At 36.2% G+C, this 72089-nt stretch overlaps 4 protein-coding genes and 1 pseudogene across 11 annotated transcripts; 3 read left to right on the top strand and 2 right to left on the bottom strand.

Moving 5' to 3' along the window:
* Positions 1-3806: 3806 nt before the first annotated feature.
* On the top strand, positions 3807-8372 carry LOC110609368. The gene is made up of 2 exons (XM_043958022.1): positions 3807-4724; positions 8124-8372. Exons 1-2 carry the CDS (start codon positions 3807-3809, stop codon positions 8370-8372), a joined length of 1167 nt encoding a protein of 388 aa, XP_043813957.1.
* Positions 8373-29448: 21076 nt separating this feature from the next.
* LOC110609360 (calcium-dependent protein kinase 26) lies at positions 29449-32344 on the top strand. Of its 3 annotated transcripts, none has more exons than XM_043955918.1 (5): positions 29449-29604; positions 30083-30940; positions 31015-31311; positions 31446-31847; positions 31946-32344. In XM_043955918.1, exons 2-5 carry the CDS (start codon positions 30352-30354, stop codon positions 32206-32208), a joined length of 1551 nt encoding a protein of 516 aa, XP_043811853.1. In that variant the 5' UTR covers positions 29449-29604; positions 30083-30351; the 3' UTR covers positions 32209-32344. The 3 variants fall into 3 exon arrangements, with proteins under 3 accessions (XP_043811853.1, XP_043811845.1, XP_021604583.2); XM_043955910.1 differs by having other exon boundaries at positions 31940-32344; XM_021748891.2 differs by having other exon boundaries at positions 29452-29604; positions 30335-30940; positions 31940-32344.
* A 247-nt stretch (positions 32345-32591) lies between these two features.
* LOC110617386 (nucleoporin NUP100/NSP100) lies at positions 32592-42611 on the bottom strand. Of its 6 annotated transcripts, none has more exons than XM_021760131.2 (9): positions 42454-42611; positions 41612-41763; positions 41250-41337; positions 40616-41168; positions 39929-39982; positions 39293-39390; positions 34499-34624; positions 34003-34092; positions 32592-32977 (listed from the first exon to the last, which is right to left on the bottom strand). In XM_021760131.2, the coding sequence occupies exons 2-9, from the start codon at positions 41743-41745 to the stop codon at positions 32858-32860; spliced, it is 1263 nt and encodes a 420-aa protein (XP_021615823.1). In that variant the 5' UTR covers positions 41746-41763; positions 42454-42611; the 3' UTR covers positions 32592-32857. The 6 variants fall into 6 exon arrangements, with proteins under 6 accessions (XP_021615823.1, XP_021615828.1, XP_043811864.1 ...); XM_021760136.2 differs by having other exon boundaries at positions 41641-41763; XM_043955929.1 differs by lacking the exon at positions 42454-42611 and adding an exon at positions 41876-42319 and having other exon boundaries at positions 41641-41763.
* Positions 42612-45061: 2450 nt separating this feature from the next.
* Positions 45062-48282, bottom strand: LOC110619270 (UDP-galactose/UDP-glucose transporter 2). Its single transcript, XM_021762595.2, has 7 exons — positions 47875-48282; positions 47358-47386; positions 47060-47261; positions 46719-46961; positions 46525-46626; positions 45783-45890; positions 45062-45492 (listed from the first exon to the last, which is right to left on the bottom strand). Exons 1-7 carry the CDS (start codon positions 47998-48000, stop codon positions 45256-45258), a joined length of 1047 nt encoding a protein of 348 aa, XP_021618287.1. The 5' UTR covers positions 48001-48282; the 3' UTR covers positions 45062-45255.
* Positions 48283-52034: 3752 nt separating this feature from the next.
* LOC110609354 lies at positions 52035-56812 on the top strand (annotated as a pseudogene).
* The last annotated feature ends 15277 nt before the right edge of the window (positions 56813-72089 follow it).

The raw sequence follows: 72089 nt of genomic DNA, 5'->3' as shown, positions 1-72089 counted from the left end.
TGTTCTCTTGCCCACATTAGATATCACTGACTTAAAATTCCGAGTTAGAAAATGTGTAGTGTGTAGTTTGTGTCATTGGTCAGGAACAGTCAGATGCAGACAACAATTTTAAAAAGTCATAATTAACTAATGCACATTAACGAAATCGTGCATGCTACCTGGGTGACTATGCATCCAATTGATCATATCCATTATTGGGAGGCAATACTCCATGGCTATATTCCAGAGTCTTGTTTTGCCAGAGCTCTCTGACATAGAAATCCTCAATTATAGCTCACCACAAGGACGATTATGCAATTTTGATATACTTGGCATATCATTCATAAATATCCACCTTCTCTATCTCTATTAAACCAGCCATCAAATCAGAAGTCCAGTAAAATAAAACCAAACAACTCATCTAGTACTATATTGAAAACAATGTGTCTTATCTATCCCTTTGATTGTAAGGGACAGGTCAGTCCCTGGAACTTAATTAACAAAGTCAAAAAGATAATAAGCTCAACAAATTTAGAGCTTTATTTGTATGATGCCTAACTTGCACCAAAAGAAATTGCAGGATAAGTGAGAAAATTTTAATATCAAATAATTAAGTCTTCAGAGAAATTCACTATCCAAGCTCATGGCAGGAAAAAAAGAAAAGTGATTGATGCAGGACAGTGGCACCAAAGTCTAATTCATACCACCATATAAAAATTTTAGATTGTTTTATAGAATCTAATGAAGAAGAGCCGTGTAGCATGTTGCACTTTCCACTTTTCCCATCATTAATATATCAATTTTATAGGACATTAATTTATGGATGTGATGCAGCAATTCAATATCTTATTCAAATTATGGAAACTTTTAGGGGAACCTATCACCTAGAAGCTAGATTTAGAACACAATGATAGAACATTAGAACTGCAAACAATCACTAAGTGACTATTCAATTTGAGATGATATGAAGCCATACTATCCTGCAAAAGTTAGAAGATTACTACTCCACATAACTTCACATAAGATTTCGATGCACTCCTTTACAGGATCTCAAGTCTTTTGATCCACAAGTGGAACATCAAGAAGATGGATTCAGCAGCCCCAACTTGGGACCATTGACCTGACTTGTTCATCAATATCTAAAACTCAAAGCTTTTTCCTGTTGCAGTCTCACAACAGGAACATTAAAATATTATAGTGCTACAACATTAATCAGTCTCTTAAACTTAAATAGGGATCAGATGGCCATTGCATTGGCATTTTCCTTTAGAATAATATAATTAAATTCCAAAACCATTAGTATCAGAAAAAAAAAATATTTCACAACTGGAATTGGACACAGAGGGGTTTGAAAACCATGGAGCCCCTCAAGTAAAACTGTAAAAGAAGTTATCAAACTGAAAAAAGCAGATCTACAACATAGGGGCTAGTAAATTTTACAGGGTAAGCAATTAGCTGTAAATGGTTAACACATATTGTTGAAGGCCAGATTTGTCAAGCTATCATGACAATAGCATTGATACACCACCTTATTAATACTACCACAGTAGGTCATATAGAATTTTTTTAGACTAAGAAAAAATGAATATCAATTAATATTCAACTGCTTGTTGTTAAGTATCCGTATCAATTGTACTCCTATGTTCAGCAGCTGCAACCTTACCAGCAGGGCAAAAATTACCCTCTTTAGGGTTGTAGATTATGAAGGCCAAGCATGCAAAACATGATCAAGGTATCACATGTATCACTATTTCCTTAGTTATCCTGATCAACTTAAACCCATACAAAGATTTCCAGCAACAAATATGCAACTTTTACCATGCACTAGACAGCTAACTGGGACAGCATGAGAGCGGCACATGCACTTCAGCACAATTTTTCAAATCATTGCATAAAAATTTTATCGGTAAGAGGTTAACTTCCAGTGCAGCTGTCAAGATCTCGTTCTCACAGTGCACTTTTTGATTTCTAAATCATTTTCCCCCCAAATTATTATCCATGGAATCAATTTGTAATAATGTTTGAAAACTTTCTTTGAAACACACTGAAAATTCTTCAGGGAGAAAGAAAAGAACTACCTTTTCTGCCTCAGTTGAAAGCACAAATATAATCGCTGTAACTAGAGCAAATGGCACTTGTTGTTCCTCAAATAAATTAGTCTTTTTTCTCCTATGTGACTTTTAAGCATATTTGGAGCTAACCAAGCAACCGACATATGACATAAGAGCATCAGATTATTATACTAAGAAGAATAGACAACCGAAAAATAATTCAAGAAGATGATAAAAGTAGAATCTACTGAAGATGGCATCAGATGCGCAAAAGGCAGTAAGGAGCAACAATTTACACAATCTTTAAATTTTACAGGGAAGTGTACAAGCATAGAATGAAAACATGTTCACTCCAAATAGTTAACTAATCATGAAATTATAAAAAAATAATAATGAGGAAAAGAACCAACCCGTCAGCTGTGATCAATCATTTTGTAATAAGCGCATAAACTCCAAATTTTTATCAACTCAAAATTTCTTCTAACAAAGAAAACCACAAAGACCACTTAGTACAAAACAGCAAAATAAGTCTATCCATGGCCAGTTGAAACTAATAGCTGCCACTGCCAAGCACTTCTCAGTCAATCAGAAGAAATAGAGATCTAAACCCCATCCTTTATAAGCTCAAAGCCTCTGTATTGAACAGAAACCCCAATAAAAGCATAAAAAAGAAAAACACTTGCAGCATTGATCAAAATTAATAAGAAAAAGAACATAAATTTTCTATACACATTGCCTCAAGCTCCACATTTTCAACCAAAAACTACCTTATAACAAACATACAACACATGCGCATAACAAAACCCTTCAATTTCAACATCCACCCCAACCCTGCCCTCAATCCATATTCACATGCAAACTCACTATATCACAAACATCATCTACCCCACAATCCAAGGAAGAAAACCACACAAAACCCGCCCTTTAAAAGGAAAAGAACCATTGATGAACAGACCGTCACCCATGTCGAATGCATATACATGCACAATCTAGTAAAGTTAGGTGCTAAAAGTTAAACCAGAGACGAGAATCGTAAAATAACACTCGCTTACAAAGATACTGTGTTATTTCCTCAGCAAAAGGAGCTGTCTCTGTTTGCGTGAAACAGAGAAAAGTGAAAGCACTGGCACAACAATGAGATTAACCAGTGACAGGGAGTTGCACAACAATAATAAATAGTACTGACGCTGATTACCGTCTAACGAAACTACAAACATGGAGTCGAGTTGAAGGATTTATAGGGGACTTGGACCAGCAACGAGTCAACCAGGCCGAAATAGAGTCCGGACTCGTAATTTCTTGATCCTCTCCTTGTGTTTCCCCGTTAGCGAGGAAATGTTTCATAAAATAAAGGCAAATATAATAGACAGTGAAGTAATAAAATTTTATGGATTCATTAATTTAATGAATTAAAAAATACATTTTATTTAAAAGTTTTTCCTTTTTTAAGCTTAAAATTTTATTATTTTCTAAAAATAATCTCATGTTTAAAAAAAAATAAAAATGACACAAAATTGAAAAAAAAAATGACAATATTAAATTGATTTACATGAAAGTTAATCTCTTTTATGAAAAACAAAATATGGATTAAAGATTATCGACTTATGTTAGGATGAACTTTAAGTAAAAATAAATTAGGCTTTAAAAAAGAAAGAGCGACAGGAGCATTAACCTCATAGTAAGGGAAACATAATTTGTTAACTATTTCAATTTTGATAAATAAATAAATAAATATATTAAATAAAAGGATTATTTGTGCTTTGCAAATTCACGATAATGCAACATCTCTCTATTAATGAATTGAGTTTAATTGCACAGATGTTCAACGAAAGAGATAGAAGTTGTATTTTGAACATCCCTCTTAGTCTTTCATCGTGTTCTGATACATGGTGCTGGAAATTCGAGTCCAAATGTCACTATTCGGTTAAGAGTGCATATAGGTTCCTGGTTGATGGCTTTCAACATAGGGAAGGGAGCGAGATATGGAAAAGGTTCTGGAAAGCTAAAGTTCCCCCAAAAGTGCTCAATTTCTGCTGGCGGGCTCTAGTTAATGTTGTCCCTTGCCTCTCGTCACTTCAGTCCAAGAGAGTCCCAGTTGATCCTTCATGCCCGTTGTGTCATGTAGCCCCTGAGAATGTCTTGCATATTCTGATTCAGTGCCCTTTTGCCCGCAGCTGCTGGTTAAGCTCGCCGTTGGGTTGGCCTGCGCCTTCTGCATCTTCTTTAAATGAGTGGTTTTCTTTAGCCTTCTCTTCTGCTTCTGTGGAAAATGCCTCCCTTATGCTAATGATCTTATGGGCTTTGTGGCAAAATAGGAACAATGTTGTATGGAAGGGTCAGGGTCAGACTGCGAGTGGTGTGTTCTTCATGGCTCTGAATTTTTTGCAGCAATGGAAAGCAGCTCGGGTCGTGTCCTCCGTAAGCACCATTGTCGACCCGGCTCGCCCGATCTGGTCTCCTCCGCCACACGGTTGGATCAAGGCGAACATTGACGCCTCTTTAACCTTGCAACGAGGTTCGGTAGGTTTCGGTTGTGTAATCCGGAAGGATGATGGGAGTTTTGTGGCTGCTAGAGCAGGCTCTTTTTATAGCCAGATGGATGCAAAGTGTGCTGAAGCTATAGCATTCCGGGAAGCATTGAGCTGGATTAAAGAGTGTGGATGGGATCGAGTTCTTTTCGAATTGGATGCTCAGGTACTTGTGATGTCAGTTAATTGTGTTTTGTTAGATGATTTATCGTCTTTTGGCCTTTTGGTTCAAAATTGTAAACTGCTTCTATCTAATTATGAGGAAGCAAAGTGTGTTTTTGTTCATAGATCTGCAAATGATGTCGCTCATGTTCTAACAACATCGGCTCATTCTGAGTCAGGTCAAGGAGTTTGGATTGATATCCCTCCTCCTCATATTGTTTCTTTGTTCTCTTTGAATTAATGAAGTTTTCTTGTTATTTCAAAAAAAAAAAAAAATAGTTTGCAATAATAAAGTTTTAAAGTGAAGATTTATATAATATGAAAAATCTTAAATTCTATTCTATCAATTTTTAATCTCATCTTAAAAAAAAAAAATTTACATTGAATAGGTAGAATAGTAAAGATTTGAAATCTGCATAGATTTTTTTGCAATTCTCTCTCTCTATATATATATATATAAAAAAAACAATAAATTCTGAGAAGGCAGTGGGCTTTTTAGCTGGGAATTGGGAAGCCCAATAATGATTTGGTTAGCAAAGTTGAAAAGCAAATAATTACTTTATTAAACAATAGAAACATGTGGGGTCTAAGCTTCAGCACGTGACACGCATGCACTGGAAACCGAGGACATGTTACGGTGCCGTACTCCAATAATCAGTCCTGACTTATTTCTCCTTTGAAATTTGATTCATGATGTTGTACAATACGTAAACTTATTTAATAATAGCTGACAAAAACACTTATTTAATAAAATTTTATTAATTATAATTTAAATATAAAATTTGTCATTATTTTATTTAATAAATTATTTATTCAGATATATATAAGAATTTAGGAAATATATATATATAAGAATTACTCATTTCATTACATATTGATTCTTGTTGAATTAATAGCATTACATTTTATATTTTTTTCAATTAAAATTTAAATTTTTAAAATTATTTCAATTATATTTATTATTATTTATATTGTTAAAAAATTAATAAGATTGTTATATTACTTACCACTTAATGTTATATCCATATGCTATGCGAATAAAATGTAAAATTAATAAATTAATCATAAAAAATATGTACGTTAATTTTGTTATAATTTTATTTTATACTTTTATTTTTAATCAATGAAATTTTATATTTTTAATATTTTATTAAATGTACGTACCGTGACATGTGTAACTGAAGACTTATAAAATTATAAAATTACTATTTTTCATAATTAAATATATTTTAAAATTGCTATTTATATTATTATTCAATTTTTTTAATTTTTATTAATAATTTTATAATAATAATTTATCTTAATTTTGTTTGACTAAAATCATCATCAATCAACCGATTTTTTTTTAAATCTATTTGATATATTTACTATTTAATATTATTTTTTTTTTTTGAAATAGGGGTTGGGGGAGTCGAACCTTAAATCTCACAAGGTTACAAGGATGCACTTTCCGCAAGGTTACAAGGATGCACTTTCCACCAGGTTAAGCCTTGAAGTGCTATTTAGCATTACTTTTAAAATTATCATTAAAAAACTTAAAAATTTTTTAAACTATTATCAATTTTATTCTAAAATTCGTTGACATGATGAGTATAGTGGTAATTCTGTTAGTTTTTAACGAAATAAGTAATATTGGATACAATTTGAGTAAGTTTAAAATATTAAATTTTAATTAGAAAAAAAATATGGAGTATAATTGGAACAAAATAAAATAAAATGTATAATCTTTTTTTATTAACTCATTCTTATTTCATAAATTTTTCTCTTCTGTAAGCGAGCAGAAAAAATTATTTGAATAATGAAAAAAAAATTATTGTCTGGTTTATTTAGAAAAATATTTTATATTTAAAATAATTTTATTTTAATTTTATTTTCTCTCTAGTTTATTTTTCTTAATTTATACTAAAATTGTGATCAAATTACAAATATATAATTATTGAAGTACCTTCGAAGATATTCAATTTTTTTCCATGCGATTTTTCTTAAAATAAAGTACATAATAAATTCCAGACAGATATAAGAAGTTGATTCTCATATTGTATACCTTCATTCTCCTCTGATATTGCTGAGGAATTTGAGTTTGAGGACTTTATTTTCTGAATCGTAAAGATTTGTTAAAGCAAAGCAAAGGGATTTTTTCTCCTTAAGCTGTGTTTGAGACATTGCTTTCTATGATTATTTGGTCTTTTTCTTTATATATATATAAATTGTGGTAGTATTTTATATGAGATAATTATGAGAAAGGAATATTTATTATTGGAAAGTGTAAGCATAGGAATGGAATTGTGAATAATAACTAGACTATGCCTCACATGTGAACTCTAACTTTGAAGTGTTTCCTTCCTCTCGTCAAGAAGTGAAACTTGTCTTAGTTTTTTCTAGTCTTTTTGTAGTTTTCGTTCCGTGTTCTCTTTCTTTATTGTAAGATCTATCTTTTTTATTCTTCTTTTTTATCGATAATCTCAATTTTCTTCAAAAACTTTGTCAAATGAAAGACCTAAAGCCAGATATTAATGAACTTTGTGATAAAACCCCTTTATTTTCATGGAAGAAAGTCACTTTAGATCTATCCACAAATTCAGCTGCTGTAGAAGGCATTTTCAATTTTATCTTGGTGGGTCGTATTATATCTCTTAAATCGTTTTTGATGACTCATGTAAGGAATATTATCTTGGTGGGTCGTATTATATCTCTTAAATCATTTTTGATGACTCATGTAAGGAATACTTTAAAACAGGTTTGGAACTTAGCTCACGATTTCTAGGTAAAACCCATCTCCTTTGAGAATAATACTTTTATGTTTTCATTTGTTGAAAAAAGAGATAAAAAAAGGATTTTGAATGGAGTCCCATGGGCAGTTAGCAATCAATTGCTCATCTTAAAGAACTAGTCTTCAGACATGAAAATAGAAGACGTGGATTTTTCTTTTTATCCTTTCTGGATTCAAATCCGTGGACTACCTTTGATTCGAATGACAAAACAAAATGCCATGTAGATAGGTACCATTTTTCATAAATTTCTGGATATGAATTTTGCATTTGATGAAGATGCCTCTGTTGGTATTTGTATGAGAATTCGAATGGAAATCAATGTGCGAAAGCCTCTCTTGGAAAGCTTTTCAAATAAACATAGTGATGGGAAGGTGGACAGAGTCAGGCTCAGATATGAGCGTCTTCCAGATGTGTGTTTCATGTGTAGCCTCTTAGGTCATCAAATTCAGACTTGTCCAAATGTGTCAGGGGTTGCAGGTCCAGAGAATAGAGGCAAAAGATAGGAATATGGGCCATGGATGAAAGCCGAGATATGGTTGATGAAACCACAACAGAATATGCAAGGTTCCTCCTCCTCTCAGGGTTTTGCTACACCAAATACCTCATTAGAGTTACTATTACCTCCTTTTCAGGGAAGGTCTCCACAACCTCCTTCACAAATCCTGTCATTGTCAATCTTGTCCTTACCAAACCCAAAAACCTTGAAATCAGTACCTTTGTTACCAAACCTTCCACTGCTAAAAGCACATCTTTTTTCTTCCCAAAGTTCTACACCTTCTTCGCCTGTCAATTCATGGCACAAAGTTGTTCCTGTTCAATCTTCTATCCCCTTATGGCACAAAGCTATTCCTGTTCAACCTTCTATCTCCTCAACAATTTAGTTTAGTACATATACCTTAATGGTGGAAAAGACTGAAATAAGAAAGCTGGTGCTCACCAACCCTTCCTGCCCACTCACAATCCTAGACCCTTCTTGGGATCCTCACCGTAGTTTGAAACAATGTTTGAATTTGTCTGTTTCTCTCCAATCCCAAAAACGTAAACCTGACCCTCTTTCTCCAACCGAAAGCAAAAAGCTAGCCTTGAACCTAAACTCTTGTTCATTAAATTTTAAGCCCAATCTCTTCACAACCTTAGGAAAATCTTGGGGTAAGATTCATGGTAAGACCATCCCTATACCATCCAGCAGCCCAGTTCTTATGCTTGAAAACCCCAAGCCTTATCTTGTTAAAACTGAGGAATCTCAAACCCATATCAACTCTCATCAAAAGCTCATACAAAGATCTAAATAGAAGCTGAAATCTTTGGCACGTAGAAAGCAACATGGGGCTGAAATTTGTAATCAATTACAACTTGAAAAAGATGGTAGTAAGGTTGATGATGATATCTTTGAAGAGTCTAGCTCTTTTGCTCTTTCGCTCTTTCTGAGGCTATGGTGCTCAGCCAAAAGCCATCCAAGGGACCATGACTATCCTAAGTTGGAATTGTCAGGGGGGTGAGCAACCCCTGATAATCAATAATCTTCGGGAGTTAATCTCCTTTAATAAACCCAGGATTTTGATCCTTTAAGAAACAAATAAGAAAATGGGGTATTTGAAAAAGTGGAGACGTCATTTTGGGTATCATTACTCTTTCTATGTTGACCCTTTTGGTCTGTCGAGCGGGCTTGTCCTTTGGTGCCTTGATGTATATAACATATCTATTTTGCAATTTTGTAGAAACTAGATTGATGTGACTATTAATCAAGATATTTTGTGGCATGCCACTTTTGTTTACGGTAGTCCCTATGAGAGCTCTAAGCTTTCTTTCTTGTCTAATTTAAGCATATTAAATTTGCACAATTCCTGTCCTTGGATGATAATTGGTGATTCCAATATTTTTAATTCGCTTGTGGATAAATGGGGTTGGAGAAACATTAACCAATCCTTAGCTCGAGCTTATAATTCTTTCCTATTTGATCAACATCTTAGGGAGTTAACTTTTAAAGGTCCTCGATTCACTTGGTTAAACCATTAAATGAGATCTGATAGAATTATGGAACGTATTTATAAAGTGGTGGTTAATTTTGAATGGAGATCTATGTTTCTAAACTACTCCTTAATTCATGGCAAAATGGTTGCTTCGGATCATCACCCTCTCATCTTGTTTTTGCATAGTCAGGCTGGCTCTTCAAATTGTCCTTTCATATTTGATCTAAAATGGACTACATATCTAGACTATGATACAATAGTAGAAGAAGTATGGAGAAATGAGAATTGTAATGGAGATATTGTTGCAAAAATGGAAAATTGTAAGACAGCTTTGGTACATTGGAGTAAACTCTTTTTTGGAAATGCAAAGAAATGCATATGAGAACTGACATCGGAGCTTGACGCCCTCCTTTCATCTCCGACAAACTCTTCTACCCTTGAAGAGATTAGATGTGTTAAAAATCAACTGAAACACCAATGGTATTTGGAGGAATTCTTCTAGTTCCAAAAATCTAGGGTGTCTTGGTTGTCGCATGGAGATAAAAATACACGTTTTTTTCATACTTCAACAATGCAACATCACCAAAGGAATCAAATTGTGAAGATAAAAAATGCAAGGGGGGTTTAGTTGCAAGATGATGTTGCCATTAAGCAAGAGGCTTTCTCTTTCTTCCAGCAATTATATTATGACCACCATGCTTCCATCTTTGATAATATTATGGACCTCATCCCATCGTTAGTATCTGAATAAATGAATAGAGATCTCTATAGACCAGTATCAGAAGAGGAAGTTAAAGCAGTAGTTTTTTATAATGACCCGGAAACCAGACTGCTACCGGCACTAGGATTCAGGTCGACTTAAGGTTGCCGGTACCCGTAACAAGCCTACTATGCATTCTGTGTACCTGATAAAATCCCATACATGAACATACATTTTTATAAAAATTTAAACTTTTCATATACCAAGTTCGACCTGTACATTCATCATAAACTGTAAACATAAAACCCACACTAGAGCCCTCATCAAATGCTCTAGTATGGTCAACATCATATACATCAAGCTTGGATCAACATAACTCATTATAAAACTTTTACATAAAAACATGTTCACTGGGATTTACCAAAAACATAAACTAGGGCAAAACACAAATCTAATCCATTATATAGTACATGTCCACTACTAATCTATTACATGATCATATACCAGCCTCTAGCCGACCTCCCGAGCTATTCTTGACCTTGCAAACCTGGGGTTAGGGGAAAGGGATAAGCTAGAAAAGCCTAGTGAGCAGAACTATAAAAACAGTTTAATAAACATATGATCGTATGAAATGCATCACAACACAAACAATACACATCAAGGATGGACTTGTCACCAGTAACCCTCTACATATCCAATGTGTCCGGCCCTCGACGGAGCTCCTCAATACTTTCGCTTAAACATAACATAACATATCCAACTGTGCCAGGGGCGTAGAATGGGCAGCCCTGGTCTTTCCCTTACATAGTGTCAGGGCGCGTAGAATGAGCAGCCCTGGTCTTTCCCTTACATAGTGCTAGGGCGCGTAGAATGAGCAGCCCTGGTCTTCCGTATCCGTATCATATCATAACCTACTCGAGGGCTAGTGGGTCATCCAACATCCATCCACATCAATAATATATTATGCAATGCATCATATTCGTGGATTCTAATGCAAAACAACCTAGTACATAACATGGCATTCGTGATGTATGAACATGCTTAAAAGTTTAGTTGCCTTAAAATTACAGTTCAGTTTTACTCACCTCTGGCTGACACTTCACTGACAATGGAGCAGCTGACTCACTGCTGCTTCTACGGTCTCTCGGGTCCAAACCTACATAGGTGGACTCTAATGAGGGACCAAATATAACTCTATCAAGACTCTAAACAACTCTCCAAAAACCTCCTAAAACATCATAAAACATGCATACGAAACAAGCAAAGGAAGGCTGGGCAGGGGACTTTCGGCGGCAGGTTCGGCGACCGAAGGTCCCTACAGATCCGAAAGTCAGGCACTTTCAGGGGCAGGTTCGACGGCCGAAAGTCTCCACAGATTCGAAAGTCACCAACTTTCGGGGGCAGGTTCGGCGGCCAAAGACTGCCTCCACAGGCAGGTTCGGCGGCCGAACCTTGCTTCGGCTGCCGAACCTGGGTTCTCCAGAATGGCAGAACTCGATTCCGCCCTAAGCATTTCAGCCCCAAAACTCTCAAATCCTCACACCCAACTTCCTACAATCATGCATACTCACTCCAACATGCATAAGGGGTATAAAAACTAGCCTAAACCCCAACAAACAACAACAAAATATAAAAGGGAGCATACATTCATCAAAACCCAAACTCAAAGCCTATAACCTTAGATCTAGCCATATCATGCATTTTTAACCCTTATCCCTTATTAAAACTTACTTAAAACATAGGAGAAAGTAAGGATCTACACTTACCTCTTGAAGATCAAGGGTAAATGCGACCCAAACTTGGAGATGGGGAGAAACGGTCTCCAAACTCTAAAATCTTGGATTAAGCTTCAAATCTTCAGAAACAAGATAAAAACTCATAAAAATCTTGAGAGATTTGAAGGAAAAACACAAGATCATCAAGGGGTGGCGGAGACTCACCTTGCCCGGAAATGGAGAGAGAAAACTCTCTCATTTTCGGGCTGAGGGCCTCTTATAGGTGGTTGGTCAGACCACCTTCGGGGGCCGAAAGGAGAGCTTCCGCGGCAGCACCAACCTGATATTTTCCCTCAAACTCCTTTTCTTTTATTTTTAAAACTTTAACTCAAAACCAATCCATAAAATCTTGAAAAACATTTTGTAAAAACATATTTTACTCGTCTAAGAGGTTCCGGTATTCGAGATTTCCAACGGAGATTTCGTCGGAAAGTTGGGATTTCGACGCCGGAGTCTAGCCGGGTATTACATTTTTAGTCTTCGGGCTCATAAAGCTCCTGATCCAAATGGTTTTCAAGGGGTGTTTTATCAAAAATACTGGGACGTATTAAAGACATATGTGGTTAACTTGGTGCATGAGTTTTTTTTCACTCAGATGTGTTTCTTTCTGTATTGAATCAGACTAACATCGCCCTTATACCCAAGAATGGATCCCCACAAACTTTCTCTGATTTCAAGCCAATTAGTCTATGAAACTTTTCCTACAAAATCATATAAAAAAAGATGGCAAATAGACTGAAACCCTGGCTGAGTGATTTTATTTCACCTTTATAATAAGCTTTTATTAAATGTAGATGCATACAAGAGAATATCTTAATTGCACATGAGGCTTTTAATGCTCTCAAGAACCGGAAGAAAGGAAAGGTTGGGGCTATGGCTATTAAATTGGATATCCACAAGGCTTATGATAGTGTAAATTGGTTCTTTCTATAATAAGTTATGCGCTGTAACGACCCGAAAACTGGACCGCTACCGGCGCTAGGATCCAGATCGGCTTAAGGCCGCCGGGACCCGTAGCAAGCCTAACATGCATCCTGTACAGTTGGTATAATCCCAAACATGGTCAAACATTTCCATAAAATATTTAAAACTTTACCTTTTCCCAGTTTGACCTGTGTATGCATTATGACTGAACTCATAGAACCCCTAGGGTCAGCATACCCTATGTCAAACTCGGTCCAACACATACATCAACATAAAAAAATAAAACTCATGCACAAAGGGATTATCCAACTCGGGCCAAGCACAATACTATAACTCTGAACATATTACATAATATCATTTACAATACAACTCTTTTACATCATTACATAAACTTACATTACATCATGTCCACTACTATTCTATTACACATCATCATACATAGCCATATCCTGTTGACTTCCTGAACTACCTCTGACCCTGCAAACCTGGGGTTAGGGGAGAGGGGTGAGCTATAAAAGCCCAGTGAGCGGAAACCATACAAGAAAAAAAAAACAGTTCATTTAAAGTATGCTATCATGGAATACATCACATCACAAACATATCACATCAAGGATGAATTTGTCACCAATAGCCCTCTACGTATCGTAATATGTCCAACTATACTAGGGGCGATGAGGCCACACCTAGTATTCGCTTACTTAACTCATATCATAACATGTCCAACCACACAAGGGGCGATTAGGCCTCACCTAGTGTTCGCTCACATAACATAATGCCAGGGGCGACCTGGTCTTTCTATCTCATATCATACCATGGCATATCATATCATATCATGTCGTACTGAGGGCTAGAGGATCATTCAAGGTTCATCCACATCAACAACGTATTATGCAATGCATCATATTCGTGAATACTAGTGCAATACACCCTACTACATAACATGATAATCATGATGCATGAACATGCTTAACATTTGATTTATTTTAAAACATAAGGTTCAGTTCCACTCACCTGTGACTAGCTCTGGGCCAACTCTGAAATGGCTGACACTGCTAAACACCTCGGTTCCTCGGGTCCGATCCTACACAAGTGGACTCCAGTGAGGTGCCAAACATACTCTAAACAACTCATAAACAACTACCCAAAAACCCCCTAAAACATCATAGAAACATGCATAGAAAACACCCAAGAAAAGGCTGGACAGGGCACTTTCGGCGGCCGAAGGTCCCTTCCAGAGACGAAAGTCATGCAGGTTTGGGGGCACCTTCGGCGGCCGAACCCTCTCTCCAGAGACGAAAGTCAGGCACTTTCGGCGGCCGAACATCACCTTCGGCGGCCGAAAGTCTGCTCCAGCTCCGAAACACAACTTTCGGGGGCAAGGTTTGGCGGCCAATCCATGCATCCATAGGCAGGTTCGGCGGCCGAAACCACCTTCGGCGGCCGAACCTGAGTTCGTCCAGAACTCAGCCTCATGCACCAACAGCCTCCCAAACCATTTCAAACACCCCAAAACAAGCACCCAACTTTTCAACACATGCAAAAACTCTTAACCATGCACAAAGGAGCTTAACAACTTGATTAAACTCCAAAAATAACATCAAAAGCATACATAGATAGCTTATAACCCACATAGGCCAAAACCATCAAAACCACCCATACTCTCACTTGCTCTTTCCCAATCATGCATAAACTCTCCCACATGCATAAACTAGCTCAAACTTTCAACATAATATCACATAAACACACATTGGGCACAAAACCCACATAAATCCTAACATGCATATCTACCCATACTCAACCATCAAAACATCATTAAACTTACTTAAAACTTTAATAAAACACTAGGAAAGCAAGGATCTACACTTACCTCTTTGAAGACCGAGAGGTGGTGCGATCTCTAACTCGGAGGTGTGGAGGATCCAAGCTCCAAAAGCCTCCAAACTCCCAAAACTCTATTTAAGCTTCAAAACTTTAAAACAAGGGTAGATCTCATGAAAAACTTGAGGAATGGGTAAAGAAAACATGAAAACGATCAAAGGAGGACCAAAACTCACCTGAGCTCGAGAATGGGGAGAAAACTCGCCCATTTCCGATCTAAGGGCCCTTTATAGGTGGCCTGCTGAACCATCTTCGGCAGCCTAACGTGCCCCCTAAACTCATGCATGTTCGGCGGCCGAACCTTGGCTCGTTCAAACAAGGCTTTCGGAGGCCAAAGGCACTCCCAAAACCTTCCCATGTTCGGCGGTCGAACTTCACTTTCGGCGGCCGAACCTGGCAAATGCCTCCTTAGTCTTTTCTTTTCAAAACTCAATTCTTTTTCAATTAAAACCATGAAATCAGTAAAAATATTTTGGAAAACACATTTCAACCCTCTAGAAGACTCTGGCATCATCAAAATTCCAGATTCCAACGGAGATTCCGCCGGAAGGTAGGGATTCCGATGCCGAAATCTAGCCGGGTATTACATTCTTCCCCCCTTTAAGAACATTCGTCCCCGAATGTTCAAACAAACAGGCACATGCGTAAACATAACAACACATAAACTCTAGTCTATAAAGAAACACGGTATCACTGGAGTAGGAACTCTTGGTCTCCCTGGTGCACTTTTTCATCTTAAGGTGATTCTAAGGGACTTGCACCATCGGGATTTCCTTGTTTCCACACTTTTCAACTTGTGTGTCTGCGGTCCGTACTTAGTTGCTCAGCATAGGTGAGATCTTCTACGATCTCCACCTCTGGTTCCTTCACGAACCTCACTCGGACCCGACACAAACCCATATACCGTGGAAACATGGAAAAACGGATGGATCTCTTCCATTGAAGTAGGTAAATCTAACTCGTGGGATACATTCCCAATCCTTTGCAGGATTTCAAAGGGTCCAATGTATTTGGGAGCTAATTTACCTTTCTGCCCATAACGAATCACTCTTTCTTTAGGAGACACCTCCAGCAAAATCTCGACTTTCTCGAGAACCTCACCATGCTTCCGCTGCGCACCCTGACAAAACTCTTCTCTCTTCTGAAACTCTACATGCCTCTTGCAGACAACTTCATAACTCTCCTGCTGACTCACAGCAGTTCTGATTCTTCTCGTTTTCTGACTACTGGCTTCCTTCTTACTGTATTAGGGGATGGGATAAGCTGCCAAGTGGTTTTCGGTTGAGGGCATCTATCAAAATATTTGCCTCACCCGGACAATAATGAACCTTGAAGTCGTAGCCACTACACAGTTTTTACCCATCTCCTATACCTCTTGTTCATCTCCCTTGACTCAAGATGCATTGCAAGCTCTATCGATCTGTAAGGATCTGTCATCATACCTAATACAGGTATCGCCTCCACATCTTGAGTGCAAAGATTTCCATCGCCATCTCTAGATCATGTGTAAGATGATTCAACTCATGCTTCTTCAGCTACCTAGAAGCATAAGCAATCATCCTGCCACCTTGCATTAACACCTAGTTCCACCCGGAACGCATCACAGGACACTGTGACATCTTCATTACTGGCGGACAGAGCCACCACTGGTGCTGACATCAACATTTCCTTCGGCTCTTCAAAGCCCTCTTCACACTGAGTAGACCACACCACCCTCTGATTCTTCTTGATCCATCTGGCCATAGGAGCGGCAACTCTAAAGAAGTTCTAGCTGAACCTCCAGTAGGTAACCTGCCCAACCCCAAAAAGCTCTTGATCTTTGTCACTACAATGGGCCTGGGCTAGTCAGCTACAACTTCAGCTTCCTTGGGTCTACCTCACTTTTCTTCTTCCGACATACCAAGACCCAAGAAAGATATGCTCCTTGACCAGAACTCACATTTGGAGAACTGGGCATCCAAGCCATGTTCTCTCAGGATCTGCAATCCTGTTTCCAGATAATGGGCATACTCTTCTGTATTTCTGGAACTCACCGAGGTGCCGTCAATGAAGACAATAACGGAGCGTTCCAGAAACCGACTAAAAACTCTGCTTATGAGGTCCATGAATGCTGTAGGGGCGTTCATTAACCCGAACGACATTCCTAGGAACTCATAGTGTCCATATCTGGTTCCAAACACTGTTCTCTATACATCTTCCTTGATCTTAACTGATGGTACCTAGACTTCAGATCTATTTTGGAAAGGCAACCAGCTCCTGCTAGCTGGTTTAAAATAGATCGTCGATCCAAGTAACAACTACTTGTTCTGGGTAGTGACTTTGTTCAACGACTTGTAGTCGATACAAAGTCCTAGGGATCCATCCTTCATCCTTTCATAACCAACATTCGAGCATCGCAGGGCGAGGTACTCAATCAGATGAAACCCTTGTCTACCAATCCTTACAACTGCTCGAACCACTCCTTTAACTCTGTTGATACCATCCTGTGGGGAGGGATAGAGATTGGTCCAATCCCATGCATTACTTCTATTTTGAACTCTATCTCCCTGACAGGTGGTAGTCCTGGGAACTCATCTGGGAAAACATCTAAGAACTTCTCTGACTACGGGCACTGAGGCGGGCTCCCTGACCTGACTGCTAAACACTCTCACAAAAACTGGAAACCCCCGACAACCTCTTCTGAGCAACCTACGAGCCTATAGGGCCGATAACAAACCTCTAAGTATCCCTACTCTGTCCCCTCTAAGGACTACCTCTGATGCATCCTGACCTCTGAACTTGACTACCTTGTCTCTGCAGACTTAGGTAGTACCACTAGTAGAAGAACCAATCCAACCCTAGAATGACGTCAAACAGTCAAATCTAGAACCGCTAGGTCAGCTGGAAGGCATCTACTCACAACATACTCTGAACTATGCCGACAGACTGACTCCGCCACTGATGGATCACACTTGGGTCCACCGACCTAAAGGGGATACTCTAACCCATAAGTTATCAAGCCCAACCTCACAAAGGCTCACAAAGCAAACAAAGAAAGAGAAACATCAGGGTTCATAAAACATACACATCAGAACATACCAGAGTGAGATTACCTGATCCCATCGGGTTCGATGTGTTAGCCTCCTGCTGGGTCATAGTGAAGATCCGTGCTGGAGTTGATGGACCTTCACTTGGGAAACCTGCTGAAGAAGGAGTTATCCCTCTTCCTCTGCCTCTGCCCTGCGCCATGGATGGAGCTACTGGGTGAGCTACACTGCCTGAAACTGTTTGCTGGGACTGTGCCCATAAGGTCCCAGTGGGACACTCACGTGCCATGTGCCCCTCCTGTCCGCACCTGAAGCATGCCGTTGTCCCAATCAAACAGACTCCCTTGTGCGGCCTACCGCACCGCGTACATCTGGAGTTACCCGAACCAGAGCTCGAACCATCACCTAAACCCAGACCAGACTTTATCTGATCCCAGAACTTGCTCTTCTTCGATCTTCTGAGGCCTCTGCCTCCTTTCTTACTTTTTGTGACAGCCTCGCTCAGAGGGGAGAGATTAACATCACTTGTCCCCGGGATTTTGGAATCCGAAGGCTGTGCCACGTACTGTTTAACTGTCCCTTGAATGATGGCACTAGCCTCCATTTTCCGTGCCATATCCACTATAGCATGGAAACTCTCCCTTTCTGCTGATTGAATCAACGAGGAATACCTGGAGTGAAGCTTCATCACATATCTCCTAGACTTCTTTAGGTCTGTGTCAAGACCTTGTCCTGCAAATGGCAACAACTCCAGGAACCTGTCCGTAAACTCATCTACGCTCATCTCTTCCGTCTGCCTTAGTTGTTCAAACTCAATCATCTTCAGTTCTCTGGAATTATCTGGAAATGCCCATCCTGCAAACTCATTGGCAAACTACTCTCAGGATAAGCTTTCCAACCTTGGGTCCACATAGTTTTTGAACCATTCCCTTGCCTTCTTGCATTTCAATGTGAACCCCGCCATCTGGATGGCTCTACGATCACTTGCTCCCAACTCATCAGTTATCATCTTCACCGTCCTGAGGTACTCAAAAGGGTCATCACTTGATTCAAACTTGGGGGCATCCAACTTAAGGTAATCTGTCATCTTTACTTTACCCCCAACTGATGAACCAGGTTTGGGTATCTGGACATCAGGGACTATTGGTTCTGCTGGTGGAGGAGGAGGTGCAGCATTCTCTGGGTTAGGGTTTGCTGGACCTGGGTAAAAGGATGAGGGTGGAAACATGGGATACTGTGGGTACGGTGGGTAAAAGGGAGGATAGGGCATAAAGGTGGGATATGGGTTATAGCTAAAGAAATCCGATGTACCTCCCATCGGATACCCTGGCCCTTGCGGGTAGGGTGGATACTGTGGTGGAACAAAGCCCGAGGCCTGAGTGCCTCCTTGGGACTCTCCCATATCCTCTTTTGACATACTCATGCCCAAACTGCTATCTCTTCTCTGATTATCCTCCTCTGTTTCCATGACATCTGCTGACATATCACCCTGAACTGATCTCCTCTGACCTGCATCAAAAGACCTTCTAGGGTCCCTTGATGTACCTTCCCTGATTGTCCTACAAGATCTTACCCTCTGCAGAGTAGGGGAATGGGCATCCATGCCCTCATTCTCTGGCGGAGCTCCAGTCAATCTAGCAGATCGACGAGTTCCTCTCATCTTAACTTCTGAAAACATAACATATCACATAAACATTAGCATCAAATGGTTCATGTGCAAACACATGAACCCGCATCACACACATAGCATATCATTAATGCACATGCATATCGTCATGGCATTTCACATCATTATTCAAGACAGGACTATTTATCCTATCCTAGTGGACATGATCTTCCTATTGTGCTTGCCCTTCTCTATCCTCTATGAGCCCGACACACTATAGGTCCGACCATGTGAACCTAGGGCTCTGATACCATTCTGTAACGACCCGAAAATCGGACCGCTACCGGCGCTAGGATCCAGATCGGCTTAAGACCGCCGGGACCCGTAGCAAGCCTAACATGCATCCTGTACAGTTGGTATAATCCCAAACATGGTCAAACATTTCCATAAAACATTTAAAACTTTACCTTTTCCCAATTTGACCTATGTATGCACTATGACTGAACTCATAGAACCCCTAGGGTCAGCATACCCTATGTCAAACTCGGTCCAACACATGCATCAACATAAAAAAATAAAACTCATGCACAAAGGGATTATCCAACTCGGGCCAAACACAATACTATAACTCTGAACATATTACATAATATCATTTACAATACAACTCTTTTACATCATTACATAAACTTACATTACATCATGTCCACTACTATTCTATTACACATCATCATACATAGCCATATCCTGTTGACTTCCTGAACTACCTCTGACCCTGCAAACCTGGGGTTAGGGGAGAGGGGTGAGCTATAAAAGCCCAGTGAGCGGAAACCATACAAGAAAAAAAAACAGTTCATTTAAAGTATGCTATCATGGAATGCATCACATCACAAACATATCACATCAATGATGAATTTGTCACCAATAGCCCTCTACGTATCGTAATATGTCCAACTATACTAGGGGCGATGAGGCCACACCTAGTATTCGCTTACTTAGCTCATATCATAACATGTCCAACTACACCAGGGGCGATTAGGCCTCACCTAGTGTTCGCTCACATAACATAATGCCAGGGGCGACCTGGTCTTTCTATCTCAGATCATACCATGGCATATCATATCATATCATGTCGTACTGAGGGCTAGAGGATCATTCAAGGTTCATCCACATCAACAACGTATTATGCAATGCATCATATTCATGAATACTAGTGCAATACACCCTACTACATAACATGGTAATCATGATGCATGAACATGCTTAACATTTGATTTATTTTAAAACATAAGGTTCAGTTCCACTCACCTGTGACTAGCTCTGGGCCGACTCTGAAACGGCTGACACTGCTAAACACCTCGGTTCCTCGGGTCCGATCCTACACAGGTGGACTCCAGTGAGGTGCCAAACATACTCTAAACAACTCATAAACAACTACCCAAAAACCCCCTAAAACATCATAAAAACATGCATAGAAAACACCCAAGAAAAGGCTGGATAGGGCACTTTCGGCGGCCGAAGGTCCTTTTCAGGGACGAAAGTCATGCAGGTTCGGGGGCACCTTCGGCGGCCGAACCCTCTCTCCAGAGACGAAAGTCAGGCACTTTCGGCGGCCGAACATCACCTTCGGCGGCCGAAAGTCTGCTCCAGCTCCGAAACACTACTTTCGGAGGCAAGGTTTGGCAGCCAATCCATGCATCCATAGGCAGGTTCGGCGGCCGAAACCACCTTCGGCGGCCGAACTTGAGTTCGTCCAGAACTCAGACTCATGCACCAACAGCCTCCCAAACCATTTCAAACACCCCAAAACAAGCACCCAACTTCTCAACACATGCAAAAACTCTTAAACATGCACAAAGGAGCTTAACAACTTGATTAAACTCCAAAAATAACATCAAAAGCATACATAGATAGCTTATGACCCACATAGGCCAAAACCATCAAAACCACCATACTCTCACTTGCTCTTTCCCAATCATGCATACACTCTCCCACATGCATAAACTAGCTCAAACCTTCAACATAATATCACATAAACACACATTGGGCACAAAACCCACATAAACCCTAACATGCATATCTACCCATACTCAACCATCAAAACATCATTAAACTTACTTAAAACTTTAATAAAACACTAGGAAAGCAAGGATCTACACTTACCTCTTTGAAGACCGAGAGGTGGTGCGATCTCTAACTCGGAGGTGTGGAGGATCCAAGCTCCAAAAGCCTCCAAACTCCCAAAACTCTATTTAAGCTTCAAAACTTTAAAACAAGGGTAGATCTCATGAAAAACTTGAGAAATGGGTAAAGAAAACATGAAAACGACCAAAGGAGGACCAAAACTCACCTGAGCTCGAGAATGGGGAGAAAACTCGCCCATTTCCGATCTGAGGGCCCTTTATAGGTGGCCTGCTGAACCATCTTTGGCAGCCTAACGTGCCCCCTAAACTCATGCATGTTCGGCGGCCGAACTTGAGGTTCGGCGGCCGAACCTTGGCTCGTTCAAACAAGGCTTTCGGAGGCCAAAGGCACTCCCAAAACCTTCCCATGTTCGGCGGCCGAACTTCACTTTCGGCGGCCGAACCTGGCAAATGCCTCCTTGGTCTTTTCTTTTCAAAACTCAATTCTTTTTCAATTAAAACCATGAAATCAGTAAAAACATTTTGGAAAACACATTTCAACCCTCTAGAAGACTTTGGCATCATCAAAATTCCAGATTCCAACGGAGATTCCGCCGGAAGGTAGGGATTCAGATGCCGGAATCTAGCCGGGTATTACATACGCAGGATGGGTTTCTGTGATCAATGGGTGAGTTGGATTCATTTCTATGTATTCTTTGTGAGTTTTTCTGTGGTTATGAATGGGGTGAAGTCCTCTTTCAAACCTGCCAGGGGTTTGCATCAAGGGATCCTATCTCGCCCTATCTTTTCCTCTTAGTTTCAGATGTTTTGGCATGTATGTTGAAAAGGGCTTAAGCTAATAACTCCATCCAAGGCTATAAGATCAATAGACATTGTCCAACTTTGACACATTTGCTCTTTGCAGATGACACTATCCTTTTTGGCAAAGCATCTATACAAGAAGCTAAATTCTTAAAATTAATCATTGAAAAGTATAACCATGCATTGAGACAATGTGTAAATAGGCAGAAATCTGATATAATTTTTAGCAGGAATACATTGGCTCGTGTTCAGCATGAGGTGGCTGAAATTCTAAATATCCAAAATTCTGGCATACTATCGAAATATCTTGGTTTACCCATTGAATGGGGACGTTCCAAGTCCCAAGATGTTAATTTTCTTAAAGAAAAAATTAAGAAGAAAATATATTGATGGCAAAATCATTTTTTGTCTATGGCTGGGAGAGAAGTCCTTATTAAGGTAGTAGTACAAGCAATACCATCTTTCGTAATGTCTTCTTTTAAACTCCCAAAAGGCTTCATTTATGAGATTTACAAAATGATAGCTAAATTCTGGTGGAAGCAAGCTGTAGACAAACGAGGGATCCATTGGAGAAGATGGAAGGACCTATGGAGAAACAAAATGGAGGGAGGATTGGGTGTCAAAGACCTAAATTTGTTTAATGCTGCATTACTAGCAAAACAAGCATGGAAAGCAATCTAAAACCCAAATTCTATATAGGCACGACTTATGAAAGGGTTATACTTTCCGTATACAAGTTTTATAAATGCTTCTGTTGGCTATTGCCCCTCTTGAGGCTAGAAGAGCCAATTGGTTGGACGTGATTTCCTGAAGCCTGGCCTTCTGTAACGATCCGAAAACTGATACTCCACTGTAACGGTCTGAACCGCTACCGGTGCTAGGATCCAGATCGGCTTAAGGCCGCCGGGACCCGTAGCAAGCCTAACATACATCCTATCACCTGGTAAAATCCCATACATGATCAAAACTTTAACATAAATACTGTAACATATGATGTATAGACCGAGCTTGACCTGTATGCGACATAACTGGAAACATAAAGAACCCCTACTAGAGCCCTCATCAAAACTCTAGCTGGGTCAACATAACATACATCAAGCTGGGATTACATCCAAAGAACTAGAACCTAACCTGTGCATGCATCCAAACCACAAACATAAGACCTCCACTAGGGTCCTCATCAAATACTCTAGCGTGGTAAACCACACATGCCACAAGTTTGGTTCAAACTCAACTCAACATTAAAACATAACATACATCATATATTAAAAAGGGACTAACCAAGCCTTAGGGCCAAGCACAACACTAATCTATAAACATAACTCTACTTTACGTTACATTACATTACATTACCTTACAATTCATTATCTCAGTTTACAATACATGTCCACACTAAAACACTACTCTATTACATAAGCATAACCTTAACTCTTGAGACTTCCCGATCGACCTCATACCTGCAACACTGGGGTTAGGGGAGAAGGGTGAGCTAAAAAGCCCAGTGAGTAGAAACAGAAAAACAGTTCATTAATTACATGCTTTTATGAAATGCGTCACAGCACAAACATTTCACATAACGGATGGACATGACCACCAAAACTCCCTCTGTCTGTAACATATCATGGTGCCCGGCTCTTCGAGTTCCTCAGGACTTCATTATGCCCGGCCTTCGATGGGGCTCCTCAGGACTTCATTAACATAACATATCTAGGGCTATTGGGGTCGCCTTGGTCCATCCACATTAACAGTAAATAATGCAATGCGTCATATTCGTGTAACTAGTGCGATCAACCTATTACATATAATCATGATGCATGAACATGCTTTAGGCATTTGATTTCGTAAAATAAAAGATTAAGTTTAGTTCTACTCACCTCTGGCAGACGCTGGACTGACTCTACAACTGCTAACATTGATGGCCTCCTCGGTCCCTCGGGTCTGATCCTACACAGGTGGACTCGAATGAGGTGCCAAACACACTCTAAACAACTCAAAAATAACTCCCCAAAAACCCCTAAAACATCCGCAAAACATGCATAGAAAACAACCATGAAAGGGCTGGATAGGGCACTTTCGGCGGCACCTTCGACGGCCGAATGTCCCTTCCAGAGCCGAAAGCCATGCAGGTTCAGGGGCACTTTCGGCGGCCGAACCCTCTCTCCAGATCCGAAAGTTAGGCACTTTCGGCGGCCGAACATCACTTTCGGCGGCTGAAAGTCTGCTCCAGATCCGAAACACAACTTTCGGGGGCAAGGTTAGGCGGCCAATCCATGCATCCATAGGCAGGTTCGGCGGCCGAAACTACCTTCGGCGGCCGAACCTGAGTTCATCTAGAACTCAGCCTCTTATGCATACAAGCCTCCCAAGCCTTCCAAATACCCAAAACAAGCACCCAACCCTTAAAAAACATGCATAAACCTTTAACCATGCACAAAGGAGCTTAAACAAGATTAAACTCCAACAAAGAACATCATAAAGCATACATGAATAGCTTATGACCCACATAAGCCAAAACCATCAAAACTACTCAAAACCTCACTTGCTCTCTCCCAATCATGCATACACTCTCCCACATGCATAAAGGAGCATAAACTAACATAAACTCCTCAACACAAACATCACATAACATACATTTGGCATAAAACTCACATAAACCTAAACATGCACATCTACCCATACTCAACCATCAAAACATCTTTAAACTTACTTAAAACTTCATTAAAACACAAGGAAAGCGAGGATCTACACTTACCTCTTGAAGATCGAGGGGTGGTGCGATCCCTAACTCGGAGGTGTGGAGGATCCAAGCTCCAAAAGCCTCCAAGCTCCCAAAACTCCTATGTAAGCTTCAAAACTTCAAAACAAGGGTAGAACTCATGAAAACTTGAGGGATGGGTAGAGAAAGCATGAAAACGACCAAAGGAGTACAAAAACTCACCTGAGCTCGAGAATGGGGAGAAAACTCGCCCATTTTCGATCTGAGGGCTCTTTATAGGTGGCCTGGTCAAAGACCTTCGGCAGCCTAACGTGCCCCCTAAACTCATGCATGTTCGGCGGCCGAACCTTGGTTCGTTCAAACAAAGCTTTCGGAGGCCAAAAGCGCTCCCGAAATCTTCCCATGTTCGGCTGCCGAACTTCACTTTCGGCGGCCGAACCTGGCAAATGTCTCCTTGGTCTTTTCTTTTCAAAATTCATTTCTTTTCCATTTAAAACCATTAGAAACACATTTTACCCCTCTAGAAGACTCTGGCATCTTCAGAATTCTAAATTCCAACGGAGATTCTGCCGGAAGGTAGGGATTCCGATGCCGGAATCTAGCCGGGTATTACACCTTCGATGGCAAGTGATAAGCCCATATTTTCTTAATGTATGGACAGAACCCTGGATCCCGTCTCTACCTGAATTCAAGGTCTCTTCAATTCCACCAGAAGATTGTCCCATTATGTGTGTAGCTGATTTAGTAGATGTTCAACATATGCAATTGGATCAAACAATCCTTCGAGAGTGTTTTACACAAGCCAAATGCCTGAAAATTCTGAAAATTCCTCTCTCCTTTGATCAACGGTATCCTAAGCTCATTTGGCATTTCTCAAGATCTGGAAGTCCCTCAGTAAAACCAGTTTATTATAATCTAAAAAAGGTTGAAGATGCTAACCAAAGTAGATCCCATCCCTCCTCATCTTGTAGTTTGTTACCGGGTTATTGGAAAAGCATTTGGTCTCTTTCTATTCCTCATAAAATTCACGTTTTTCTTTGGAGATCAAAACTTTTATTCATGATGTTCGCAAAATTTTCAACGACAATCCGGGTTTTAATATTGTTTATGTTTATTGGTCATCTAATATTTATGGAGACTAGATTCCTAGAAATGCTAGAAATCGGTCTCTCCTATTAGGTGGACTTCTAATTTCCTCGTGAGTTGGACCTTCTCCTTCTTATCGATTATATGACTGCTCATCTTCATCTTCATGAATAATACCTATTTTTTCTAGAAAAAAAATTATGAATAATAAACAAAAAAAATGGTGCATATGACAATAATAATTAAATAGTAGAAGATGATGTTTTTATGTAGCTGATAGAACATATTTTAGTCCATTTTATCTTGATATTATTGATAATTATTTACATGATTTCTGCTTAATTTAGTGCTCTTGACATTATTTTGTAGAAAATGGTGAAAAAGGACATTTTGGAGAAAATACCCTTAAAACTGCCTTAAATGGAGCAAAGGAGAGCAAGCCTGCCAAGTTGGAATCAAGTGAAGTTAAATAAGGAAAGTGGTAAAGAAGGAAAGTGGCAAAGAATGAAAGAACATTCAGCCAAAGCAATTTGAAATTCAAATTTCAAATCTCCAAGTAGCCTTTTCCTTATTTAAGAAGCCAAGTCTCAAGTTGTCATAAATGAAGAGCCAAATAAGGAAAGCATTTTGAAATTCAAATCTTCAAGATTCATATTCAAATTTTGAATTTCAAAATCCAGCTTATTAAGGAAGCTAAATCCAAAGATCACATGCTTGCCACCTCATGCCTTGCACATTCAAAATTCAAATTGCAAAGGAGGCTCCACCTTCCTTATTAGTGCATGGGCGGCAAGGAGAGTGTGAAGGCAAGTCTTGGACACCTTGGGCAACATCTTGAGGACACTTGGGCAGCAAGCAAAGACCAAAGGCCCCACTCCTTGCACCTGAACACATGCCCCACGTTTTTCCCTTCTCACATGTGCATGGATGGCACATCTTGGACCAAGGGCATTTTGGGCAGCCTCTTGACACCTTGGGCAGCCTCTTCACTAATTAGGAAGCAAGTATCATCTAGGGCAACACTTTTCAAGTATAAAAAGACATATAAGGAGCCTCTCCATGCTTTTTCAAGCCCCCCTTGGAGGCACCTATGGGATTGCAAGTGAACACATCTCTTCTTCATCTCTTTCTTTATTTTTGGTTTTTGTTTCAGCCATGAGAGGCTGAAACCTTTTATTCTAGTTGAAGATTAGGTGATGTTTTAGTTGTTTTATGGATTGGGAGACTTGATCAAACATTGTTTATCTTTTGTTATTCAATATTCATACAATCTCATGCTTAATTCCATTGTTGCTTTGTTGTTTTGATCAATATGGCCAATTGATTCTTGATTGCAAGGTAATAATATGTTAGTTTGGATAATTTTTAGTCCGTAATTGCTGAAATTATTCAAACATAAGAACACTTGGTGTAAAAACCAAGGAAATTGTATGATCTAGCAACATCTTATGCGTTTGAGTAGTTAGGATTGGATCTCTCTATCTCTTCATGCAATTAACAATTGTTTTGATGCCTAAGACTCAAGGACGTTCCTTGGCAATTTGTTAATTGGTAATTAATTAGAGGATGTTTCCTAATTGGTTTAATCATAAGGAGAGACATGGTGGTGAGAAGCGTCTTCCATCCCTATAACTAATCTATTGAATCAATCAAAAGAAACTAAGTGTCAATGATCAATCCCAATAACTGAAGTGGATCCAATTCTTCAACTAGAGCTTTCTTATTATTTATTTCTCTTTTATTTTATTATTCGCTTATTTTAATTGCTTTCAGTAGTTTATTAATCAAATCAATCTCAAACCCCCCATTTTACTTTTACTGTAATTTATTTTTATTCCGCTTTCAGTTTATCTCATTTTCAATTTTATCTCGTTTCAGTTTGTTTTGCTTTCAGTTTATTTTGCTTTCAGTTTTATCTCATTTCAGTTTGTTTTGCTTTCAGTTTATTTCGCTTTCAGTTTATTTTGCTTTCCGTTTATCTCGTTTCAGTTTATTTCTCTTTCAGTTTATTTTTGTTTTAGTTAATTCTCTTGGTTTTGATAAGGAAAATATGTAAGTTCTCAATTTCCTGTGGATTCGATCCTTTCACCACTATCTACAGTTGTAAAATTGTTGATAACTAGAAAGGTTATTTTTGACCGGTTTCGACAACCGCGAGTCAGTAGCAAACGTTGATAGAAAATATCTTCATTTTTTTTTTAATTACCCCATATATTACAGCAAAATCATTCTCTTTTTTTTTTAAATAAAAAATTACCCTCACATTTTAAAAACTATTGTATTTAATTAATTGTGAGTATCTCTTGTATAAACAGTTTAATTCTGTTATGTAACCATTTAACCATTTAAAAACTAATACTTAGTATTGTAAATTAGTAATTGAGAAAGTAAACCATTAACAGCCACTAAAATAATTAATTTTTACTGAAATGGTTAATATTATTAAACAGAATTTTATAGTCAAATTGAAGTAGGCTAATTAATTTTTATTAACTTTTAAAATTATATAAAGTTAATAAATTATTTTTTATAATTATAGATATCACCCAATCCACTAAATTAAACTAAAATTTTATTTACACGACTTATTAAAAAGTAAAAAGAAAAAATATCAAACTATTTTTTTTTAAAGAAAAAAGCATAGAGCATGGTGGAATTTATAAACTTATGTTTGATAAAATCTATGAAATCATATATTATAAACATTAAAAACAAACAAGAAATGGAAATTGAAATGAACATCACAAGGTCAACTCTATGGATATAAATTTTATAAAATGTATAATCCAAGAAAAGCACTCCAAGTACAGCTAAGATCTCCATCACATCCTATTTGCACAACAAACTCTCTCTCCATTTGCTCACCCACAAAAGTTAGACCTAAATAAACCAACCACAGCCACTCATAATGACCCACGTGGAACCATCATGCTTATCTGGACCCACAATCACTAGAAAGGGAGTGTATAGTGACATGATCATGACCATCCATCTAACCAATGGTTTCTCTTGCTGGTCCCACAGTTACCCACTAACCCACATGACAGGTACCCTCCCTTCCACTAAAATATTATTTCATTTGTTAATTTATAATGTTTTTATAAAATAAAATATGCAGGAATTTTCCTGAATAAAAAAGAAAATAATGATGTGTCCACTTGCAGCTCCAGATGTACATCACTGATTGTAATTAACTTATTGCAGATTCCTCGTGTTTATCGCCAAATGTGCTCCTTGGACACGTGTCAAAATTTGGTGCGAAGGTGTACCTTTCTTTTTTGCATATTATTGAGTAATCTTCAAGATTCTGAGAAATATTAGAAGATGGAAACAGGTTCCTCCGGTTACCGGTCACCGGAAAGAGAGAGAGGGGGGGCTTCTTTTTTGAACTAAAATGCAAATGTGAAAACGGAGAGAGCCGATGACTGGTTTTGGACTCCAAAGACTTCTCTTTAACGGACCTCTCTTCTTCAATGGCTTCAATGAACAGGTCAGAGCCTCCACCTTCTCTTCTCTTTCTCTCCCTCGTTCTCTCTCGTTATAAGACTTGTATTCTTTTGGTGCATTGTCTGTTTTGTTTCCTCGTCAAAGGTGGAAACTTTTTTGGTTGTTTTTGTTATATTGTTTGAAGGGTTGGCATTGAATTTTGGTCTTTTGTCAAAGGATCTGCCCTTTTCTTTTATGGGTTTCTTTTTTTTTTTTATTCTCTGCGTGCTTTTCTTTCAAATGTTTTGGGTAAACTTCATGGTGATCAAGTTTTAAGAGCTCAAAAAGTTTCAGCTTTTGGATTTTTCTTGAGGAAATTTAATTGCATAGCTCGAGTTTGAGCTCCCTTTGGGATTGTGCCATGTTGATACAAATTTGAAATATGGGTTATGCTTTTTGTACTGTGACATGTAGCTTACAAGATACGTGTGTACATAATTTTGAACAACTTACTGAAATTTAAATTCTATGTCATGAACAAGGTGATTGATGCACACATTGATGCTTTCAAGAAAATTTTCTTTGGAACTTCTGGGTTTTCTTTATATCTACCGCTTCTCATGACGGGAGATTAACTATGTGATGAAGGAAACTCCTGTTGGGTGTTAATCAGGAGTTTGCTGGATTGATCTCATAATTTTGCTAACCCAGATGCTATAGTGGAATCAATAACAGCTGATGCAATAAAGTTGGAGAAAAGGTGTTGTTCTGATTAATGTTTTTCTCATAATTAGGATTGTGCCTTGGTGGTATGGACATTCCCAATATCCATGACATCAACCATCCTTCTTTCCCATCTTGCAAATGTTACAAAGTATCAAACTTGACCCAGACGATTTTGGACGCTACTGAAATTTCGAATTTAAAAGATCGGTATATGCTTGGAGAGCAATTGGGATGGGGACGATTCGGTGTCATAAGGGCATGCTCTGATAAGATGACTGGTGAGGTTTTGGCTTGCAAATCTATTGCTAAAGATAGATTGGTCACACCTGAAGATGTGCGGAGCGTGAAGCTTGAGATTGAAATAATGACTAGGTTATCTGGGCATCCGAATGTTGTAAATCTCGAAGCAGTATACGAAGAGGATAACTATGTGCATCTGCTGATGGAGTTGTGCGCAGGAGGAGAGCTTTTTCACCGGCTTCAGAAGCATGGGAGGTTCTCAGAACATGATGCTCGGGTTATTTTTAGGCATCTGATGCAAGTGGTTCAGTACTGTCATGAGAATGGTATTGTGCACAGAGATTTGAAGCCAGAGAACATTCTCTTAGCCACCAAGTCTTCATCATCACCAATCAAATTGGCAGACTTTGGTCTTGCAACTTACATAAAGCCAGGTATAGCACATGTTATTATCAATAAGAAATTTCAAAATTTTCCAATTCTAAGCACATAACATTTGCATGTACAGGGCATAATTTGCATGGAACTGTTGGGAGTCCATTTTATATTGCCCCTGAGGTACTGTCTGGAGGATATAACCAGGCTGCTGATGTGTGGAGTGCTGGTGTAATTCTTTACATTCTCCTTAGTGGGATGCCTCCATTCTGGGGAAAGACTAAGTCGCGGATCTTTGATGCAGTTAGGGCTGCAGATCTCCGGTTCCCTTCTGATCCTTGGGATCAAATATCAGCATCTTCAAAGGACTTGATAACTGGAATGCTCTGTGTGGATCCTTCGAAGAGGCTCAATAGTGGTCAAGTTTTAGGTATTCCCAGGCCTGCATGTTTCTATCTTAGCTATAGCCTGTCTCAAATCATGATCTTAGCTATTTACTTGGTTGAATATGAAATCACAAGGCCTGGAAGTTTGTCTTATAATAGGGTTACTGTCTTTTTACAGCTCACTCCTGGATGCAGGATTGTTCAGAGCCAACTCAATCTCACAAGCAGGACACCGTTGAGTTTGAACAGCTCGAAATTGGTGGTGGTTCATTCTCTATCCCATTTATTAACAGGGTTCAGGACTATAGTTTCAGCTATGGATCACCTGTAATTGGAGAATGTCAAGAGCAGCAGTCACCTACATTCACATCATTCTCTTCATTGCTAGTTGACAACAATGCTCCTTGCTCTGCATCAGGAATTTTCTCTTTTAGCAATTGTGATGAATCTAGTGGGACTGAGTTCCCAATCCCATCAATGCTAAGCTTTACCTTCTTCAGTCCAAATTCTGCAGTTGAGCAAAGAGAGGTCGAGTTTGGATTCAACTGCAATGAGTCTGATATGAACTCGAATCACGGAGGTGCGTATATGATGTTCTATCTTTTGTGGTGCTTGACTGTATAGGTATGGAGTGTCTGTTCATAAAACCTCTAATATGAGCTACTGTTGCAGATGCAGATTCCACCTTAGAAAAGCTATTTGTGATGGCAGATGCATCTTCTGTAAAGCGTGGAGTAGGAGAAATAACACAAAGGTCGGAATTTCGACGAGAAGGGGTCACTGGTTCTAGGGTTTCGAGCATCCACAGCAGAAGGAATCACACCATTGGCCTTGGTGAGCTTGATCAACTCAATATCATGGTCACTGATTCCATTATCCGCTGGGCATCATGTACGCGAATCCCAACTGCCCCATCACTTAGATTATCTCTTGTTTGCTAGGGTGTATGTGCGACTTTAACTAGTACACATTATTTGTATAACATTAACAAGATTTGTCTATCTGTGGAGCTGAACTCTGATTATCAGACCTCTTCGGCTTTAATTTATGTGGTGTCATGGAATCAGTTTTTCTTTTCTTTTCTTTTCTTTTTTTTTTTTTTTTTTTTTTTTTTTTTTTTTTTGTTTTGTTGTTGTGGTTAGCGCAAGTAAATATTCAATTTCTAACCTATAGATGCATTCCAGTGTCTATTTATTTCCATTTCAAATTGCAAGACAATTTTGTGTTCTTCATTTAGTACATCAAAATAAAGCAAGTTCCTCTCTAGCCACATCAACTGAATACAATTCCTCACCACCTTCCCATCTTACCCATCACATGCAAATTCACCAAAATTACAAATGAAACTGCTATCCAACATTTAACAAGAAACCACACCATATAGAGTTGCAATTTTAAAATTAAAGAGGAAAGCTTTTTTTCATTCTTTAATCTTCTCTCATGATACAGCTATTTTAAATACAATATTCATGGGGTCCAACTATTGAAAATTGACCCAAGTTATCTTTTTGGCTTCCAAAACAAGTTGGCATAGTTCCTAACAAGCTGATGATCACTGCAAAATTTAAGAATCACGTCATACAATTACTATCATGATGCAGGAGCATATTCTAGTATTGCTGTTGCTAACTTATTTCGATCCTCCTCTGTTTTTGTCCTAATTAAGAAGGTGCGTGCCACAACATTATCACTATTGCCACCATCATCACCCTACAAAAGCCAATTTAAGTTTCAGAATATAGAATGAAGTACTCCAAGAAATACTGTGAGTTAAAAAAATCTACAGAAAGAGCAACTATATCTTGTTATTTTGGATGAGGATTGCGTTTCTCATATACACAAAAATTAATATAATAGATTTTAGCACATGCGTTTACCCTCCATTTAGCATGATTCATTTTATAAGAAAAGAATGTAAATGAATTCTTATAAAATCATGCATGGTTTTATTTATTTTAAAAATAAAAAAATTTATAAATTAAAAAGAAAATAACTTCTTTCATTCCAATTAAGAAAATTGATAGAAAAGAATTGAATTGATTCATTCTTGTGAGATCCTTGATTTCAAACAAGGGGTTCAAGAATTTGCAGTTACAGATTTAGGGGAACAAAGAGCTTAATATGTTCCATTCTAGTGTAAACTGTTAGACCGTAACACAGTTAGTGAAAGGTCCGAAGTTCTCACAACCCTTTAGGATAGAAATGAATCTCATGTTTGAAAAGGAAGAGCTGCTATTAAAGAGTTTTAGCAGTCTGGCAGTCCCTAATCCCAGTGCCCATGCTGACAGTCGTGCATTTATATTCACCACTTTTCCAAAGGAAAAAAAAAAAAAAGATAAACGCATTTTCAAGTATTAATATTTGATCCTACAATAGGCTAGATCAAGGCCAGAATAATATAAATATACTTTGGTTTTGGAGAAACTGCAGAGAGCTGCATATAAAATTGTCTGACAAGACTATTTATGCTAGGGTTAAACATCACATATTAAATCCTGGCCCTCAACTACAACTAGACCACCATTAATCTACACCCTAATCAAACTTCAAACAACATGTAATCACATGACGATTTATTGAACTACATAATCCTTAAGGAGATACAGAAATAAACTGAATATTCGAAACTAATATAATAATGGAGAAGAGGCAAAAGCATCATCTGTAAGCCAAACAAAACCTAGCAAAACACTGTAAATTCACAAAAGTACACATATTCAGCATAACAATGTTACCGCAGTATGAAAGATTGCAACAAGGGAGTTCTTTTGTGTATTTGTCTTGATTCCTGGATATAGCAAAGCATTTAACAACACTCTTCCCCCCTGCCATCAGCAAAACAGGACAGGAAGTATATCAAACATATACAGTTTTAGCAACAATCGGTTTGGAGTAAACTTCATGGTGCATCTATATTAACAAACACAATGCATAATGGTTATGCAATCAATCAGAGAAGGGGATGGGGGAAGAAACTAGTTAATGATTATATCATTAGTAAAATATTTTAGGATCTATCAGCCTAAATAAATAAACAAACAATATTTATATATATATATATATACAAACACAATGCATAATCAATCAGTCAGAGAAGGGGATGGGGGAAGAAACTAGTTAATGATTATATCATTAGTAAAATATTTTAGGATCTATCAGCCTAAATAAATAAACAAACAATATATATATATATATATTTATGATCCAAGATAAGTCCGTAATAGAACATACGTCATTTTGAACAACTATTGTTGGTTTGGATTCTTTTGTACCCTTGCCAACATCCTCTTTGCATTTGATAGAAAGCTGCCCGGTACCTTTGTCTTTCCATGTGTCTCTATCTGCTGGATCACTTGACTGCAGTGGCAGATTCAAAAATATTTATCGGGGTTGTGAGGGAAGTATATAAATATGAGTGGTTATATACATGCATGTGATATCAGTTACTTTGAGGACAAACCCTAAAGTTCAGTGGGGAAAATCTAAAATTTTAATACTATTAAAATAAAATGTCTAAAGAAATGGATGGAGCAAGAGTAGTTTGGGAGGAAAAATAACAATTCAATGGGGCAAACTTAAAATTGTACTGGAAAAATATTATTTAAAGTGAAATATCTAAAGAAATGAGTAATGTTCATGGAGGAAGATTACTTTAGAGGCAAGTTTTTTCGACAGGGTTAAACATCAAACCTAAAGTTTTAGCGGGTCAAATCTAATATATATAGAGAGAGATAAATGCAGACACCTGCACCCACTACCCTCATAGTAGATTGACAACTGCTTGACTGGTCATATCAAGGGCAAAGCCAAATAATTTGCTCATTCAGAAAGCAAGAACAAAAATGACTTCAGAAGCCACAGCACTTGAAAAGGCTACTAACACGAGTTATTCAAGTACTTCCCCACCCCATTGCAGATGCCAAAGCGAATAGCATAGTACCAGCAAGATCCTTGTTATAAGTTATAGAAAGTAAATATGTTAATATAGGAAGTAAATATTGATAGAAGGGTCAATTGCTTAATCTTAGGGATTGTATAATCATAGGCTTGATTTTCCTTCCTATTTAGATACCGTCTCTCATGTATAAATAGGTTGTAATCTCTATTGTGAAATACAACAAATATTATTCTTCTACATCGTATAAGAGTCATTCTCGTAGAGATTTAATTTTTTTTTTCTCTCTAGTCAAGTTTAAATAAAATAAAATAAAATAAATTTTGGAGACTTAGGGCTCTGTACATTTGGGTTACCCATAAAGGGTAACATTTAGATCTCACCATCGCTGGAGTCGCCACATCGTTCCCTTGTCAGATCTGAGGTTTGTTTGCCATTCGAGTTTTATTTATCGGTACTGTTCACGGGTACTGTTCATCGGTACTGTTCACGCCGGGTACTGTTTTCTGATTCTGTGTTTCTTTTGTTGCTATCGTTTTGGGTTGGTTGTCCTTATGGCTAAAGTTAAAACCACCACCATAATTGATGTGATTCCTATGATGACTAAAATCACGAAACACAAATTGAATGGATCTTCCGATCAGAGAATTTTGATATCAGCAGATGAGTATGCACAATTCATCCAATACCAGGCATCTCTAAAATCCTCTAATTCCTCCTCTATCACTACAATTGCCGAGTCAGATAACTCTACTGCATGTCTTGTGTTTTCATCCTCCAAATGGGTTATTGATTCTGGTGCTACCGATCATATGTCAGGTAATTCTACCCTTTTATCCAATCTTGAGTCTCATACATCGCCTTCTTATGTTACTCTTGCTGATAGCACTAAATCTTCTGTCATGGGTTCTGGTCATGTCAACTTAACCCCTTCTCTTTCTGTATCCTCTGTGTTATGTCTCCCTAAGTTCGCATTTAATTTGCTTTCCGTTAGTAAACTCACTCGTGCATTGAATTGTTGTGTCTCATTCTTTTTTGATCACTGTATTTTTTAGGATCTTTCGACGAAGCAGATTATTGGTAGAGGGAGTGAGTCAGAGGTCTTTACGTCTTGGATCAGCAACTACCTCGATCTCCTCGATCTCTGGTATGCTCTACGTGTTTAACACCTTTTGATGTTCATTGTCGTTTGGGGCATCCTTCTCTCTCGGCTTTGAAGAAGTTATATCCACAGTTTCATTCTTTGTCTATTCTAGATTGTGAGTCTTGTCAATTTGCCAAACATCATCGTTTACCTACACTGTCTCGAGTCAATAAACGGGCTTCGTCCCCCTTTGAGTTAGTCCATTCAAATGTTTGGGGTCCTTGTCCTGTTGTGTCTAAGTCTGGCTTTAAGTATTTTATTACTTTTGTTGATGATTTCTTTCATACTACTTGGTTATTTTTAATGAAGAGTCGTTCAGAATTATTTTCTATTTTTTATGCATTTTATGCTGAAATCCAAACCCAATTCAATACTTCCATCCATCTATTGCAAAGTGATAATGCTAAAGAGTATCTCTCTGGGGAATTTCAATCTTATTTGTTGCAAAAAGGAATTTTTCATCAGTCCTCTTGTGTTGCCACTCCTTCACAAAATAGAGTTGCTGAAAGAAAAAATCGGCATCTTCTTGAAGTAGCCAGAGCCCTCTTATTCCAAATGAAGGTACCTAAATGTTTTTGGGCTGATACTGTATCCACTGCTTGTTTTTTGATCAATCGCATGCCTTCCTCCATCCTTCATGGTGATATCCCTTATAACATTTTGTTTTCCACTAAATCTTTGTTTCCTATTGAGCCACGTATCTTTGGTTGTACTTGTTTTGTTCGTGATGTTCGTCCACAGGATACTAAATTGGATCCCAAATCACTCAAATGTGTCTTCCCTGGCTACTCTTGACGTCAGAAAGGGTATCGTTGTTTTTCTCCTGATCTGAATCGGTATCTTGTGTCTGCGGATGTAACATTATTTGAGTCCACTCCGTTTTTTCCACCATCACCTGTTTATAATACCCAGGAGGAGGAAGATGACCTCTTGTTATACACTGTTCGCTCTCTATCTCCTCAGACTACTCCACCTTTCGCTCATGTGCCAGGTCGCCCTCCCATCTTTCATGTGTATTCCAGACGCTTAGAGGACTCTGACTCCGTTCCGCTACCTGCTTCTTCGTCAACTGATCCTGCTCCCACTGATCCTTCACTGTCTGATTTGGATTTGCCCATTGCTCTTCGCAAAGGTAAACGTACTTGCACTTATCCTATTTCATCTTGTGTCTCTTATGATCAATTATCCTCCTCTTCTCGTTGTTTTATCACTGCTTTAGATTCTATTTCAATTCCCAAAACTGTTATTGAGGCTTTGTCCCATCCTGGTTGGCGTGCTGCAATGGAAGAGGAAATGATGGCCTTTGACACTAATGGTACTTGGGAGTTGATGTCCTTGCCCCCAGGAAAGCGGGCTATTGGGTGCAAATGGGTGTTTGCAGTGAAAGTAAACCTTGATGGATCTATTACTCGCCTCAAGACCCGTTTAGTGGCCAAAGGTTATGCACAAACTTATGGAGTTGACTATTCTGATACATTCTCCCCAGTTGCCAAGCTCGCATCTGTCCGATTGTTTATTTCCTTGGCGGCTACTCATGATTGGCCTTTGCATCAATTGGATATTAAAAATGCTTTTCTTCATGGTGATTTTCAGGAGGAGGTTTATATTGAGCAACCACCTGGTTTTGTTGCTTAGGGGGAGTCAGGTAAGGTTTGTAGACTTCGAAAATCCCTTTATGGCTTGAAACAGAGTCCTCAGGCATGGTTTGGCAGGTTTAGTGAGGTGGTCCAATAGTTTGGAATGAAGATGAGTAAGTGTGATCACTCAGTGTTTTATAGAAATTCTGATAGTGCAGTAATTCTGCTTGTAGTATATGTGGATAATATCATCATTACAGGAAGTGACATTGCTGGCATCACATCTCTAAAAGAATTTCTTAAAACACAGTTTCATATAAAGGATTTGGGTTCTTTGAAATATTTCTTGGGAATCGAAGTTATGCGGTGTAAGAAAGGCATCTTCTTATCTCAAAGAAAATATGTTCTTGATTTGTTGGCAGAAACAGAAAAATTGGGTGCTAAGCCTTGTAGTGCCCCAATGACCCCTAACCTTCAACTTACCACAGAAGACATGCAGATCCTGGAAGGTATAGAAGATTAGTTGGCAAGCTGAATTATTTGACGGTGACTCGTCCTGATATTACATATTCAGTGAGTGTGGTAAGTCAATTTATATCCTCTCCTACTGTTGCCCAGTGGGATGCTCTGGGACAGATTCTTTATTACCTTAAAGGAGCCCCAGGGCGAGGCCTATCCTATGGTAACCATAGGCACTCAAATATTGAATGCTTTTCTGATGCTGATTGGGGAGGCTCGAAAGTTGATAGGAGGTCAACTACTGGGTATTGTGTTTTTGTGGGAGGTAACTTGGTCTCATGGAAAAGTAAGAAGCAAAATGTGGTCTCCCGTTCTAGTGCTGAATCTGAATAACGAGCCATGGCACAAGTCGTTTGTGAAATCTTGTGGGTACGTCAACTGTTGGAAGAAATTGGGTTCACAAATTCGGTGCCTACTAAGTTGTGGTGTGATAATCAAGCAGCTATCCACATTGCCTCAAATCCAGTATTTCACGAGAGGACTAAACACATCGAGATTGATTGTCATTTTGTTCGTGAAAAGGTTCAACAAAAGATAATATCAATAGGACATATCCGAACTGGAGAACAATTAGGAGATATTTTCACTAAAGTTCTAAATGAGACTCGAGTTAATTATATATGTAACAAGTTGGGCATGATTAACATTTATGATCCAACTTGAGGGGGAGTGTTATAAGTTATAGAAAGTAAATATGTTAATATAGGAAGTAAATATTGATAGATGGGTCAGTTGCTTAATCTTAGGGATTGTATAATCATAGGCTTGATTTCCTTTCTGTTTAGATACCGTCTCTCATGTATAAATAGGTTGTAATCTCTATTGTGAAATAAAACAAATATTATCCTTCTACAATCCTGAAATTTCCCTAACAAAGCATAGAATGATACCTTGACATACAGCTTGCACTTGACTTCATGGACTACAACAATACCCTTCTCTTCACACTTCTTGACTGATGGGCTGCTGGGTTGCTTTGGTTCATTTTCTGATAAATGGAAAGAAAAAGCTCAAATTCCTCCTCCTCATCATCATCATTATTAATTGTGTTTTTTTTTCTGGTTTCTTAATGTTTTCTTCCTCTCTCTTTTTCGATTGCTCGATGAGGAGAGGGGGCGCAATCTTTGGGGACACATGCAAAAAATATCTCAGAAGCAATTGATGACAGTTCCCTATGCTATTTTGGACACCAAAATTTTGACAAACATGCAAAAAAAGTTGCTTAAATTATTCTCTAAGTGGATGAGTTCTTGGACCAAGAAAGGAAGCTAACATCATGAAAGCACAAATCTAAAAGAAAATCTATTTTAGCCTTTTCTAAGATCTATTTTCAAAAATATTGTCACATGAAACCCCAAACTGCAACAAATAAATGTAAAATTAGTAATTATACCTTATCACATCAGATGATGAAAAGCAAAAGTAAAGAAAAACAGGCTCTATAGGCTGAAGTCCAAATAAAATAAGAAACAGCATTGGAGAATCGTAAATAGCAAAAACTCAATACAAAAATTTCATTGTCTCACCATCATTGACGTCATCCGAAGTGTTATTATTTGTGGAAGCCAAGTTTTGACCCCCTGAGACACAGGATAGGAAAGAACAAAATTAGACTCACCGTCATGTCCACTAATGTAGGTGTAGCATCCTCAGAAATATATATAATGCCATTATTGATCCATGTAATAAAAGTTATTATTCGTGACCTTCTAGCCTTTGTAACCAAGGTTTGATATGCACATCTATACCATCTGCTCAAGATGTGATTACAAGCAGTCAATTAAGCACCCCTCTTAAACTCAATGTTAAAGTATTATTTGTATATAAGATACAAGTGTTAGTGACTCCAACATCACTACCCCATTCTCCCTCCTTTTTGTATATGTTCCTTCACCAGAAACAACTAAGATTTATAATTTACAATAGCCCTATCATGATCATCTGAATATGACAATTTTAGTGAACTTCATAATATCATATGTTGAGAATGCAAAGAACTTTTATAACATATAATGAAAGAGTTTCCATCCACCATCCACTAGATTAAAACTACCTTAACTTAGGTTTTTCCTAAAGCACTGCCCCTACTTCAGTGTCACAAATGTAATTTGCTTATTTTGACAGGCACATGCTATTCCAACTCACCATCATAAAGCCACATATCTTACAAGGCATAACCAACATAAATTCAAGTAAAGCAGCAAAACACCTACCAGCCAAGGTTGGGGTCGAAGTACTGGAAAACAATCCTGCGCTTTGATTGCTGGAAAAAAATCCAGAGATTTGATTACCAGAAGATAGTCCAGACCTCTGACTGTTGGAGAACAATCCAGAACTTTGATTAGTGAAAGAACCCCCAAAGCTCGGACTGGTGGAGAACAATCCAGTGCTTTGATTGGCAGAGGAAAGTGCTGAGTTCTGAGTGTTGGAGAATAATCCAGAACTCTGGCTCTTGGAGAATAATCCAGAGCTTTGACTCTTGGAGAATACATCAGAGTTTTGATTACTGGAGAATGTTGCAGAGGTTTGGCTATTAGAGAATAATCCTCCAGAACTTTGATTGCTAGAGAATACACCAGAGCTCCATGATGCAGTAAAGCTTGTATTTGTACTTGGTAAAATAAATTCAGTTTTCCCTTGAATTAGCTTACTCTTCTTGCCGTTTACTTCAGGCAATATTTTCTTTTCAGCACCAAAAGAATCTGCAGCAGTTCCTCCTTTTACAGCATTTGTTTTGAGCCACTTCACAACATCACTAAACTTCTCCTGCAATAAAAAAAGTAGCTAATGTAAACAAAAAGTAAATGAGTAATATATGTCACCTTTAAATTATAATAAAGAAAGTACCATAATGTTTGAAGCATGAGCGAGGTAGTCTCGAACCCCATTGTCCCAAATTTCATCTGGGTGATTCTTCAGTTGCGCTTGCACCCAACTATTACAAATAGAAGAAAAACAGACATTTAGCAATATCCATAAGATTTTGGACAAATAAACAAGCATATTATTAGTGAGGAACATATAACTTATTATTCTTAGGATCCATTATAGAATTTGAAAATAAACAGGAGCTAATATAATCAGATACATGAAAAAACAAATATATAAACAGAAGACGAAGTCTCCTAGTCAACATTAATCACAAAACAGACGGCATAAAAGATAGACCATGAGAGCAAAGTTGTAGTTATAGTAAAGAAAAAGTAGACCTGGCAAATTGAGTATTGAGAGCTCTCACATGCTGTTGAGAAGACTCAGCCCTGTGCACATCCAGTGGTGGTGTTGCAGCTGACTGCTGTTGAGATGGTTCTGCTCTATGAACATCAAAAAGGGATCCAGCCATTATTCTTTTGTTCTGGAACTGCATACGTAGAATTTCATAATTATCAGCTAGCATAACATGGCTGAACCTCAGAGGCAAAAGCACATAAATATCAGAAGACCACAAGTTCCATGTTTTATGGGCACTATACCGAAATCGGAGGTCTCTACTTCCTAATAACATGAACTGAAGCAAATGCTTGACAATTGTGTTCTTGTCACAATCTTTTGTTTTCATCTCAAGTCTCCATAAAAAATGGAGTCACTTTACCACATTCAGGAAAAGCAAAAGCAAAAGCAAAACGCTAACACCCTACATAGTACTTCTTTGAAGGCTTTCCTCTGCAGAATATCAAAGCAAAGAATTATGTCATAGCATACTAGAACTAAATTTGAGTAGAAGTACCAACAAATTCTCAGCCATATTTAGAAATTGTATCCCATTTACAATCTAAACAAGAAGTTCTACTTCACTATCTTGAATAAAGCTTACAGAGTCCCTAGACCGGCGCCAAACCTCTAGGAGCAACCTAAGTAATCCAAAACCCAGTACCTATGTATGCATTAAACAACACGCACACACACACTGATATTAACTTAATGTATAGCCGTGTTCCCTTCCAATATCACTGCTCCAAAAAAAAAAAAAAAAAGATACAAGATCAATCTGATAGAACAGCAGAACTAAATTAGGGCTTTTTACAGCTGCAAAAAAGAAAAGGAAACTCACAGCCGTGTCGTTGGTTTCCGGCGCCGGGTCGGAGACGATGAAATGTTTTTCTCCTCTGAAAAATATTTCCGTTTTCTTTTGTCGTATGGACGACGGTAAGGATTTGAAAAAGCAGAGGAGAGAGCACCTTATTTATTTATTTTGGCTTTTATTTCAGTCTAATTCGGCATAGTAATTCATTTAATTACAATAGGGATCATTTTTGGCCGTGCGATTAGGTGGGGAACTAACATTCAATTGAAACCGTTGGATTTGTCATCAATTAGAGCTGGGCTCTACTCCACTACCTCTCCGTGAGATACACAGGCACGTGGGGCACCTGCTCAGCGCTATAACGGGGCCCGCCGGGAGTTGGTTGAATTTCTGTTGGTGTTTATTATTTGTATGTACGTCCAATAATAATAATTTAAATGAATCAAATTAGGATATTCCCCACTAATATCTGTTATGAAAATTCTCTTTTATTTTCTAAAGAATACATCAATTCAAGTCCACGTTCATATAAGATAAATTTAATAATTATTAAATTAGATATTCATGAAAGTTATATAAACTTAATTAAAGTGTATATAATATATTATTATTATCCTCTTATTTGGAGTTAAAAAATTTTATTAAATTTTTTATTTAAAATAAAATAATTTATTTTTTAATTTTATAAAATTTTTATTAAAAAATAAAATCATAATATAATTTTAAAAGAATTAACTTGAATTTTTTTAAAAAAATAAGTGTAAATGAGTTTGAAGTATCAATAATTTTATTTAGTTTCAATGTTGTTTTAAGTAGAGAAATAAGAATTTGAATATAAATTTATCAATATTCTGAGATCCAGAAGATAGTAGAATTTTAGTACAGCTGAATGAGTTTAATTTAAATTTAAAAGATGGTAGGGTTTTAATAAGTTTAATCTTAATGATTCATATTTTTTTCTTTATTCTTTTATTTATTTATTTTTTAGTGATATATAACTAATACTCTATTATAATATTACTTGTCGCTATCATACAAAACCGTATGTACGAATATGCTTTTCCTTCTCTCCCTACATTTAATTTCTTTTGGCGTTCGTGTGCTAACAGGATCATGGATATAGATGGATTTATTTTCCACTAACCCATCAAGTCAGATGAGCTATATCCTCTTTGTTGAATTCGAACTTTAATCTGCCTATCTATCAAGTCAGGTGAGTTATATCCTTTTTGTTGGATCCGAACTCTAATCTGCCTGTCTTACTCAAAGATGGTTTAAATCATGTGCTAGTGGGCAAGTTGCACAGTAAATACTGGGTGAGTTTCAACCTAACTCCAACAGAGGACCGCGGTCATCACAAATAAATAATAAACCTTTAATTGGTTAAGCATTTAAAGCATTTTTTAATAAAAGTAAATACATACTATTTAATCGCTTATCAATTTTCAATTTTTCCATTAGATGTACTCGGTATAAAAACATACTACCTATTAATATTTATTTAGTTTTTTACATTGAGATTCATTTTTTCAGAAAATAATTTGAATTTTGAAAAATATATTTTAAAAAGTTAATAATAAATAATGACAATATGATCTCTAAAATTTTATTTATTTAATAAAATATTCTTTTAATTTAAATTTATATTTAAAAATAAATATTTTTATATTTATTGCATATAATTAATATAGTATGATAAATTATTTTATATTATAAATAAACCCTTATTGTAATAGATATATTATACGAAATATATATTTTATATTTGTTAACATAAGTAATAAACTTGATGAAATATGTTTATTTACATATTTATTATATAAAATAATTTATACTGTATTAATTATATAATAAATATAAAATATATTTACATTTCAAATTTAATATTAAATCAAGTATTTTTTTTTTGCTGATCAAATAAAATAAGAACTATAGAACTATATTATAATTTCCTATTAGTTTTTTAAAATTTAACTTAATCCTTCAACTGAAAAATTGAGTCTTTTATTTAATATATATGCATGCTTTGTAGAGAAAGAATTTTCTCTCTTTTGGTTTTTCAGTTTTTTAGGCTAGGCTTATTTCAAAGTGTCGCTCTATCAGCCTTTCTCTGTCTCGAGAGAGCTTACCTATACCTACGGGCTGTATGTTCCTCTCCACTGTTGGTGGAGTGTAGGCAAGCCTTTAGTAGTGCTGGTGGCAATTGTGCTTCAAAATTGAATATCTTTTGTTGCTGTCGTTGCATTCACAGGTTGATGGAACCAAGATTTGAGTTTTCATATGCTTCGAGACCCAAAAAAAAAGTGAATAAAAATTATGAAATGAAAAAGAATATTATATTTTTATAAAAAATAAATTATTTATTTACAAATAACATTAACTGTAAAACTGTTTTGACACATTTTTTTATTAATTATAATTTCCCATATTTATATTTGAACCACTGGAAAAAAATATTGAAAAATTTACAAAATATAACTTAATATAAGATATTATTTTGAAATTTAAAAATATAAACAAATAACATAAAAATAAAGAAAAATAAAAAAATACATATTAGTATTTTTTTTTTTTGGTCAAAATTTATTAAGCTTTTGTTAACTTAGTCCATGTTTAAGTAAATTAAAACCAAGAATAGCTTGAGAAGTGATGAATTCTTCAAGTCATTTTCACCACGGCAAATTTACATCACTACTGTCTTTGGCCAACTTCTATTATCTGACTATCCCTTAAAACTAATGTGTAAATTAAAAGCAGAAAAAAAGGGAAAAAAAATGAAGGAAAACATGAGAAAAAGAACAAATAAATTATGAGCTTCATCTTCATTCTTCACACTAAGGGCCTATTCTCTTCATCTCCTTCACCCTCTCCATCATTATCAACGAGTCTTTTCTCTTCTTTCAATTGAGACTTCCCCTGCTTTTTGGGAGCATCATTATCTAGCAACATCTTCAATATTATTCCCATGGCTATGAGCAGTAGCCCTGTTCCATGCTGGTCTGTTAATGGCTTCGTAAATATCATATATGACAGTAATAATGTGACTGCCTTTCTAGCTGTTGTTATCTGTATCAAAAGTACAAATCAAAGTCTAGCAGTTAGATAATCCGCAGAAATCAAGCAATACAGCCATTCAAAACAGAGTGTATAATGCATTTTTTTCTAATGATGATTGAATGTTTCAACTCCCAAAATATTAACAGTTTCTCCGAAAAACACTAATGCACCCATTTCAAACACATCTAAACCACAGTGGAATACCCACTAGTCCAGCAAGTGGGCTATTGAACTAGTCCATATATGCAAAATTATGAAACAAAAAGAAGGGAAAATATGGAGGCTAAAACCATACATACCATGGCAGTTGTAGCTGCACCAAAAATGGCAACAAGGGATAAAACAGACAATTGCCCAATGAATGTGGCCATTGCTTCAAATACTAGCACTCCATACACATAAGGATGCTGCAATCAACACTAAAACTTATTATTACTCCAAACAACAAACACCAGTTTTGGTAAAGACCTTACCTACAAAACAAAAATTTTCTCATGAAACTGTTGGTCTTGAATCTTTATCTTAATCAAAAAGATACTAAACAAGCAAAACAAGGAATCAAAATACACATAATCTTCATCTGTGTTTATTCCTTCCATCAACCAGAGCCTGTTAAGTTTTGTCTTCCATCACTGCACTCAACCCTCTAATGTGTAGCACACATCATCTACATCTTGATGAACAATTTTACTTTTCTCTTTTCTAATGATTTATTACATATTTCCCTTATTTCATTTGCAGGGTCTATTCTCACTTTCTATCCATCAATTAGGAAAAAAACAACACTTGAAGCTCAGCTAAGTCAGCTGCATTCACCAATATATATTCTAGTGAAGCGGCCCATCAACTACCAAACAATTGATTTCTCTTAAGTTAATTCTTTTCTTAATTCTATTAGCTGTGCATAGCCAGCAAGTTTATGTGACAACTCCAAAACCATTGTAATTAAAATCATAGTGTACAGACCTTCTAGAAGAAAATTTAAATAAACATACATATATATATATATATATATATATATATAATGACAACATTATTTACTTGAGAACAAGAATTCCAAGCCTTAAACAGCTCTCCTGTCAATATCATTGGTGGAAGCAAGAAGGGTAATCCTACTAGCGTTGAGCAGAATAGCACCTCAATCTGTTAGAAATAAATGCAATAAAAATCAATACAAAAAAAAAAACATAGTTTTGTCAAATCAGAATTGGAGTGATTGAAGAAATGGTGATCACCTGTTTTGTGTCCGGATTCATAGTAAAAATTGCTTCTTGCAAGTTCCCCATTAAAGAATCCATAATTAATGCACCACAGATCATTAGAATGCCAATTACACTAAAATTTGGAGAAGTTTGGGCATCTGCTAAGGTGAAAAGGATCAGACCAATAACTAGAAGCAGAGCAGAGATGTATTCGTGAAATGAATATTTCCTTCTCAAGCCCGGAATGAAGGCACCCATTACCATGACTGGAAGTACCTAAAAATTGTGAAATTCATGGAGACTCGTATAATTAAACAGCAGGTACAAATACAATAGCATTTGTTAAGAAATTTAACGACGACAACTTAATGTACCTTGGTTGATTTGAACATGATTTGGGCTGGATAGTTAAGGAAGGCCAAGGAACCTTTGGTCAATCCATGAGAACCCATAAGAACAGCAGAGAGTTTCACATAAGTTTTCCACGGGTTCACCATTTGCTTAGTGGTGAAACCCTGAAAGTATATGAGCACCAGATACACAAATCCTTGCACAAAAGTGAAATACCAGCCATAGCTGAAGATCGAAAAGAGCAAATGATTACAGTTAAAACATGAACTGTAGAATAGAACTAGCCACTAAGTTACAGTTGGTTTAGGAATGGCGACGTACCTGAACTGAAGCCTATTATACACATATTCCTGAAATTAAACAGCGAAGACTTATCAAATTTATGATTATTATTACAATTGAGGTCACAATAAGAATTCAAAAACAATAAAACAGTGCACAAAGAAACAAGAGAAGAGCCTTTTAACACCACAATAAGCTTAAGGATGCAAATGAGTCAAACTACCCTGTTTGGTTGTGGAGAAAAAGGATGTGAGCAATAACAGAGTGGTTCAATAAACACTAATTTTGTTTTGTCATGTAAAATCATTTCTAAACTATTCAACAAACAGAAACGTCAAAATAACAAGGGAGCTAACATCGTAAATTCCCACATTTTCTCAACTACCAAACAGAGCACAACCACAAGGAAAAAAAAATGAAGAAAAAAAAGAGCATGTAGAGAAGTTAAACCCCAACAGCACCAAATGAGAATTGCCCATCAAAGTCCAACAAAAAACAGCAAAAGGAAAACCCAAATGATAAATAATAATAATAATGCCAAATACATAAAACAAACCTCGCAAATGCCATTAACGAGATAACCAAAGAAGAACCCAGAAGAACAAATAAGGAATTGCTGCCATTTAGGTCGATCAGAGAGCGAAATCCCGAACAGAGACCTCGATTGATCTTCGCCCTTCATATCCCTGTCCCTAAATCCTGATCGCCAAAACCAACTTCAGTAGACTATAACAGGAAAATCCCAAGAAGACCAAAAGGGTCTTCTCTGGAAAAGATAAATTGCTTGGGCTACCGGTGCATGAGAAAGTTTTCACAAAGAAAAAGTTTTGGTCTATTGAATCGAAGAAGAAAAGTATCCAAGGAGCAGATGAGAAAGCCTTAAATTTATCTCTCTGCCTGGAAAGAGAAGAGTCTAGAGCGAGAGAGAGAGAGAGTAGACGCCTTAGCTCTGGGCTGGAAACCGAGGGAGAGGGAGGGGTTTTAAGGGGGAAAAAAACAAAAAGACGGCTAGCGACGGACTCACACATCCCGACACTTTGAAAAATTAGGAGAATTACGGGTTTCACGGAAAACATTTTCTCGCGATAAAATGGCAAGTTAGAAAATCTACCAGAAACATGTTTATTTTTCACAATTTATAAAAATATTTTACGATTATACAAGTCTAATAAGCTTTCAAATTTCAAAATAATTAGGAAAATTTGATTTTTTTTTTTAAATTTTAGAGGATAGAATAGTAATTTTCCAAATATTTACCTTCAGCAGTGCACAATAATACCATTTTGTTAAAATAACCCCAATTCCAAGCTTTACTAGTTAGAGATTTTCATTATCATCTTTAATTATATTCACATATTGGAGAGATCACAAAGATTATCCTGCAAGCAATGTCAATCCACCTCGCACCCACTTTTGTTCTGTCGAGCTTCTATTTGTCCTTTTATGGAAAACTTTAGGTTGGATTTGTTGATGCAAATAACAAACTCCATTCCCAAAATATACCACTCGGTGAAATTTTGAAACTAGTATCATTTGCAATTTTGGAACTGTATCAGCTTTCGTGTACTCTTTGCCATTGAGATGCTATCATCCAAGTCTTTCAAACAGAGGATGTGAACTGTGACCGTTCAAATGATCAAGGCAGTTCTTGTAACTGAGGCTTAGATTCAACCTTCTTTGGTGAAGTACATGAAAGAGATGGTGTAAAATAATACAAGAAAAGTTAGTTTGGGAGTGGGTAAATAAAGTCTTTTAAGTAGGTATTCATATAGTGGAGCAACAGTGTTTTCTACACCGACTTTAATTTATAATATAAATTTATAGGGTTTATGTGATGAATTATTTTTATATAATATTTGGGATAGCGATAAATATTTCATTATTATTTTATAATTTACAAATTTTGCACGATTTTGTCTAAGTTTTTGAAATTTTCTTTTATTAATAGTTTATTTGATTTTTTTTAATTATTAATTATGAAATTTTTATGTATTCATATTATTTTTTATTAATAAATTATTTATAATTCTAAGAAAACAGACAAATATGAAGAATTAGTTATAATATTTATTTTTATATAATAAAAATACAAAAAGTAATTACATTTTAAAAAAAAAACTCATGTAATATAAATTTGAGATAATATCCATAAAAATCTTAAATTTTATATCTTTTATAATTATATTCTTAATTTTTTTTATAAAAAAATCTTATATTAATAATATAGTTATAATTATACTATTTATAATCTTGTTAAGAACTAGCGTAGAAATTCATTTTAGTAAAAAAAAATTTTAATTAGAGTAATATTTAAATTTAAAGACAGAAATAAAAAAAAAAATTTCTTTGTCTCATTATTAAACTTCCAACATCCTGTTTAGAATAGAGATATAAGTAAGTGAGACGACTCAAACCGATATATTTTTAAAATGGTAATTAAGGATACAATGATTAATTCATTAAAAATAAATAACTTTACACTCAGATGGAAAAAGTTTTACTTTAGCACTAAATGGTATATATACAAATTTGAAGATGTATAAAAATAGTTATACTGCCAAATAATACATATACAAATTTAAAAATGCATGTAAATAGTTATTCTGTAAAAATAAATGAAAAATATATTTCGATCAACGTTAATACTGAAATTAATAATTATCTATCTATGATTTAATATATTATTTTTAGAATTATATAAAATAAAAATATTTTTTATCATTATTTTTTATCTCTGTCTTTAAATTTAAATATTATTTTATTTAAATTTTTTTAATTAATATGAGAGTCTTTTATATTGAAATTATTTTTTTATTAATTTTTAATAAAATTATAAAAATATTGTTAGGATAGAATATTTTTATTAAAAAAGTTAAGGATATAATTATAAAAAAATATAAAGTTGAGATTTTTGTAAACATTTCTCCTATAAATTTCAACAATAAAATAAAAAAAATTGTGATTTACTTCATTAGTTATTTAATTACATGTCAAAACATCGATTAGACATAATTTTAATAAATGTTTAAGATATATTATTTGTAATTTATTATCGGTTATAAGCTATCAATTTCTTATCAATTATGCGTGATGATTAAATCAAGTGGTTTTTAATCTTTAAAATTTTATTTTATTAATAAAATATTTTTTATTAAAATTCACTGATAATAAAAATATTATTTTATTAACTAAATAAAAATTTAAAAAATAAATAATTTACTCTTAAAAATATAGGAATGAAATTATGAGTTTTGATAAACCTTACCACTATACTGTAATTATCTTTATATTTAATTATTTTTCTTTTTTAAAGGCAAATATTTGCACGCTAGTACTGTAGACCGGCAACACCAGATCACGGCTTCTCTATCATGCGATATATCGCGAGATATTTGGACTCGGAACAAGCTTTGAACCTCATGCACAAACTTGCCACGTATAAGCTCACTTGATGACGTGGCAAACAAGGGTGACATGCTGTTCATTTTCGTCATCCTGAAAGAACAAAAAAAGGAAAATCCCATTTCCCCACCTCTATTTCCCTTTTTTTTCCTCCTTCAAAGTGTTCGATCTTCTGGGGGTTCGACTATTTTTTTTTTCATAAAAATAAAAATATATAATTAATAATTAATACAAATATAATAAAATAACAATTAAAATAAAATTCATATGCTTCTATATAAATTAATATACTAGCTTATAATTCAAATATATCCAATTACTTTAGTCTGTTTCATATTTCTTTTTAATTTAAAAAAAAAGTTAGAAAAAACGCAATCTGTTACAACTGTATTATTCCTTTCATTTAAATAATAGTAAATTGCTCAATAAAGGCGCAACAATTTTGCTTTTTTTTAAAAAATTTAAAATTTATTGAATATGATGTGAATAAACAATCATAGTTTGAATTTAAATAGTATTTCATCAGCATCATTGAGAGAAGAGAGAAGAAGTGAGAAGAAACTAAGAAACGTGAGTGTGTGAGAAGCGGCAGGGATTGTCATGCCTGTTGTTTGGGGAGGCACTGCAAAGTTACAGTTTGGTGATTCCGTGCAGTTGTGGTGGTGTCCTCTCCCTTAGGGTAGGGGACGGTTTATTTTATTTTAGTCTTTTGCGGATCCACGACGTCCTTTATCTTTTGCCGGGGTTGTGGTGATTTGGATTTTTTTTTGAATTCTTTTACTTTCACTGTTATGATTCTGATGTTTCATCGTGAGAGAGCTATTATTATTGATGAACCTAGGTTTGATGAGGGCTTTGATTGGCTTCGAGAGGGGTATTCTTTTTAGTGATATAGCATTTGGAGACCGCATCACTACGTCCGACAAGAAACACTACCATAAGCTATTGGCAAGTTGAGCTCTGCCACGTCCTATTTGTTAGTGTATTTATCCTACACCATTATCTTAAACCTTTTTATAAGTTATTTTATTTATTAATAAAAGAGATTTTATTATCAATATTATTTGTTTGCATGCTACATAATAATAATTAACATCTTTAATTATTTATTAGGGTAAACTGTAATTTAGTCCCTCTGATTTAGTGAAATGCAACATTTTGTCCCTCTATTTTAAAAAATCTTCAATTTAGTCACTGTGATTTTTAAAAACTATGACATTAGTCACTCCCGTTAGATTTTCAATTAAATCACCGTTAATTTTAGTTAAAAAGACTAAAATACCCATTCTCTCTCCTTCCTCTTCCTCTTCTTCTTCTTCTTCTTCTTCTCTTTTTCGATCTCCTTCTTCTTCCTCTTCTTCTTCTTCTTCTTCTCCTTCCCGATCTCCTTCTTCTGCTTCTTCTTCTTCTTCTTCTTCTTCTTCTTCTCTTTTCCGATCTCCTCCTTCTTCTTCTTCTTCTCTTTGATGTCCTTATTGAAGCCTTGGAGCGTGAGGGAGTCACTCACGTATTTGGATACCCAGGAGGGGCTTCCATGGAGATTCATCAAGCCCTCACCCGCTCCAGTGTAATCCGTAATATTCTTCCAAGACATGAACAAGGTGGAATCTTTGCTGCTAAGGGCTACGCCAAAGCTTCTGGTCGCGTTGGCATTTGCATTGCCACCTCTGGCCCTAGTGCCACCAACTTCGTTAGTGGACTTGCCGATGCACTGCTGGATAGTGTACCCATTGTTGCCATCACCGGACAAGTTCCTCGTCGCATGATAGGCACTGATGCATTTCAAGAAACACCGATAATTGAAGTAACAAGATCCATAACTAAGCACAATTTTATGGTTGTTGATGCTGAGGACATTCCTCGTATTGTCAAAGAAGCCTTTTATCTTGCTTCTTCCGGCAGGCCTGGACCGATGCTTGTAGATGTACCAAAGGATATCCAGCAACAACTTATCATTCCAAACTGGGACGTGCCCATGAGGCTACCTGGGTACATATCAAGGCTACCAAAAAGCCCTGAAATTGGGAAATTGGAGCAAATTGTGAGGGTGATCTTTCAATCCAAGAAACCGGTACTGTATGTTGGTGGTGGGTCTCTGAATTGTAGTGAGGACCTAAGGCGATTTGTTGAGCTTACCAAGATACCAGTGGCGAGTACTCTAATAGGCCTTGGAAGTTTCCCTTTTGGCGACGAGCTGTCACTTCACATGCTGGGAATGCATGGGACTATGTATGCAAATTATGCAATAGATCAATCAGATTTGCTGCTGGCTTTTGGAGTTAGATTTGATGATCGTGTGACGGGTAAAGTCGAGGCTCTTGTTTTGGAGTTAACATGGACTATGTATGCAATAGTGAGTGAAACAAATTTCTTCTTCCTCAGCTTTTGGAGTTACATTCTTTTAAGAATGCTATTACTGGGTATCCAAATACGTGAGTGACTCCCTCACGCTCCAAGGCTTCAATAAGGACATCAAAGAGAAGAAGAAGAAGAAGGAGGAGATCGAAAAAGAGAAGAAGAAGAAGAAGAAGAAGAAGAAGAAGAAGAAGAAGAAGAAGAAGATCGGGAAGGAGAAGAAGAAGAAGAAGAAGAGGAAGAGGAAGGAGAGAGAATGGGTATTTTAGTCTTTTTAACTAAAATTAACGGTGATTTAACTGAAAATCTAACGGGAGGGACTAATGTCATAGTTTTTAAAAATCACAGTGACTAAATTGAAGATTTTTTAAAACAGATGGACAAAAGGTTGCATTTCACTAAACCAGAGGGACTAAATTACAGTTTACCCTATTTATTATTATGATGATAATAATAAAATATGACTAGTATGATTATTGATTGATAATCATTAGATGATCATGTGTATATTGATATAAATCAATAATCATAGATACTTATTAGAGAATAAAGTATTGGATGGATCCACATTGAGATCACTACATGAGTTATTATCATAAGTGAATATCAAGATAATTATGTTTTAATCATTTGACTTGAGATTGCCATAATTTCCAACATAACGACTGTTATGTTTTGACATAACCAAACACTGCTTTTAATTGGATAATCATAAAAGTTATGATTGAATATAATAGCAATTATGTAGAGGATATTGAACAATCAAGATAGAATTTGTTCCTCTCTTTGAGAGAGATATTGACTGTGCGGTTGTTGAAGCCGGTCAAAAATAACCTTTTTGGTTATCAATAATTTTACAACTGTAGATAGTGGCAAAAGGATCGAATCCACAGGGAATTGATACTTACCTATTTTCCTTATCAAGACCAAGCAAACAATTGAAAGTAAATAAATTGAAAGTAAATAAAAGGGGGTTTTGAGATTGATGAATTAAACTACTACGGAAAGCAATAAAGTAAAGCAAATAACAAAAATAAAGAAGATTCAAATATGAGAAATGCTCTAGTTGAAGAATTGGATCCATTTCAGTTGTTGGGATTGATCATTGACACTTAGGTTCCTTTGTTTGATTGAATAAATTAGTTACGAAGATGAAAGACGTTTCTCATCACCATATCCCTCCTTAAATATAAATTAATTAGAGAACGTCCTCTAATTAATTACTAATTAACAAGTTGCCAAGGAATGTCCTTGGGCCTTTAGCATCTAATAATTGTCAATTGCATTAAGAAATAAAGAGACCTAATTCTAGCTACCCAAACGCATGGTAATATTGCTAGATCATACAATTTCCTTAGTCTTTATACCAAGAGTTACTTGTGTTTGAATAATCCAAGCAATTACGGACTTAAAACTTGTAACAGCCCGGACGTGAACCCCGGCACTGTTACCGCTCACAGCCCGTGACCTTCCTCTGGGCCCAGCCACTGTGAGCAGCTCTTAACATCCCTTCACCCTCACGGGTTCCAGGCAGGATTTGTCCCTCGGGGGAGCCATTACGGTCCGCCCTAGCCCGAGTGGATTTGGCCCAATTCCTTCCTCTGGGAATTAGGTCGCCTCCCCCACTGCTCGAACCCTTGACCTCCCACTTTAAGGGAATAGTCTGGTGAGAGTGAGTACCAATTGTTCCATTGGGGTACAGAGTACAGAGATAGTGCATGCACAGGTTAAGCCTTGGTACAGAGAAAAGAGTTTTTATTTTCACAGAAAAATGTATGATCATGTATGAGTTTTATAGGTACACAGAGAGTATAACAGGCTTGCTACGGGTTCTGGCGGCCTTAAGCCGACCTGAATCCTAGCGCCGGTGACGGTTCATTTTGGGGTCGTTACAAAACTATTCAAACTAATAAATTATTACTTTGCAATCAAGAATCAATGGGCCCTATTGATTTAAACCAAAAAGCAACAATGAAATTAAGCATGAAATTGCATAAATATTGAAAAAATAAAAGATAAACAATGTATGTTCAGATCTCCCAATCCATAAAACAACCAAAGTTTTACCTAATCTTCAACTAAAAAAAAAGGTTTCAGCCACTCATGGCTGAAACAAAACCAAAAATAAAGAAAGAGATGAAGAAGAGATGTGGCCACTTGCAATCCCGTATGTGTGTCCAAGGGAGAGTAGAAAAAGCATGGGGCGGCTCATTATGTGTGTTTTTATAGTTGAAAGTGTTGCTCTAGGTCTCTTGATGAGGTGGAGCCTTCTTATGAATTTTAAATTTTGAATTTTGAATTTTGAATCTTGATTACTTGGGAGGCAAGTATGTCTTGATTACTTGGGGGGCAAGTATGTCTTCTTGAGATTTGGCTTCCTAAATAAGCTGAATTTTGAATTTTGAATGTGCATCTTCTTGAGATTTGGTTTCTTAAATAAGGGAAAGACTTCTTGGAAATTTGAAATTTGAATTTCAAATTACTCTGCTGAATGTACTTTCCTTATTTACTACTTTCCTTATTCAGCACTTTTCTTATTCAGCACTTTCCTTCAACTGCAACTTGACTTGGGCAACAAGCTTATTCTCCTCTATCCCTTTTTAGGCAGTTTTAAGAGCATTTTCACCAAATTATCTCTTTACACCATTTTTTGCAAAATAAGATCAAAACCATATAATTAAGCAGAAAAAGTGTAAATTAACATTAATAACAACATGATAAAATGGTCTAAATTTGGCTCTATCAGATATCTTCTGGATCTCTCGATAAGTGAGATTGAGAAATGTATGATTGTGCTCAAATGAATTGATAATGTGATCAATATTATTTGGTTTTATCAGTATACTTAGAGATCGAGAAATCACAAGTTTGAATATTATATGTTTGACATTGACCACGACTTATGTTCAAACTAGATATCGTATGACAAAGGGATTAATAAAGGTTCTATTTATTAGGCTTTATCGGACTATCGATCCTTATATTAATTGAGTAGTCATAATGTCTTGCTAAAGACACTTATGATTTATGGGTCTTGTTGGACTGGGCCTATTGCCAATTAATGTGAGTCTATTGAGTCACACAGAAAATAACGTCATGTGCTATATCATATTAATGGGCTAAGAGCCCGTCAGTATAATTAATAATAATATTAATAAAGATATTATTATTAATATTAATTATTTTTTATTATTATAAAATAATAATATTTAAAAGATTTACAGTCTATCTATAACAATTACAGATAAACGATGTTTTCGTTTTCTTTTGAAAAAGACTTATTGCATAGATATTTTAGTATCTGTGATACTGTGACGGCTGCATTGAACACAACTCTTTTACGAAAAGAAGTATGGGAAAACGAAAAGATTGAGAGAAAGTGAGTGAACAAAAAATACATTCTTTGAGTTGTGAGAGCAAGGTTTTTTTAGTAATTATTTTTTTGGGATTATAGATTTGGAGCACATAGCTAATTCATCCATTGAGAGAGCTAGTACTCCAGATGGAAACGTTCGTGTGGATACCATTGAAGGTGTTCGTTTTAGAAGCAGCACCATCAGTCCGGAACAGTTTCATTTGTCAAGTCTAAAAGGTTAGTCTTTTTATCCTTCCTTTCGAATTAAACAAAGCACTTGAATCCGGAAAGGGAAACCATAGATTTTTTTTTGCTGCGTAATTTTTGGATTGCAGTGATCTCTGGGCTTCATTACACTCTTCTCGTTTGGCTAGTTGGATGATCATCTATGGTTTCCGATGGCCTTGTTCTAGTTTGGTTTCTTCATTGCATGCACCTCTTTCTTTCTTTTCATGGTTTGCCTTTGTTCGTGTGTCTACTGCTTGTTTCTGAGCTCGGTGTAACAGCCCGGAAACTGAACTGCTACCGGCACTAGGATCCAGATCGACTTAAGGCCGCCGGGACCCGTAGCAAGCCTGCTGTGAACTCTGTGTACCTATGAAATCCCATACATGATCACACATTTTCTGTACAAACTTAAAACTTTTCGTTGTTCCAAGGCATACCCTGTGCATACACTATCTTGGTACTGTAAAACCCCTGCTAGAGCTCTCATCTTTGCTCTAGGCGGGTCAACTCATATAATGTTAAGCCTGGTTTTTTCATGCATCTACAATAAAATCATTTTCATAACAGACCATGTATATACAAAAGGGATTACAACTCATAGGGTCAAGCATCATCTATCCATCTATACAACATAACCTAGCTTTTACAATTACATGTCCATACTAGCTATTACATAACTCTTCTCTTTAGCTGTACCCTGCTGACACCTCTGGACTCTGAACCTGCAAGACAGGGGTTAAGGGAGTGGGTGAGTTATACTAGCCCAGTGAGTAGAACATATGAAACATATTATAAACCATGATCTCATGAAATGCATCACAACACAAGTAAATCACATAATCTCAGACGGACTAATTCAAAATTCCCCCAAATCGCCCGGCCCGCGAAGGAGCTCCTCAGGTCTTCATTCAGCACCCTATGGTACCGTGTGCCCAGCCCTTTCAGGGCTCCTCAGGTCTTCATTTAGGGGGCTAATGAATCCAAGCTACGCCCGATCTGTACATGCACTGATTAATGCAACATCTTCGTGCTCATTAATGCAATACTATAAACATGGCATAAATGGTGCATGAAACATGCTAAAAATGTTTGAGTTCTCGTATGAAAAGATTTAGTTCAGTTCCACTCACCTCTGTCTGACTCTGCAGGTTCTGAAGCAGTGCTCACTGCTGACCTCCTTGGTTCCTCTGGTCCGTTCCTACACAGGTGGACTGAAATGAGGGACCAAACTCACTCAAGAACATTTCTAAGAAACTCCCCAAAAACCCTCTAAAGCATCCTAGAACAATCACATAAAACATGCAAAAGAAAGCTGGACAGGGCACTTTCGGCGGCAGGTTCGGCGGCCGAAACTCCCCTCCAGAGACAAAACTCATGCATGTTCGGCGGCACCTTCAGCAGCCGAAAGTCTCGTCCAGAGACGAAATTCAACCTTCGGCGGCACTTTCGGCGGCCGAACCTTGCCTCCAGAGACGAAAGTCCAAATGTTCGGGGGCAAGCTTTGGCAGCCGAAACTGCCTCCACAAGGGGTTCGGCGGCCGAACCTTCCTTCGGCGGCCGAACCTGGTTTTGCCCGTTGGGCAGAAACCTGCTCTGTTTCATGCAAACTTTACCCAAAACTTATCCAACATGCATAGCAACTACTCCCAACTAGCATATACCACATAACATGCATAAAGAGGGCTAAAACTAACCTAAAACCTCAACAAACATATCAAACAACACTTAAGCATGCTTAAACACCAAAAATCCTCAAAAACCTCCCTTAACCTAAACATGCATAACTACCCATACAACTCCCATAAACCCTTCAAAATCAAGAAAGGAAGTTCAGGATCTTCACTTACCTCTTCCAAACAAGAGATTGAACGATCCCTACGTGGAGATATGGAGCAATCCTCTCTCAAACTCTCCAAGCTTCCAAACCTTTGCTCTTTTGCTTAAAAACTTCAAAACCACATGAAAATCCATCAAAACCATGAAAGATTTAAGCAAACACATAAATCACTCAAGGAAGATCAAGTCTCACCTCAGCTCGTGCAAATGGAAAGAAAATCTTATCCATTTGACCGACCTAGGGCCTTTTATAGTTGGCTGGCCAGACCAACTACGGCGGCCGAATGAGAACCCGAATGCCATGCATGTTCGGCGGCCGAAAGTCACCTTCGGCGGCCGAACCTTGGCTTTTCTGCCTTGGTGCTTTTCTTGCAAAACCTCATTTCTTTTAACACTTAAAACATTAAAACGCGTATAAAACCATAGAAAACATAGCCCTTACCCTTCTAGAGACTTTCGACATTAGAAATGCCACCGAACTACAGAAATTCCGATGCCGGACTCTAGTCGGGTATTACACTCGGTATGGGAATTTGGCTGTGTGGAGATATCGGTGCGGCGGTGGCGTGATTGGTTGTAATACTCAACTAAAATCTGGTGTCAAAATTTAAACTTTCCTACAGAATCTCTATTGGAATTCAGAATCTCGGAACTAAAAATTTTAAAAGGGTAAAATGAGTTTTTATAAAATGAATTTTAAGTATTTTAAATGTACTTAAAAATTTTTCAAAACATCAAGGTTCAGCTGTCGAACCTCCCAAGCTCGGCCGCCGAACCTCCCAGGCTCGACCGTCGAACTTAAGTTGGCAGACCCATCTATATAAGACCTTCAAACCAGATTGTGAAAAGAATTTCTCTTCCTTTGGACAGAGGTAGGTCACACCCTTCTCAACCTTTTTTCTATGAATTTCTTCAATCAATCCCCTCTTTTCCTCATATGGTCTTTGGGTTTTAAAAATCAAGTTTAGGTTCGAGATTTTTGGCAATCAGAGTTCATCTCTTCCTCTTCTCCAAACTCTCTCTTGCTGTGGTTGTATTTTCTTTGAAGAGTTAAGTTGAAACTCTTACTTTTTCTTTGGTTTTGAATTCTAAAGAGGTTTGAAAGCTGTTTTAAAATGATTTTATTTTATGCAAAGTTTTGAGATTTAAGTTTTCAAAATTATAGATATTGAATGAATTCATATTTTGATGAATGTATGTGGTTCCTTCCCTTGTTTCTAAATCGATTTATGATCCTAGTTGGATTTTTTATTAGTTTTATAGGCTTAAATATTGGTTTGGTTGCATTTGGAGGCTAGATTGCAAAAGCATAATCGAGTTTGGCATGAAACCTGGAGCTAGATTGCAAAAGCAGAATCGAGTTTGGCATGAAGCCAAAATCCAGGTTCGGTCGCCGAACATGCACTTGACTTCCCTTCGGCCACCGAACATGCACTTGAGGCAGCCATCTTTAGCCACTAAAATTGCCTCCGAAAGTTTGACTTTCAAATCTGTAAGAGGATTTTAGGGCACTGAACCTGCCATCAAAAGTCCCTTATCTAGCCATTTTCAGTCTGTTTTCTACAAGCTTTCTTATATGCTTTTAGAAGTTTCTTGGGGTAATTTCAAGAGTTGTAAAACTCATGTTTGGTCTCTTATTTAAGTCCATTTGTATAGGATCAGACTTAGGAGACCGTAGAGACAAATAGCGAGATAACTGCTTTAGATTTAGGCTTGCATCAGCCAGAGGTGATCTTTAAACTAAACTATTATTTTAAAAAAATCAAACATTTTAAGCATGCTCATGCATCATGAATGCCATTTGTATATAATTAGGTTGTTTTGCATTAGAATTCACAAATACGATGCACTGCATAATTAATTGTTGTTGTGAATGGATGTTGAATGATCCACTAACCCTCAAACATGTTATGTTATGTATGACGGTTATGGTAATCCATGTCGAGACTCATTCTATACCCCTGACACTATGTAAGAGAAAGATCAGGATGTCTATTCTATGCCCCTACCACTATGGTTATATTATGTTATATTTAAGAGGAAATTCCAAGGAGCAATTATGGGGCGGGCACTATTGGAATTATGGAGAGTTACTGGTGACAAGTCTATCTTGATGTGAATTATTTGTGTTGTGACGCATTCATATGATTATAAATCTTATTAAACTGTTTCATGTTATGTTTCTACTCACTAGGCTCTAGTAGTTTATCCCTTTCCCCTAACCCCAGGTTTGTAGGATAAGAGTTAACTCGGGAGGTCAACGGTATTTTATGGTGTAGTTCTGGTGTAATAGTATAGTTATGGGCATATAATATATTGTGGTTTAGAATTGTATTTTATGGTTCCTTGTTTATGATCTTATTGTGTAAAAATTTTAACTTTAAGTTATATTTGAACCAAATTGAAGCATGTAATGATGACCATACTAGAATATTTGATGAGAGTTCTAGTATGAGTTTATGTTTTTAGTTATGTTTATATGCACATGTCGAGTTTTGGTTCATGGAAATATTTTTGTATGTTTTTAAGATCATGGTTGGAATTATATCAGATGTAACAGAATATATAGTAGGCTTATTATGGATTCTGATGACTTTAAGTCGATTTAAATTCTATCACAGGTAGTGGTCTGATTCGCATATCATTACATCGATTCTAGTGCGGGCGATGTATCGATGGCTTTGATTTTGTTGTATTTATTTTTTTGGTTGATTCGATTGATCGTGTTTAGTTCAATTTGTTTTCTTTGCTGATTTTTTCTTATTTTGATTTGATTTGGTTTTGATTGGATCGGGACATTTGCTTCTGCCTTTTGTATGTAACCCACTAAATCTTGATAAAATGTAATCTACTGTGCATTGTTAAAATAGAAAACTATTTCATGTCCAATTAAATAATATAGATAAATTATTATATAATTTATGCAAACACTCCTATCTGAATTATATGAAGCAATTGATGCAACAACAATAATTTATTTTATAATTGATTTAATTATATTTTTTTAGTAAAAAGTTATAGGGTATGAAAACTCGAATTTGAGTTTTCATGGATAATATGTTTTTATTCACTAAATTAAGTCAGGATAGATAAATACCAAAAGAATCCTAAGAAGCGATTAATAAAAAATTTATCATATATTTTAATGCAATGTGCTAAATAAATGAAGTAAACATATGCATAGTTAATATAACTATAAGATATGGTTTTATTCATAAATATGTAACTGAATTACATATAATTTATAATTTGTGATGACAATATATATGCTTTAATTCATAAATTTTATATTTTATTTAATTTTTAGCTGAATTTTATAAAAAATAATTTTATATTAAATTAAAAGCGGTGGTATACTGAATTTTATAAGTAGATATTTAAAATTTTATATCCATTGAAGACAGTATGCATAAGTAAATTATATATAACTAATTAGTATGATTTTATCTTGCAATCCAAAATCATGTTACTAATTTATGTGTACTTGTATTTGGATTATTAAAAAAAAAAAGCAAAATTAACATATATAATATTTCACTTATTATAATAAGCAAATGTATGTATAGCTAATATAATAGTTATAATATATGGTCTAATTCATAAATGCATATACTATTTAATTGAATCAAATATGATTTATACTAGTGTTACTATAAAATAAAATACAATATAATTCATATTTATAAAAATATTTATCCTGTGATTAGAATTTAACTTCCTATTTTATATGTTTTATTCTGCAGAAAAGATAGATGAAGCTGCAGAGTTTGTCAAACTTGTTTGCTCTTGCTTTTGATGTTTTTCATTATTCAGATTAATGATTTTTTTTTTTCGGTTCCAAAAGAAAATCTTACATCTTTTTTTTCTTTCCGAGATCGAGTTAATATCATTGTATAGGTCTAAGCTAAACATAGAATATAAGCCGATCAAAAAAACATTATACAGACTAAAAAAAAAGGAAGTTCCAGATCTCAACATTTAATCCAAGACTAAGGTCTGAGCCTAACCACATAAACTAAAAAAATCCAGGAGATTCAACCCGCACCAACAACACGCTATAGATTTTTTTACCACTATGGGAAGCGTCAGAGCAGAGTGAAGGACTAAAGAGGTTGTCGGAGAGATAAACCCAAAAACAAAAGAAGAACCATGTTTCAAAGGCTAAGATCTGGAGTTGTGAACATGACGCGCATCAAATGGACTCATGCAAGAAGAAACGACAGCCAGTCGAGGGAGGCAAAGCTCTTGACTCCATCCTAGGCCATTGAAGGACAAGAAACACTCCCATTGATGTTTTTGAAGGTCTCCACCTCCAAAGAAAACAACACAGTACAATATAGACAAACAAAAAACTTGAGCTGCATGTAAGAGCAAGGCAAAGCCCAGAACGATAATCCCCGCTAGTTTTGCAAGTAGCCACTGCAAAGCAAGGTAGATCGGTCCTTGTTAAAAGTATAGATCTACCAAAAAAAAAATTATATATACACAACATATTGAAAGTGAGAGAAGAAAATCTACAAGGCAAACGAAGGAAGTTTCCCTGCCCTGTCGGAGCAGGAAAGCCGCTGAACGACAAAAAGAAGAGATCGAACGCCTCAAGCAAGAAAAACCAGGAAGAGAAAATTTCTCTATTTGTCGAGTAGCGAGATGAGACAACCTCGACCATCCTTACATCTTTAATTGAATTGCAAATGAAATATACATATTATTTATAATCTATTTTAAAAGGAAATTATATATAAAAGGAATTAGCATATATATATATATTAGAATTCTAATAGTAATAAAATATTGTCAACTTATTCTAATTAATTAGGAAAAATATACATTATATTTTAAAATTAGTGTTGTTAATATTTTAATTAATTAATATTATCATATTTCTTTCTAGAATATCAAATCTAATGCCTCATTTTTTAATTTTTTATGTTTGAAGATCTCACGATCTTGAAGTTAACTTAAAAAAAACAACACACCTTTGAAAAAGTAATAATGAAACTATCAATCCATTTCATGGACAATTGGTATTAAATTGCGAGACACGATTTCTTCAAATTTAAGCAATATTTCAACAAATAAGCAGCCACCAGGACTAGGGGTGAGCATTCAGTCGGTTCGGTTCAAAACCGAACCGAACTGAATAAACTGAAAATCAAATTTTTAGTGTTTATGAAAACCGAACCGAATCGATTTTGGTCAGAAACCGAACCGAACCGAACCGGTCTGATTCAGTTTGATTCAGTTCGGTTTAATCGGTTTCGATTTTTAATAATTTTTTTATTTTTTACACTTTATTTTTAATATTTTAAAATTTAATTAAAATATTTTAATTTTAATATGATTTAATTTCTCTATATTATTGAAAAAATATATTATTATCACTAATCGGTTTGGTTTGGTTTTTTCGGTTTTTTTCTGATCAAAACCGAACCAAACCGAAATAACTGAAAATTTTAAAATTAAAAACCGAACCGAATCGAAATGTATAAAAAACCGAACTAAATTTTCAAATCGATTCGGTTCGATCGATTTTTTCGATTTGAACCGAACACTGCTCACCCCTAACCAGGACTGGCACTGGTAATTAACTATCTTAACTAATATTTCAATTCATTTAATCAACAATGTAAAGATGAGGAGTGGTGCTAGATATTAATTCAAAATTAATAACAATTACATTCTAATAAAATCATTTCTTTATTAATCAAGAGATAGTCTGAATAGTCTTCCTTTTCTTTTAAATATAATAAATGACAAAGCTCTCCGAGTTTAATTTTTCCTATCCTTTAAATCAAAAGATAGTCTGAATAGTATTTATGTCATTACACAATACCCTTTAAATTATCATATAAAAAAAGATTTGATATTTTTATTCCTTTTAAGATTTCATTTCTTTCACAGAATATATTTTTCTCGATAATATTTTTCATATTTTTTAACATTTAAAATATTTAAAAAAATTAAATTGTTTTAAAGAAAATAATTTTTTCTTTCGACAAAAAAAGTCATTTTGTATACTTTTAAGAATTTTATTTAGATATCTAAATATAAATTTATTAATCTATTTTATTTTTTAAATTAAAATTAAATAATGAAAAATAAATTATTTTGTTAAAAATATTTTTTATAAAATATTTTTATAAAAATATTTTTTAAATATAAATTATTTTCCCTAAATAAATGATGTCTGAATTATTAATAATTTTTATTTGAAATAATAATTTTCTTTTTGATATTTTAATAAATAATTTAGTGAGGTGTTTCACCTTATCTTTATATAAAAAGTTACTTTATTCCTTAATTTTCTTTATCTTATTTACTTTTTCTAATTTAAACTATGAAATATATTAAGCATTGCAACTATCACATGGTGCCATCTCACATGGATTTAGTTATTTTATAATTAAAAATTTAAGATGTGGTATGCACTCAGTTTCATGTTACAAAGATCGAGTTATTCACAATTTGAAAAAGGTAAAATAGTGAATATGATGAAGATGAAATTAAGGAGATAAAATGGCTATTTATAAAACAAGTGAAGGATTAAATTATATATTTAGTCTATTTAATATCTCTTACAAAATAAAATTTATTACTTTCTGTTATAAGAATTAAATATATTAATATAGAAAGTAAATATTAATAAATGGGTTAGTTGATTAATTTTAGGAATTGTATAATTATAGATTTGATTTTTCTGTTTAGATACCGTTTCATGTATAAATAGGTTGTATTCTCTATCGTGAAATACAACAAACAAAATATTATATTTCTACAGGAATATTTCACGATAGGCCAAAACTTGCAATTATAGGCTTGGGGAGTCTAATCAAACCTATAGGCTAAAACTACACAAAGGGAAGTCTAAAAGGAAGATCAAGAAAGACTTTTGTGAAGATTTAGCTTTGTCATGATGGGCTTGCTATATTTTGTTATTTAAACACTTGTTTTATTTTGGCTTTGTTTGGTCTTGTATTCTGACCATATTTTATCTTTTAAGTTTTAGAGTATTGAGCCATATTTTGGACTTATGTTTTAATACTTATGAGTTTAATGTGTTATTTTAGTGTATAATTAGATTTTGACCTTATGTGCGGTTTGGCCAGGCCTAGGAAGAGTGTCTTAGAATTTTTTTTTTTTTATTTTATCCTTACTATATAAGGATAAGAAACACTTGTAAGAGGCAGCTTTGAATCTAAATTTTTGAAATTCTTTTTCATGCCTTTGGCGTGTATTGTTTTGAGTAAGAGTGGAGATTTGCTTTCATCAATTGCACCAAAAATCTTGGCTAACTTATCAACCATTCATTGTAGAGTTTGTCAGATTCTCATCTAAATCCTTCAATCATTGGTGTTTCAGCTTCTCTAAGTGCAGGGTGTCATAGGAGGTGGGTTTATCAAATTTTTGGATTCCATATCTACTTGTGCGTATGAGTTGAGACTTTTGTCATAGAGTTCCATGTCAGTTTATCCCCTGGTAGGAGCAAGTCGTGCTCGACCTACTCGACCCTTATCAAGGTTGATTTTCTTTGATTGTCTGAGCTTGGTCGGACTGTGGACATGTATCCTGATCATAGGGGGTCTCTCTTTTCAGCTTTGTACATCCTTTTCTCCTCTTCTTTTTGCTCAAGTTTTCATTCATGGTGAAAGTCTTCTTAGGGTGCTACTCGCTCAGAACAAAGCTCTCCAATTCTTCCGTTGGCTGTGTTCTTTGTTCCTTTTCTTCGTCCCTCACTTCCATGACTTCACAGCGTACCTCTTCTTCTTCCTCCCCAGCCACAGCTGCCAAGTAGACAGTACACGACTCCTCCTGTCTTCCTTTGACCATGGCTATCCCTTTTTCAATGGAAAACTTCATGCACAAATACCAAATTCTGATGGCCACTTTGAAGTCATATAACATTGGTTGGCCGAGGATTGTGTTGTAAACTAGTGGTAATCTAACCACCAAAAACATGACATATTGGGGGTTCGAGTCGTAGGGGGTGTCTCGAGGGTTAGCAACAACTTAATCTTTCCTTTTACTAGTACTTGGGTTCCCCCTATCCCTTTCACCAGGGTTTGATCTCTCACTAGATTCTCTTCAAGTATCTTAATGGCTTGAAATACCCCAGGAATGTACTCGGTCACTTACATCACCTCCGTCTCCTTCCACCTGCTATCCCTTCTCTTTTTTCTATTCACTTTGAGAGGTTGCTCTACTTCTTCCTTGACTATCATATTGATGGTCCCACTTGACCCATTGTTTACTGGTCGTGCTGTCTTTTCCTTGATCGGCTCCCTTCTTTCCTCTAACCTGTTATCGAGAGCAACATCCTCCTTAACAAAATTTTTCAGGTGGCCCTTTTTTTATCAACTTCTCTATCTCGTTCCTCAGCTGGTAACAATTGTTAGCATCATAGCCATGTGTTCGGTGGAATCGACAATACTGGTTCGGGTCCCGAGTCTTGGGGTCTGAAGGCTATTGTATTAGGTTCTTATCTTGTACTGCTACCAAGAGCTCTGCGATGGAGACATTCAAGGGGGTGACTTCTCTGTGTTCTGGGGGCCTAGGCTAATGATCAGCTTCCTGGTGGTTGTTATATTTGTTTAAGCCTTTAAGGCCTCAGTCAGGTCTCCTATCCACATGCTCCCTCCTTCGGTCCTTAAAAAAGTCTGTGAGTCGTATCTCTTTCTCGGGACTCCATTGCAAACTTGTTGCTCATCAAGACATCGTCCTACTGATGTATTTCTCGGCCTGTTGCATTAGATCCCCTAATATGGTCGGCGACTTTTTGCTCAGAGATCCAAAAAATTTAACGGAAGTGGTTCTTCTCTACATCATCTCCACGAACCTAGATTCATCAAGGTTTGGGATATAGAGGGCCTTAGCATTAAAGTGAGCCACATACTCTCGCAGAGTCTCGTTTCTCCTTTGCCTGACCATTTCTAGGTAACTGGTCTTTCGTTGAGTTGGGACAGGCTATGAATCTTTCCATGAATGAGTTGGCTATGTCACAAAAGGTTTTTATGCTTTCTATTTTCAGGTTGTTGAACCATGTCACTGGAGTGGTTAGGAATACCTTGTAAACCAAGGTCTCAAAATGAGTTTGCAGTTCTATGAAAGTCTTGTAGTTAATTACATGGTCTCTGGAGTTTTCTGTGCCGTTATACACTCCCATAGCCAGCTCGAGAATTTTTTGGAGGTGATTTCTTCTTGGATACGGGCTATAAAGGGCGAGGATGTCCTCAGATTAGTTCGAGTTCCTATCTAGCTTTTTAATTGTCCAAAGAGTTCTTCTTTTAGTTTTTCTAATTTTTCTTCAACTCCTTTTTCCTTTGTCTTGGGTTTCTTTGAATCGACAGGAGATTTGGAACTGGTTTCTTCTCCCTCACTTTTAGACTCGTATCTTCCCAACATCACACTCCTTCCCATGTCAATATCTTCTTCGATCAAACTTCTCACCACACGGCTCCTTGACTTAGCCGATGGCTCTCTAGATGCTTCATTGTCTCTCCTTCTTCTAGTTCCTTGCATCAGTCATTGGTCAAAATTTTTGACTTCAGGAATGAATGTAGGTGTTGGGGCTTGGGAGTGATAATTGGCATTGGATTTGCAGTCATGAGGGTGTAAGGCCTCACTGCTACATGATTTGACTCATCCACATCATGGTTTGCTGTAGATGTAGTGACATAGCTTGTAGGTCTGGGTTAGATAGTGGAGTTTGTGGGATGGTATTTTTTGGTGTGGGATTGCTGGCAGAAGGTATGTTGAACATCATTTGGATGGATGAGAGCAGGAATAATATCATTGGAAATCCCTAATGGTTGGGAGTTTTCGGCAATTGGTTTTCATTTTCAACAGGAGTTGGTGGGTTGCTTTCTTGGTTGTCCATGCGAATCTCAATGGATTTTATTTGAAAACTCTGGTAATAGGATTATTTCTTTTATTTTCCACAGATAGTGCCAATTGATGAACTGAGATCTTGGAGGTTTATCAAATGAGGGCACCTGAACAAGGGTTTGATCAAACGGGAAAATTAATGGACCGAGATTGGTTGTTGAAGAGTTAATAGATCTGGGTACTTTGATTTAGGTAGGTAAAGATTCCAGTGGTGAAGAAAGTGTAAAGTTCTTTAGGGAAGTAAGAATGTCAAATGTGGGCTTGATCGTCCTGACAATTCCTGTGTCATGTCTCATCGGATCGAATATGGATGTCTTTTAGCAGGTGTGTCTGACGACTTATTAATAGTGCGCAATCGACTAATAAGGCGGAGCCGATTAGTCCATACCCTATCCATTCATTCGTGTAACATCGACCTGATTCACAACATGCACATTTATGACCTTTGCAAGGATCAAAGGAGCTGACCATCGCATCTGAGTTTTGTATTTATCCCCTGATCGGATTAAGTCGTGTTCAGTCTACCTAATCCTTGTCAAAGTCGATTTTTTTTTTATTGTCTGAGACTAGTTGAAGTATGAATACGTATCCTAATCATATGAATCTTATATTTATAATGTTATGCGTTATAATATAATAATCTTGCTATCATAAAATTCCTAAATATATTGTCCAATACAAAATCTAAAGGTTTTGCTCGCCACCTAGTGGCAAAAGTATAATAGCGGCTTCTAGATAATTTCGTATTTGATTCCCACATTTTCTGCCTCACCTGAATGTCAAATGTAGAAGAAATTATAACTGCTGTATTGTGTAAAATTATCTATATAATTCAATAAATTAATAAAAATAAGAAATAATAAGTCAATGAATAAATTTAAAAAATGTAATTAACAAATAATTTTTTTAAATAAAAAGTAATTATTTTTTATATGAATTTCTATATCTTATTCATCTATCCTATTACATAGTTATCCTACACGAATGAAAAAAGAAAATGACGTGACACAATCATTGGTGAATAATTTGTTTTAAGTAACCATAAATCCAATTCTATCTTGTAATTTTGCAACTTACATGCCTGCATTTGTCGTTTATAAAATCTCTCTCGATACCAACACTGGTAAATCTTTTTTCTTTTTTAATACATAATTAAATAATGAACTTTGTCTTTTAATATTAACTTATTAAATTCAAATTTGATTGCTCAGTCAAATGAATTGCACCAACTGCCAAAGATTGAATATGTTTTTTAATCTTAATTTTAAAATTTATGCATTAAAATTAAGAAAATCGTAAAATAACTTCATTTTTATAAGAAATATTAATAATTTACTGAAGCACCTTTATCATTTAATTGTTTAATACTAATAAAACTTGTGATAAGAAATTAGAAAGTTGATAAGAGAGAGATAAATACATTGGGAACAATAATACATAAGAGAAAAATTGAAAAAAAAAACTTAATTTTTTAAAAGGGCAAATAAAATACGATAAAAAAGATTTTTAAATATAAAACTTGAAGTGAGCAGGAGAGAGTGTTAAAAAAGAAAAAAAAAAAACTAACAGATTTCCATTTTCGATCAAGCTTATGAAATTTGGAGCAGGACATTTGTCCATTGCAATGCTGTAAGCTGGCCATATAGTTGATTCTGTTTTTTTTTTCTTCTTCTTTTCTGAATATAGTTGATTCTATTGGAGCAAGCATCAAATACAATGCAGAGCCACATTAAAGTTTGTGAGTTTGCTCTCTCTTTGCAAAGAGAGCTTTTCTTTTTTCCTTGAAGTTTCAGATCTTATTACAATTTGGGTAGTGCTAGTTATCTTGTTTCGTTTTGAAGGTTTAAAAAGACTTCTTGTAATACCCAGCTAAATTTCATTGTCGAAATCTTAACTTTTCATTAGAATTCGAAATTTCAAAATTAGAATATCTAGAAGGGTAAAATAAAATTTTTATAAAATGAATTTGAAGCATTTTAAAATGTGGTAAAGAAAAAATGGGGTTTTGAAATCATCAAGATTCACCCATCGAACATTAGCCAGTAGATCCAGCTATAAAAGGGTCTCAGCCCGATTTTGAGAGAAATTCTTCTCTCTTCTTTTAGGCAAAGGTAAGTCTATGATCCCTTGATAATTTTATTGAGTTTTCTTTAAATCTCTTAGAGAATTCATGAGTTTTTTTCTTTGTTTTGAAAAATCGAAGTCATCTTTTCAAACTTTAGCCTTTGGAGACCCTTCGGAGATCAGTTGTCCTATTCTCCAAGTTCTTGGTTGCTGTCATCATTGTGTCTCCAAGAGATAAGTTTTAATTCTTATTTTTCTTCTGTTGCTGTGATTTTTCAAAAAGAATTATAGGTGTTTTAATGTTTTGATAATGCATGCTAAGTTTATGTCTTTTTTTTTTTCATTTTTGCTTTGAATCTTAGATGCTGAGGTGTTATAAATGTTTGCATATTGTTTTTGGGGTCTTCTAGTTGCTTAGAGGCTCCTAAGTTGTTTTGAAGTTTATGAGCTTCTGCATGTGAGGTTGGGAGTGTTTTTTATGGCTGAGTCAAGGTAGAATCAGGTTTCTGCCTTGCTGGAGAATCTAAGTTTAGTCATCGAACCTGCCTGTGGAGGCAACCTTTTGGTCGTCTAACAAAGGTTTGACCTTTGGACCTGTGAGGGGACTTTAGGATGCCGAACCTGTCACCAAAAGTCTCTTGTCCAGCCTTTTTCAGCTTATTTCCTACGTGTGTTCTTATATGTTTATAGGGGTCTCTTGAGGTAGTTTTTAGAGTTACAAAAGCTATATTTGGTCTCTCATTTAAATCCATCTATGTAGGATCAGACTTGGGAGATCGTAGAGACTTTTAGTGAGATAACTACTTCAAAGTTAGGCGTGCATCAACCAGAGGTGAATAGAACTAAACTGAATAATTATTTTAAAGAAAGCAAATGTTTAAGCATGCTCATGCATAACGAATGCCATGTATTTATATGATTATTTTATATTAGAATTCATGAATATGATGCATTGTATAATTTGTTGTTGTTGTGAATAGATGTTGGATGATCCACTAGTCCTTGAGTATGTTATAACAGATACGAAAAGACTAGGACTTTCCTATTCTACGCCTTTAGCACTATGTAAGGGAAATACCAAAGTTGCCCATTCTATGCCTTGGCACTATAGATATATTATGTTATGTTTAAGAGGAGGTCCTGAGGAGCACCCGTCATAGATCGGATACTATTGGAATATGTAGAGGGTTACTAATGCTAAGTCCATCTTGAGAATTGTTTGTGATGTGAAGCATTCATACGATCATATATTTTCTTAAATTGCTTTTATTTATGTTTCTGCTCACTAGACTCTTATAGCTTATTCCTTTCTTCTAACCCCAGATCTGCAGGATTAGAGTTAGCTTGAGAGGTCGACTGGGTTATTGGTATAGTCCGTGTAATAGTATAACTGTGAATATGTATTAATTTGTGGATTAGAATTGTGCTTTGCATGAGTTTTCTTTGTAATCCTTTCTTTATGGTCCTTTTATATAAAAATTTCTAAGCATAAGTTATGTTTGAACCAAGTTTGATACATGTAATGTTGACCATACTGGACTATTTGATGAGAGCTCTAGTATGAGTATTATGTTTTCAATTATGATGCATGCACATATTGAATTTTGATTTATGAGATGGAAATATATTTTTATGTCAGTTTGTGTGAT

The sequence above is a fragment of the Manihot esculenta genome, chromosome 1 (genome assembly GCF_001659605.2).
Source record: "Manihot esculenta cultivar AM560-2 chromosome 1, M.esculenta_v8, whole genome shotgun sequence".
In the NCBI taxonomy this organism is placed as follows: domain Eukaryota; kingdom Viridiplantae; phylum Streptophyta; class Magnoliopsida; order Malpighiales; family Euphorbiaceae; genus Manihot; species Manihot esculenta.
This window is presented reverse-complemented; position numbering and strand designations above follow the sequence as displayed.

Bases quoted from the DNA above. Each gene is read 5' to 3' on its own strand.
- LOC110609368 (XM_043958022.1), top strand. From the start codon at position 3,807: ATGCAACATCTCTCTATTAATGAATTGAGTTTAATTGCACAGATGTTC. The intron at 4,725-8,123 runs GTACTTGTGATG...CCTCCTTTTCAG, and splicing joins TTTTCGAATTGGATGCTCAG to GGAAGGTCTCCACAACCTCC.
- LOC110617386 (XM_021760131.2), bottom strand. From the start codon at position 41,745: ATGGCTGGATCCCTTTTTGATGTTCATAGAGCAGAACCATCTCAACAG. The intron at 41,169-41,249 runs GTACTTTCTTTA...TTTTTATTGCAG, and splicing joins CTCATGCTTCAAACATTATG to GAGAAGTTTAGTGATGTTGT. The intron at 32,978-34,002 runs GTAACATTGTTA...TGGCTTTTGTAG, and splicing joins TTGCAATCTTTCATACTGCG to GGTGATGATGGTGGCAATAG.
- LOC110609360 (XM_043955910.1), top strand. From the start codon at position 30,352: ATGGACATTCCCAATATCCATGACATCAACCATCCTTCTTTCCCATCT. The intron at 30,941-31,014 runs GTATAGCACATG...TTGCATGTACAG, and splicing joins TGCAACTTACATAAAGCCAG to GGCATAATTTGCATGGAACT. The intron at 31,848-31,939 runs GTGCGTATATGA...CTACTGTTGCAG, and splicing joins TATGAACTCGAATCACGGAG to ATGCAGATTCCACCTTAGAA.
- LOC110619270 (XM_021762595.2), bottom strand. From the start codon at position 48,000: ATGAAGGGCGAAGATCAATCGAGGTCTCTGTTCGGGATTTCGCTCTCT. The intron at 46,962-47,059 runs GTACATTAAGTT...CACAATTTTTAG, and splicing joins TCATGTTCAAATCAACCAAG to GTACTTCCAGTCATGGTAAT. The intron at 46,627-46,718 runs GTGATCACCATT...TATTTCTAACAG, and splicing joins TGAATCCGGACACAAAACAG to ATTGAGGTGCTATTCTGCTC.